At 38.9% G+C, this 72089-nt stretch overlaps 3 protein-coding genes across 3 annotated transcripts; all 3 read right to left on the bottom strand.

Moving 5' to 3' along the window:
- Window positions 1-12270: 12270 nt before the first annotated feature.
- Window positions 12271-15057, bottom strand: LOC110607981 (acetylajmalan esterase). Its single transcript, XM_021747162.1, has 5 exons — window positions 14811-15057; window positions 13986-14198; window positions 13752-13900; window positions 12587-12857; window positions 12271-12488 (listed from the first exon to the last, which is right to left on the bottom strand). Exons 1-5 carry the CDS (start codon window positions 15055-15057, stop codon window positions 12271-12273), a joined length of 1098 nt encoding a protein of 365 aa, XP_021602854.1.
- An 18214-nt stretch (window positions 15058-33271) lies between these two features.
- Window positions 33272-35132, bottom strand: LOC110607982 (zinc finger MYM-type protein 1). Its single transcript, XM_043955610.1, is given in 4 exon segments — window positions 33272-34375; window positions 34433-34755; window positions 34758-34836; window positions 35067-35132. Coding segments are annotated over 4 exon segments (1572 nt in total).
- A 12-nt stretch (window positions 35133-35144) lies between these two features.
- LOC122723460 (endoglucanase-like) lies at window positions 35145-38968 on the bottom strand. The gene is made up of 2 exons (XM_043955609.1): window positions 38542-38968; window positions 35145-35155 (listed from the first exon to the last, which is right to left on the bottom strand). The coding sequence occupies exons 1-2, from the start codon at window positions 38966-38968 to the stop codon at window positions 35145-35147; spliced, it is 438 nt and encodes a 145-aa protein (XP_043811544.1).
- Window positions 38969-72089: the final 33121 nt, after the last annotated feature.

The following is a 72089-nucleotide window of genomic DNA, read 5'->3' as shown; positions in this document are numbered from 1 at the left end:
CAAGAGAAAACCACCTTCACTTGTCCCTTTGGCACTTTTGCCTTTAGAATAATGCCATTTGGACTATGCAATGCACCTGCCACTTTTCAACGGTGCATGATGAGCATATTTTCTGACTATGTGGGTAAGACAATTGAGGTATTTATGGATGACTTCACAGTTCATGGAAATCCTTTTGATGAATGCCTTACCAATTTAGAAAAGATCTTGCAAAGATGCATTGAGACTAACCTTGTGCTTAATTATGAAAAATGCCATTTTATGGTTAATCAAGGTATGGTCTTAGGTCATGTTATTTCAGCTAAAGGCATTGAAGTGGACAAAGCAAAGGTGGATACCATAAAAAATCTGCCTTATCCCACAACTATTAAAGACATCCGATCATTCCTTGGCCATGCAGGATTCTATAGAAGATTCATCAAAGATTTCTCAAAAATCACTTTGCCATTATGCAGATTGCTCCAACAGGATGTAACCTTTGATTTTGATGCAGACTGCAAAAAGGCATTTGACTTGATTAAAGAATTGCTTGTGACTGCCCCAATTATTCAAGGACCTGACTGGAACTTGCCTTTTGAAATCATGTGTGATGCAAGCAATTATGCAGTGGGAGCAGTCTTAGGGCAACGTGTGGGAAACTCACCCCACGTCATTCACTATGCCTCTCGCACACTGGATGCTGCACAAAGCAATTACACAACAACTGAAAAAGAACTCTTGGCAGTTGTGTTTGCTTTGGAAAAATTCAGACCCTACCTCTTGGGTACCAAAGTCATTGTTTATTCTGACCATGCAGCTCTGCGATATCTGATCAAGAAAAAGGAAGCCAAGCCAAGACTCATTAGGTGGATCCTACTTCTACAAGAATTTGATCTAGAGATAAGAGACAAGAAGGGCAAAGAGAATCTTGTGGTAGACCACCTCAGCCGACTTCCATATAGTTCTGCCCCATGCCCAGTCAAAGAAGAGTTCCCAGACGAACATCTGTTCGTCACTCACTCTGCCTAGATAGTCATGCCATGCACACCACACCCCAGGGAAGTACTCAGTTTCCTTTGTTCTCTCCTCTCTTTTTCTCTTCTCTTCTTCTCTCTTCTTTTACATTGAGGACAATGCATGATTTAAGTGTGGGGGTGCATATCTCTTCCTTCTTCTCTCTTTTGCATTTTTCAAAAAAAAAAAAAAAAAAAAAAAAACCTTTCAGTTATGCGATTTATGCTTTCAGTTTTCTTTTAGTATATTTTTGCTTTCAATAATACACACACACCCACAACCATCTTCTTCTTTTTGTTTTGCTCTACTCAAAACTGATGAACTATGTTGAATGAGTCTTTCTTTCCATGACCCCATTGATGTGAAAACTCTTTAAACTTATGTTGAATCATTTGCAGTGGGTTATATTCATGTTTGAGAATTGCCTTTTGAATTGAATCTTTGAGTTTGCCATGGTGAAAAATATATTGATGACCCTCAATTGATTGAGAATAAATTAAAATTGTGTGAATGAACTTAATGTGACTTGATTTAGCGATTGGTGTTGATTTGCCCGAATCATTGAGAGAAAGAAAATTCAGCAAAGGCAAAGACCTCAAAAGCACAAATTAAAAATTGTTCCAATAGTCAAAAGACTATGAACAAGGCAAGTAGCCCCTTGGATAGGTGACCAACTGAAAAATATAAACCTTCAAATCAAAAATAGGTTGGTGACCTTTCCAAGCAAGATCTAAAGTGCAAAAGCTTGAATAAAGTACTTCAAGGTAAGGGCAAGTCAATCCAAAAGCTAGAAAAAGTCTTAAACAAATTAATGTGCATGTCTCTCTTGAGGAAAACAAATCCTAGCCATGGTAAGCAAGGGGAAACAAGGAAAGGAGGTAAGTAATCTTCATGCTGCAATGATTCAAAATAGGGGTTTTGAGTAGGAGGTTAAGTGGAAATAAGGATCTAGAGTGAGAAAGCTTATTTAACTATATTTATTTGCTTGAGGACAAGCAAAAGGCTAAGTGTAGGGGTATTTGATAGAGCATAATTTAGTCCATTTTATATTAATATTATTAATAAATATTTACATGATTTCTACCTAATTTAGTGTTTTTAATATTATTTTGTAGAAAATGGTGTAAAAGGACAATCTGAAGAAAATCCCCCTAAAACTGTCTTATTTGGAGCAAAAGAGGGTAAACCTGCCAAGCCGGATTCAAGTTAAATAAAAAGAAAATATTTTGAAGCTTAAATATTCAAGCCTGGACAGCCCACCAATGCTCAAGGACCGCGCCCCGCACGATGGCCTGCAAACGTGGCCCGTTTTCTCACAATTCACCCCACTCACGAAGCTCACGCATGGGCCCCGCCATTCTCTCCAGTGAACCAAGCACCTGGGCCGCACCATTGCAAGCTCCAGCACGTGGGCGCGCCAAATGCATCCACGCACATGGCCCAGTGCTCATTTCCCCGTGGACCGCACATGGACAGCACTCAACGGGCCAAGCTCTCCACGACCAAAGCACATTCAACGCCCAACTCAATTCACACCCACGATCTCTTCACGCGCAAATGGGCCCCGCGCTTCATCAATCCACCCTGCACACATGGACCAAGGCGCTTCAATTCCCACCACTCACGCCATTGGACGGCCCAATCCGCATGGACCCACCTTGACCACAGATCGCGCGCTCCAGACTCCGCACGTCCACTCGCCCGTTCCAGCACATCACCGCACCTGGTCCACGCTAGCACATGACCGCGAGCAATTTTCCTGAATAGGGCGTTTCTCCAGCTCTATTTAAAGAGCTTTTCACAGACAGAAATTGGAATCTCCACGATTCTAGAATTCCTCAAATCGGCAGTGCTCGGCGCAAAAGGCAGAATCTCCATCGGTTTTTTCCTTTTCTTTTCCTTTTATTATTTTGTTTTTAATCAGCCAATGAGTGGCTGATTTCTTTAACTCTAGTTGAGGATTGGTTGAAACTAAGGTTGTTTAATGGGTTGTGAGATCTGAACATAAATTATTGTTTTTGGTTTTGTTCAATATTTATGCAATTGATGCTTTAATTACATGATTATTTTGTTGTTTTGATCAAATTGGCCACTTGATTTTAATTGCAAAGTTAATTGATTGTTAGTTGGAATTATTTTTAGTCCGTAATTGCTGGAAATATTCTGACCTTAGAACACTTGGAATAAAACCCAAGAAAATTGCATGATCTAGCGTTATCTCCATACGTTTGGGTAGTTAGGATTGGATCTCTTTATTTCTTTATGTAATTGACAATTGTTTTGATGCCTATGGCCCAAGGACGTTCCTTGGCAATTTGTTAATTAGTAATTAATTAGAGGACGTTCCCTAATTAATTTAATCATAAGGAGAGACATGGTGGTGAGAAGCGTCTTCCACCCCATAACTAATCTATTGAACCAATCAAGATAATCTAAGTTTCAATAATCAACCCAAACAACCAAAGTGGATCCATATCTTCAACTAGGCTTTTCTCATATTGATTTACTCTTTTATTTTAATTATTTGCTTTCTATAATGACTCTCATTATTAGTTACTACAATCAATCTCAAACCCCCCCATTTTACTTTTATTGCAATTTATTTTTATTCTGCTTCCAGTTTATCTCATTTGATCCCACTTTCAGTCTTTTATCTCATTTTTAATTTATTATTGTTTCAGTTCATTTTATTGGTCTTGTTGAGAAAAATAAATAGGTAATCAATTCTCTGTGGATTCGATCCTTTCACCACTATCTGCAGTTGTAAAATTGTTGATAACCAGGAAGGTTATTTTTGACCGGCTTCGACAACCGCGAGTCAAAAATTAATACCCCCACACTTAGCCTTTTGTTTGTCCTCAAGCAAATAAACATAGTCAAACAAGCTTTCTCACTCTAGATCCTTATTTCCACTTAAACTCTTACTCTAGACACCTATTCTGAAGCATTGCAGTGAAGAATATATGCATGAAGATTACTTACCTCCTTTCCTTGTTTCCCTTTGCTTACCATGGCTAGAATTTGTTTTCCTCAAGAGAGACCATACATGCACATTTTGTTCAGATAAGACTTTTTCTAGCTTTCAGAGTGACTTGCCCTTACCTTGAAGTACTTTATTCAGATTTTTGCACTTTAGATCTTGCTTGAAGAAATCACCAACCTTTTTACGTGAAGATACATATTTGTGATACCCACCCCCAGTTACTTAGTTGGTCACCTTTCCAAGTGGCTATTAGCTCTGTTCATAGCCTTTTGACCATTGGAACAATCTTAGATTTGTGCTTTTGAGGTCTTTGCCTTTGCTGAATTTTCTTTCTCTCAATGATTTGGGCAAATCAACACCGATCGCTAAATCAAGTCACATTAAGTTCATTCACACAATTTTAATTTATTCTCAATCAATTGAGGGTCATCAATATATTTTTCACCATGGCAAACTCAAAGATTCAATTCAAAAGGCAATTCTCAAGCATGAATATAACCCACTGCAAGTGATTCAACATAAGTTTAAAGAGTTTTCACATCAATGGGGTCATGGAAAGAAAGACTCATTCAACATAGTTCATCAGTTTTGAGTAGAGCAAAACAAAAAGAAGAAGATGGTTGTGGTTGCGTGTGTATTATTGAAAGCAAAAATATACTAAAAGAAAACTGAAAGCATAAATCGTGTAACTGAAAGAATTTTTTTTTTTTGAAAAATCTGAAAGGAGAAATTGCAAAAGAGAGAAGAAGAGATATGCACCCCCACACTTAAATCATGCATTGTCCTCAATGTATGAAAAATATTAAAATGCAAAAGAAACTGAGTACTCCCCTGGGGTGTGGTGTGCATGGCATGATCACTATTCAGACCGAGAGAGTGGAATTTCTTCCACTACTTGAACTGCGAATCCTTCATAATATGGTTTCAATCGATGCCCATTTACTTTGAAGATTTTTCCAGTTTCTATGCTTTTGATGTCTACAGCTCCATGGGGGTAGACATGTTCCACAATGAATGGTCCAATCCACCTAGATCGTAGCTTTCCTGGAAACAATTTCAAACGAGAGTCAAAGAGTAAAACTTTATCACCAACCTCAAATTGTTTTCTTGAAAGATGACTGTCATGCGAGGCTTTGGTTTTTGTTTTGTAGTTCCAAGAGTTCTCATATGCATCTCGTCTTATCTCTTCTAGCTCTTGTAGTTGCAACTTGCGATGGTGTCCAGCTTCTTTGAGGTCCATGTTGCAATTCTTTACAGCCCAATATGCCTTGTGTTCAAGTTCAACTGGAAGGTGACAAGCTTTTCCATAGACCAATCTGTAAGGTGACATACCTATAGGGGTCTTGTATGCTGTCCTGTAGGCCCATAAAGTATCTTCCAAACGTGAACTCCAATCCTTTCGGTTGGGGGACACTGTTTTTTCTAGGATGGCCTTGATTTCTCTGTTGGATACTTCAGCTTGCCCATTTGTTTGAGGGTGGTAGGCTGTGGATGTTTTATGGATCACATTGTGCTTTCTGAGGAGACTTTCTACTACCTTGTTGCAAAAGTGGGTCCCTCTATCACTGATGATTGCCTTTGGCACTCCATGTCTAGCAAAGATGTTGGTTTTCACAAAGTCTATCACTGCGTAGAACAATTGGTACTCACCCTCGTAACGCCGGACTCTTATGTGGAGAGGTCTTGGGTTCGAGTGGTGGGGGAGGCGACCTAATATTCCTATGTGGGGAATATTGGGCCAAATCCCATTGGCCTCGTGAGGTCTTGGGACAAATCCTGCCCGGCGGTTGTGAGGCCAATGGGATGGATCACGGGAGTGTCGGACTTCAGGCTCTGGGCCATGTGGGCTCGGGAGATGGGAGAGGGACACCCGTGACATAAAAGGCATCATCAGTCTTTGTTGCTCTAGCTTCCACCCACTTGGATACATAATCCACTGCAAGAATGATGTAAGTGTATCCAAAGGATGGTGGGAAAGGGCCCATGAAATCTATACCCCATACATTAAACACCTCACAGACCATGATGGGGTTCTGTGGCATTTGATTCCTTTTGCTCAGATTTCCAGTTTGTTGACACCTAGCACAAGATCTGCAAAACAGAAAAGCATCTCGAAAAATAGTGGGCCAAAACAAGCCACTTTCAAGTATTTTATGAGCAGTCTTTCTCGGACCAAAGTGTCCACCACAACTATATGAATGGCAAAAAGTAAGAACAGAAGCTATTTCTTGGTCTGGGATACATCTCCTTATCATTTGGTCAGCACAATGTTTCCACAAATATGGTTCATCCCAAACATAGTATTTGGCATCTTTCTTTATTTTGTTTTTGGTGTGCTTTGGCATGTCAGAAGGCAAGTTACCTGTAGCCAAGTAGTTCACCATGTCTGCGTACCATGGTTCATCAGATTGGGCAAGGAAGATTCGTTCAAGGAGATCATCCTTACATTCTTTAGATTTAGGAGGGTGTTGCAAATGAGGACTAGAAGAGCTTGCTTGTGTTGGACTCTTGTCAGAAAGGGTTTCAGATTGTTTACCTTGCGCAGGACTGGCCTTAGGGGACTCCTTGTGCGCAAAACTGGACTGCAGACGAGGATTCGCGGGTGAGCTTTGCGTTGGGATCTGAAGAGTTGCGCATGAAGGTGTTTCAGATGGCGCAAGGCTCTTCTGCGCATCCTTCTGGAGGGAGTTTCCCTCGTTCTGTGCTTGACTGTAAACTATTTGATGGATGCTACAGACAGTTTCTTTCAGTTTTGGCTCTGTCTGGCTCTCAATCTGTACCTGATCAGTATCTCTGTAGAAATCACTGTTAAGAATATCATCTTGATTCTCATTAAAAATTTCCTGGCTCAAGCAGTCAATAATATCAAGACCATAAACAGGGGACATATCATGTGGATATTTCATAGCATCATAGACATTGAATTTAATTACTTCCCCTTCAAATTCCATAGTGAGAGTCCCATCATGCACATCAATCTTAGTCCTAGCAGCACTCAAGAAAGGACGTCCAAGAAGTATATCAGAACTAGCATTGCAATTATCTTCCTTAGTATCAATCACATAAAAATCAGCAGGAAAGACAAGCTCATTTACTTGAACTAACACATCTTCTAGCACACCTATGGGATATACCACAGATCTATCAGCTAGTTGAATCACAACTCTTGTTTCTTTGAGTGCACATGCATTGAGAGATTTATAGATGGAGAGAGGCATGACATTTATGGATGCACCAAGATCACACATGGCTTTCCTTATACCAACATTCCCTATCTTGCAAGAGATAGCAAACATACCTTTGTCTTTGCACTTAGTAGGGAGTTCTCTTTTAATAACAGCAGTCACAACCTCACCTACACTTACTTTTTCTCTCTCTGCAAGCTTTCTCCTATTAGTGCAAAGTTCCTTCAGAAATTTAGCGTACCTGGGAATCTGCTTAACAGCATCTAGTAGAAGTATATTGATTTGTACTTTTCTGAAAGTGTCAAGGATCTCCTTTTCTTCCTTTTCTTTTTGTGTTCTTTCAAATCTCTTGGGAAAAGGAGGTGGAATGTGAAAGCTTACCTTTGGGTCAGTCTTTTGCGCAGGAGGAGCTGCGGATTGCGATGAAGAGGCTTCAGATCGCCTTGGATGTTGTGCAGAGGGTGTCTCAGATGATGTACGCTTTGGTTCAACTTGCTTTTCCTCCTCAAATTTTGCATCTTGAAGCTCTTTCCCACTTCTCAAAGTAATGGCGCTTACATTTTGTTTGGGATTTGCCTCAGTTTGGGATGGCAACTTTCCTTGAGTTTCCAATCTGTTTATGGAGGTGGCCATTTGTCCTATCTGTTGTTGTATCATTTGCAAGGTCTTCACTACTTCATTCATAGTGTTATTGTCCACTGGAGGTGCTGGTTGGACTTGGCTTCTTTGGTAACCTTGGTGATTCTGATCAGTGTTGCCCTTTCCATAGCTGAAATTGGGATGGTCTCTCCAACCTGGATTATAGGTGTTGGAGTATGGATCATATCTAGGCTGGTTGTTGTACCTCCCAATGGCGTTGGCTTGCTGATGGTCTTCTTGGAGTGTGGGACATTGATCAGTTGGGTGTCCCACACATAAACAAATCCCACATGGCCTAGGTGGCTGGGGTGCTTGAATCTGTTGTACCACATCGACCACAACATTTTTTATAACAGATGTTAGTTCAGACATAGAAGGAAAATTTACCTCATTGGCCCTTTGTAGTTGCCTCTTTTCTCCATATTGCCTAGATGAGGCTGCAAGAGTGGAGATTAATTCTCTCATTTGTCTAGGTGTTTTGTCTTCAATGGAGCCTCCACAGGTTACATAAATGAATTTTCTTTCTGAGGGAGATAATCCTCCATAGAAGAATTGTATAAGGGCCTTGTCTGACATGTCATGTTGAGGGCATTCTGTGCAAAGTCTTTCAAACCTTTCCCAATAATCATATAGGTCCTCAGATGGTTTTTGCTTTATGCATGTAATTTCTCTTATTATGCCAATTGATTTATGGGTTGGGAAGTATTTATTCAAAAAGGCTTTGACCATATCATCCCAAGAAGTAATAGATCCAGGTGGCAAGTAAAATAACCAATCTTTAGCAAAGTCTTCTAATGAAAAGGGGAAGGCTCTTAACTTAATTTGGTCTTCAGAGATACCTTGAGGTTTCATAGATGAACAGATCATATTGAATGCTTTTAAGTGCTTGTGTGGATTTTCATTTTCTCTACCTCTAAACTTAGGGAGAATGTGTATCAAACCTGTCTTCAGTTCAAAGGGAACTGTCAGAGGTGGGTAGGTGATGCAAAGTGGTGCATAGTCACCTACAAGGGTTGCCAAATATCCCATAGTTCTTTCTCTTTGTTCTTGGGGCCTAACTGCTGGATTTTCTTGAACTATTTGGTTCTAGATAGCTAGTCCATTTGGGGCAGCATCTTGTGGAATAGGTTCAGCCATTGGTGCAGCTTGTTGGTAAAATTCGGTTGCTTCAGATGAAGCTTCTGCGGCTTGCTTTCTAAGTCTTCTGAGAGTGCGTTCAATTTCTGGATCAAAGGGCAGTGTGTCCCTGTGTTCAGATCTGGTCATGAAAAACAAACAAACAAGTGAAATCAATTCCCCGGCAATGGCGTCAATTTTTGACTCGCGGTTGTCGAAGCCGGTCAAAAATAACCTTCCTGGTTATCAACAATTTTACAACTGCAGATAGTGGTGAAAGAATCGAATCCACAGAGAATTGATTACCTATTTATTTTTCTCAACAAGACCAATAAAATGAAATGAAACAATAATAAATTAAAGATGAGATAAAAGACTGAAAGTGTGATCAAATGAGATAAACTGGAAGCAGAATAAAAATAAATTGCAATAAAAGTAAAATGGGGGGTTTGAGATTGATTGTAGTAACTAATAATGAGAGTAATAATAAAAAGCAAATAATTAAAATAAAAGAGGAAATCAATATGAGAGAAGCCTAGTTGAAGATATGGATCCACTTTGGTTGTTTGGGTTGATCATTGAAACTTAGATTATCTTGATTGGTTCAATAGATTAGTTATGGGGATAGAAGACGCTTCTCACCACCATGTCTCTCCTTATGATTAAATTAATTAGGGAACGTTCTCTAATTAATTACTAATTAACAAATTGCCAAGGAACGTCCTTGGACCATAGGCATCAAAACAAGTGTCAATTGCATAAAGAAATAGAGAGATCCAATCCTAGCTACCCAAACGTATGAAGATAACGCTAGATCATGTAATTTTTTTGGGTTTTATCCCACGTGTTCTAAGGTCAGAATATTTCCAGCAATTACGGACTAAAAATAATCCCAACTAACAATCAATTAACTTTGCAATTAAAATTAAGTGGCCAATTTGATCAAAACAACAAAGTAATCATGTAATTAAAGCATCAATTGCATAAATATTGAAAAAAAATCGAAGACAATAATTTATGTTCAGATCTCACAACCCATTAAACAACCTTAGTTTCAACCAATCCTCAACTAGAATTGAAGAAATCAGCCACTCATTGGCTGAATTAAAAACAGAAAATTAAAAGGAAAAGAAAAGTAAAAAAACCGATGGAGATTCTGCCTTTTGCGCCGAGCACTGCCGAGTGAGAATTTGGAATTCTGGAATCTCTTCTCTGGTCCCTTAAGGTCCTTTAAATAGGACAAGGGAGGCTGATTTTAGGTCTTGAATTGCTGACCTGTCCATGTGCGGGCGTCCCTGGTGCGTGAGTTGCTGAAGACGGGGCCATGAGTGCAAGGTGGACAGTGCGGGCTTGATCCGCGTGAAGGGAGCTTGGCGGGGCCCATGCGGAGATGTGGAGAAGGCGTTGAAGCGGCGGTCCAATTTGAAGTGTGGCCCATGCAGTTGTGTTTTGCGAGAATTCGTGCAGGCGGGGCCCATATGTTTCAAGTGCAGGAGAATTGTAAGGTGAGCTTGGCCGTGAGTGCTGGTCCATAATGTGGAGTCCACGTGCTGGTGAAGTGCTGGCATGTTGAAGTGGCGGGGCCCGTTGCGCTGATCCATGGCGTGAAAGGGCTGTGTGGAAGGCGTGAAATGGCGCGGGCCCACGTGAGGATTTGCTGGCCATGTGCAGTTGGAGATGGCTATGTGAAGATTGAAGCATTGCACTTTGGCGGGCCTTGCGCGCAGGCGGGTCCTCGTCCATGTGAAGGAACGTGGGCCCATTCGAATTGGTCCATTTTCAAGGTGAGCTTGCATGGGCTGTCCAAGCTTGAATATTTAAGCCACAAAATATTTTCCTTTTGCTTCAAATAAGGCAGTTTTAGGGGGTTTTTTTTTCAAATTGTCCTTTTATACCATTTTCTGCAAAATAATATTAAAAGCAATAAATTAAGCAGAAATCATATAAATATTTATCAATAATATTAATATAAAATGGATTAATTTATACTCTATCAGATAACCATACCAGGTTTTCTAAAACACTTATTAGTGAAAAAATGTTATTACAACTATACTAATCCAATTCCTTGAAATGGTTTTAGCCCTAACTTACATCATTTTCAATGTCTTGTATCAAAATAAAATTACCAACATAATAATCAATTAAAGTTCTCAACACTTGATTTATTATAATCAAGTAAAAACATATAGAGCTTCAAAATTTTAAATCGAAATATTTATTAAATTTAATAATAGCTTAATCAATAAAATAATCTAAATTTTAATATTTTGGTAATGTAATCCACGTTACAAGAATTATAGTTTTTAATGACCAATTTAACTTTAACTCATTAATGATATATATATATATATATAACGATCAATAATGTAATTAGTTGTTATTATGCTAAATTTTTATGACCACTTTGAAATACTCTAATTAAAAATGAGGGTCTTGATCATTAAAGTGCAAGTATATCTTTTTTTTTCAAATCCCACGTCAAATGGAGAGTGAATGAGATATCACTTAAAACCACTATAATATTAACAACATGGCTTGTAGAATATATAAACTTGCATTGAGTACATATTAAACTTTTCATTTTTATTAGAAATATTGTGTACTCAGTTATTATCAATATTATTATTTTCAATTATTATCATTATTTTAAAGTTATTATATTGAAAAATAATGATTTGTTTAAATTTAATTTATAACACCCTTATTAATTATCATTACAAAAGAAAAATTTATAGTTATTGGTATAATTTTAGTAACTAATTACAGTATCGTCATAATTACTATTAATGACTACTGTACAATATCCTTATTAAAAATTCTTAATGAGAGAACCTCTAACGATGACATAACGACAAAATAAAATAGTTGTTAATGATTTTCAATTAATAATTTTTAATATTTAAAAAATGTTCTCTCATTAATAAAAATTTTTCTTATAGTGCAAACTATTTAAATATTCATACAACTGACCAATTTTTCAAAATGTGTGAAAATTTTATCTAAAATAAAACTATGGTAGACATTTTAATTGTGTTAAATTTAGATTTCAAAATTTAGTTTACAAAAATTAGATAATATTTTAGACAAGTTTAATAAATCTACCAATATACCAAGTTAAATGCTTAGATTAGATCATGAAAATGAAAAAAAAAATTGATTATTTTTGTAACTAAAAAAAAATTGATTATTTTTATAACTAAGCCTTTGATAATGCATTACCTATTGATTAATTTCATCATATAAAGCTTTCAAACAAATAAAACATTTTTAAAATAGCCATCTAGGAATAATAAATTATGCAATTTAAAAGAAATTTCTTTTGTACATTCATATTTGCTTTGTAAGATCTTATCATATGTTACAATGAAGCTGGGGTAAGATGTCTTTAATGAGCCATTTTGACATGTATTTGTTCGCTTGATGTGTAAAATGTGATCCATCCCAAAACACATATTCTTTAGGGTTTGAACAAATAGGTACTCCATGAGCTCCGCACATTTTTTTAATTGAGGGATTATAATTAAATCTTCCACCAATCCCACAACAACCTTTTTTAAGTGATTTGAATCCTGCACAATGTAAAAAAAAAAAGTTATTAAAATATTTTGCATAAATAACCTCTATATGTTATAATTTAGAAGATTTAAGAGGTTTTAAAGTCATTAACCAAGATTGGAAAAATTATCCAAAATCCACTCGAGAGCACCGTAAAGATCTCCATATATAATGTGTATGTGAGGATTCTTCTTTCTTATTTTTTGCAATGCAACTTGTAGATGATTGTTGTGATACATAAAGAAATCATTGTAGTCTTTTAAACAACCATGTGAATCATAAGAAGACTTGTTTGAAGAAAATGCCGTAAGGAAGCTTGGTGCACAACCCAATTGAAATGCTCCAGGTACAACCACTTGATAAGCACCATAATCAATAACTTTCTACAATCAATTAAAGAAATAGAATTAATTAGACCTAGTTGAATTAAAATAATTAAGGCTATATATCATATAATGTAATGCAATGCAATATAATCAATCATACTATATAATGGACAAACTAATAATTAGTTATGATTACTAGATGATCTTAATTTTATTTCATATTTAGTTTATTTTATAGTAGTAATAATTACTTTTGATTACTAGATGATTAATAGTGGCTGCAATGATAATGGTGATAGTAGTAACAACGACTAAGTTATGGAAGCAGTAGTAGCAATAATGGTGACAACGACGATGGTTGTTGTGGTAATAGTATTAGTAATGACCAAAAGATGACAGTGGTAGTTGTAGACATAACCAAATAGTGGCAGTGGTAGTTGTCATGATGGCAGCGATTACAACCTATTGCAATGCTTGAGCATAGGTCATTGTTAGGTGGTGATGGTGTAGCGTATTTGAATTGTGATGATACTAGTAGCTATGAAGATGGTGACAAGGTGCTAGTCATGGATACAGTTGATTAGTGATGGCAGTCAATAGCAAAGATATTAGCTATAGTGGTAAGTGGCAACTGTGATAGTGGTGGTGGTGACTTCGTGGCAATATCCATAATAGAATAAGTGTTGTTGGTAGTTATTGCCAATAAATAAAATAAACCAAACAAGTAATCATAACTATATCTATTTTTGTATATAATTCGTTATAAAATATAATCGGTTTACATTATATATAATTATCATTCCATCTCATTATGTTAATTTTTTTGTGCTACCAAATAAAATAATCAAATATACAATGTAATTATGATTATATTGCATTTTTAATTCATGTATATATATATAAAAAAATCTAAAGTTACTCTCATTGCAAGAAAGCTAAAGGTGAACTTACTCGAATAGCCGTCTTAATGGACTGTATAACTCTTGGCACCATGACCTTTACCTCTTCAATACTTTTTCCATATTGAAATGCAATGATATAATCATTGCATCCAATTGTCCCAATCATGTAAAGAGCATGTTTAAGTTTTCTCTTACATTCTATTAGACAAAGAAATAAAAGTGATTGATTAATTTATAGTATTATTAATAAAGTATTAATTAACATAAGGAGAAAGATGACCACCTTTTTTGTCATTGCAAATTGCAGACAAATGTTTCTTTAACCATTTATTTTGTACATAGAGAGAACTATTAGTGTATGGAAGTGGGATATGCCAGTTTATTATGGTTTTAATGGACGATGCAGTGGCTCCAGCAACGGCAAAATCTACTCCGTGGCTGAAAGTTGAATTTGGATTCTCGTATGGCTCTAGTAGTGGAAGACCAGCCGATTGAGCTGTAATTTTTTTTGAAAAAAGTAATCACATTTGAAATTTTAATATTTTTTTAATAGAAACAAGTCAGCAATATATACATGAAAATTATCATGCAGAAAAATAATGAATTTAAATATATAATATTGAACCATGATACAAAATTTATGTATGGATTTTAAATTAATATAATATTATTTTTATTTTTATTTTTTTTTCTTGGTATAAACATCAATATTAAAGTTAAACCCACTAAATCAACCCAAGGAATATTAACTAAGATAAACTAAAATTACAAAGCATAAATAAATATCTATGGTGGAAAGGATAGAAACTATATAAGCCAAAATATTGAATATCTTCAATAGGATGAATATATCATTTAGAAACTTATTTATCATTCAGTATTTCCATTTAATGCAATTTGGCTACTAAATTTCAATTAAATATGATTGAAAAGGTAAACAATTTGTACAAGATTGTAAAGATTTGGAGGAAAAAAAAAGATAAATATTAATAACAATCAAAACAGCTTTTTGATTTAGTTAATTACACTAATCAACAAATCAAATGAAAACCATATAAATCAATTTTCTAATAAAAATCTACCAAATTAATGTAAAACTATTACTTACCAATATAATCAATTATTAGATATCCATCTGAGGATCTACCAGTTGCTTTGTGAATTGTTTGACCATAAGGAAATCTTGCATGATAAAGTTGAGGCATTTCTACAATAGAATTACCCGTATCTGATATTGAGTCTCCTAATTGATATATTGCATCAAATTTGCATGCCTTGAGATCCTTAGCATCACACGAATAAGATTGAATAAAGATGAAAATAGAGTTGATAAACAATGCAAATAAAAAGCCCATTTTAGAGGAACTCAGTGCTTGAATTACAATATTGTATTTTGGCACTTTTTCCTCTATATTAGATCTTAAGGAGACTAATGTTTTATAGACATGTTATGATAATAAACTAACTAACAAGTGATTAAGAAACACAAAATTTTAAACTAACAAACAACTTGATAAAATTAGATGTTTTATATATTATATGTACTCATTATGACAGAAATATACAGATTAAAATAGATGATATTTTTCTATAAACATAATATTAAAAGAGGTTATTTGTTTATTTATTTTTATTTTTTATTTTTTGACCTATATTTTTACGGAACATTGTTTATTTCACTCTATTTAGGTTTCTGTATGAGGTGTAAGATGACCAAATCATGATTAATTTAAGAATTTGTTACAATTTTAATTCAAAACTAATTTCTAATATCAATTTAGCGCAAGCATATCTAATCTTATGTGGTAGCTCAAATGGTATCATTATTAATAAATGGTGAGACTTACAAAAACATCTTTAAACTTCTGAAACAAAAAGAATGCAATAATAACTATTTTGGTCCTATAAGTCTTCCAAACCCCATAATAATCACAACATAATTTCATCCAAGAAAATGACCATTTTATCTTGCTCAATTTCCATTCAGAAAAACTCAATCAACTTGCAATAAGTATTTAATTTCACAAATGAGAAGCTCAACTCATCCAGAATATTAATAAATTAAGATTATTAGAAGACACATTTTACCTTATGAGGGAAAAATAGTCTACTCCAAGATTTCAGCCAAATCTTGTAAGAGTAATCTTGAGTCAGCAAATATCGTTTGAGTGTTCTTTTATATTTAAATAAGTACATAAAAAGATATAATAAAAGTAAATTCCTCACTAAGATAGAATGACCACAAAGAAAATCAAATCCGTAGTAAACGCTTCACTCAATCACATTAGAAAAAGTGAAAAATCTAAGTTAATTTGCCACAGCACGTAAATCTAAGTGATAAATCTATCGTAAACATTTATCGATAGAATTTCATATCCTATCTTATCTAGGATTCCTTCTCTTATCTTGTTTAGAATTTCTTATCCTATCTTATATAGGATTTCACATCCTATGCTAAAAATAATTCTATCTAATTCGCTATATAAGGAGCTCAAAACTATGTTAGTGTCTCAATAGTCAATTCAATTATTTATTCTGTACTCGTATTGAATTAAGCATCGGAGAGGTTACCAAGCTAATCCACACAGGGTTCTATCTTGTTTTGCAAGTTCATATCTAAAAAAATATAATGCAAACAACATCATCGGTGCCATCTGTGAAAAAATAATATAAAAGTTGTGTTTCTCTTATTCTATTCGTACTATAAATTTAAAAGAGAGAGCGAAATAGATGGCTTGCATTCTGCAACAACTCCACGAAGAAAACTCTTATCTTATTTTATCAAATTCATAGTAGAAATCTTATGTAATTTATTTATATGTTCCTCCTAAAACTCATCTATAATAGTTAAACAATAAGATGAATAATAAATTTTGTCAAAAATAAATATGTATTTAGGTTGTAATTTATTAATTCTCATACTACTGATGCAAGATTTTTTTTTTCAAAAAGAAAAAAAAATCCTCATTACTCTTGAGTGAATGTTGAGTCTTACAAATTATTGGTTGATATGGCCTTAATAGTAGTGGTGGCCCTCATATGAATAAATAAATTTGTCCTATGACTTTGGTTGTGAGAATTTCATTGGAAGATCCAATCTAAGCCACCATGTTCTTTAAATAAATCAAAATTATGATACAATGGAAGATTTGTTGAGTTTACAAATTAACATTAGTTTATCGTTACAGTGACTTTTAATTTTTTAATATTAAAGTAAATGTTGTAGTTATTTTATTGATTGGGTAGTTGATGCAAGGAGAAACTTTCTATTGCTCAATTGCAATCCAACTAAATAGGAATGAAAGTACGCATACTTTTAGCAATATCTACAAAAGCCAACATCAATTACTTTTCTATGATTCGTTGTATGGTTCAAAATTACCAAGATACCATTTTGTCGATCCTTTGATGATGTGAGGCCATTAGAACTTTATTTATTTATTTATTTTTATTTTTCACAACTTTGCCTCAAAACTTGATTTGTTATAAGAATTTTCTCTTTATTTATTTATTTCTTTCCAAGCATGCCGTCAAAAGAGTAATGAGTAGAAGAACATTCATTACTTACAATAACATAAACTGTCATTAGTTAATCAAAGTACTTGGTGCTCTAACTTGTTTTGCATATCTTAATCCACATGAAGAGCTGGTGCAACATCATTGGCACTGCCTATAGGGAAAATCTATTTTCTCATAGGAACACAAATTCTATGATTATTTGTTCTAGCTCCTTCCTTCATCAAAGGCCTCCTATTGACTCTAGCCATGGTGTTGAAAACAATAATTCTACTAAATCGATCAATGGCATAAATGGTAATGTGATGAGCATTGGAAACCTATAGATTTATGAATCAATGACCCATGTGTAACCCCTTCAAAAATTAAAATTGTTAGCTGAATTTTTTAAGAAACAAGAAGGGTATTGAATGACCCATCATTTTTTTTTTTTTTTAGAAATAAAACTCCTAATAAATCTAATCAAGTTGTTGAGTTTTAGTTATATTCCTTCTATAAGTTAGTGAAGGGTCTAGAATCTTATCTATTTTTACTTTTTTTTTTTCCTTTGGTTTGTACTTTGCTCAATTGATTAGTTAATAAAAAAATAGTATCTACAACTTTATTTTGAGCTTTTTTAGAGAGTCATTTGGGTTGACATATTTATTTAAAGCGAACATCAATATTCTCTAGCTTGGATATGATAGAAATTATTATTTCCAACTTTGAGCAAGTAGGATTATTATGTTTATATTTTGTTAACAATAGAGTGAAAAACATGCATATATTAGGCTTTCATATATTAGGCTTTGCATATAATTTTTGATATAAAAGAATTTCAATTGAAATATAATTTTTCCTTATGTCGTTAAAGGTATGTGTTTGATCTCTTAGAAAAATTTGCAATTGTAAAGTGACAATTCTCATGTAACTATTGTAAACTATGAAAAAAACTAACCATTTACGTAATAGATCGTTGAATTACAATAACTATACTAGACTCATAATCTATGGGGAACAACTAAATACAGTTAATGCGTGCTAAGCCTATGACTGCAATAAATAATATTGTTAAATCAATTGATTTTGTAAAGGCCAGCTGCTTGTTTGAGCTAAGATAGAGATCCCACATCAGTAAATAACAAAGTGGTACAGGAATATATATATATATATATATATATATATATATATATATATATATATATATATTCTAACTCTGAATTAGTAGATAACTTAGGTTAACTATTTTGGTACAAATAGAAAATGAATCGAAAAGTTATTTAAATAAGTTTTTGTTGGGCTGTTATGAGTTTATTGTTAAATATTTTAATCGGTTATTGATGATTTTTAGGTTATGATACAATAATTTATAAAACATATAAGGTTTATTTAATAAAAAAAATAAGAGTATAAGATCAAAAGTTATAACTAAAAAATATTATTGATTTGCATTGACTCCATGAGACGAGTTTAAATCTATAAAATAAGAAAAATACTAAGTTTTAATAATAGTAAAAGAGAAATAATATAATCACATGTTTAGAGGTTATCTACCTATTGGGACTAAGATAACTTAACTTAGTGGGGTGTGAAATCCTAAGTTTGAAAAGATATCTTTTTATAGTAGGTATTATGCTTAGAGCACCAGTCTTGTTAAGTCTAAACTCATAAGGATTGCGACTGGGCATTGACTATGATCCTTTTTCATATTTGGATTTTGCATTTTAGGCATTGTAACGACCCGAAAACCGGACCGCTACCGGCGCTAGGATCCAGATCGGCTTAAGACCGCCGGGACCCGTAGCAAGCCTAACATACATCCTGTGAACCTGTTTAATCCCATACATGATCAACAACATACATAAAAATTAAAACTTTTCTTTCATTCATATCCTCATACACCAACTCAACCTGTACATGCACTAAACATAGTCATAATCATAAACATTGACCCCTCTGTGGGACCTCATCAATGCCCCCAATGGGTGGCATAACATGTGTTGAGTTGGTTAAACATAAAGATCATGTATTAAAAAGGGATTACAATATACTATGGTCAAGCACACTTCTAAACCTCAATATCATCATTACATTACATAACTCAACATTTTTCATGTCCACACTATCTATTACATAACCAAGACTTCATTACTCTTGCTGACCTCCTGGTCTACCCTGTACCTGCAAACCTGGGGGTTAAGGGAGAGGGGTGAGCTATAAAGCCCAGTGAGCAGAATAATAAAACAATTTAAAACATATGGCAATATGGAATGCATCACAACACAATCATATCACATCAAGGATGAAATTGTCACCAATAGTCCCCTACATGGTCCAACTATGCCAGGGGCGTAGAATGGGCCTCGCTGGTCTTTCCCTTACATAACATAATATAACATGGTCCAACTGTGCCAGGGGCGTAGAATGGGCCTCACTGGTCTTCCGTACCGTACCATCATCATCATAATATATGAGGACTAAAGGATCGTTCAACATTCATCCATATCATCAACATATTATGCAATGTAACATATTCGTGAGTCTAATGCAAACACCCTATTATATCTCATGATGCGTGAATCATGCTAAAACTGATTTATTTATTTTAAAGCATAAAGAGTTATTCCACTCACCTCTGGCTAGCTCTGACCAGACACTGGAGCAGCTGACTCACTGCTGGGGTCCTCGATTCCTCGGGTCCGAACCTATACAGGTGGACTCAAATGAGGGACCAAACATACATGAACATAACTGTAATACCCGGCTAGATTCCGGCATCGGAATCCCTACCTTCCGGCGGAATGTCCGTTGGAATATGGAATTTTGATGATGCCAGAGTCTTCTAGAGGGGTAAAATGTGATTTCTAAAATGATTTTTACTGATTTCATGGTTTTAAATGAAAAAGATTTGAGTTTTGAAAAGAAAAGACTAAGGAGGTTTTTGCCAGGTTCGGCCGCCGAAAGTGAAGTTCGGCCGCCGAACATGAGTTGGTTTTGGGAGCGCTTTTGGCCTCCGAAAGCTATGTTTGAGCAAACCAGGTTCGGCCGCCGAACCTCAAGTTCGGCCGCCGAACATGGGGGTGTTTTGCATGCACGTTAGGCCGCCGAAGGAGGTTTGGCTGGCCACCTATAAAAGCCCCTCAGACCGAAAATGGGCGAGTTTTCTCCCCATTCTCGAGCTCAGGTGTGTTCATGTCCTCCTCTAGTCGTTTTCTTGCTTTTTCTTCAAATCCTTCACGTTTTATAAGCTATATGGTTGTTTTGAAGAGTTTTAAAGCTTGGATCAAGATTTGGAGAGCTTGGAGACTTTAAGAGTTTGGGTTCTCCACATCTCAAGCTTTGGGTCGCACCAACCCTCGATCTTCAAGAGGTAAGTGTAGATCTATGCTTTCCTTTATATTTTAAGTGAGTTTTAAGAGGTTTTGATGGTTGAGCATGGGTAGATATGCATGTTAGGGTTTATGTGGGTTTATGCCCAATGTATGATTATGTGATGTTTGTGTTGGGGTTTAAGTTAGTTTTCAAGCCCCTTTGAGCTTATGGGAGAGAGTATGCATGATTGGGAGAGAGTATGTGAGGTTTGGTTTGTTTTGATGGTTTTGGCCTATGTGGGTCATAAACTATCTATGTATGCTTTAGATGTTGTTTTAGGGAGTTTAAACTTGTTTGAGCTCCTTTGTGCATAGTTAAGGATGTATGCATGTGTTTGAGGAGTTGGATGCTTGTTTTGGGGTGTTTGGAAGGTTTGGGAGGCTTCAATGCATGAGAAGCTGAGTTCTGCCCTTCTGGGAAGAACTCAGGTTCGGCCGCCGAAGGTGGTTTCGGCCGCCGAACCTGCCTTTGAATGCAGGGATTGGCCGCCTAACCTTGCCCCCGAAAGTTGAAGTTTTGGCTTGAAAGTAGACTTTCGGCCGCCGAAGGTAATGTTCGGCCGCCGAAAGTGCCTGACTTTCGTCTCTGGAGAGAGGGTTCGGCCGCCGAAGGTGCCGCCGAACCTGCCTGACTTTCGTCTCTGTCTGGGACTTTCGGCCGCCGAAGGTGCCGCCGAAAGTGCCCTGTCCAGCCTTTTCATGAGTGTTTTCTATGCATGTTTAAGTGATGCTTTAGGGGGGTTTTTGGGGAGTTGTTTATGAGTTGTTTAGAGTATGTTTGGCACCTCACTGGAGTCCACCTGTGTAGGATCGGACCCGAGGAGCCGAGGTATTTAGCAGTGTTGGCTGCTTCAGAGTTAGTCCAGAGCTATCCAGAGGTGAGTGGAACTAAACCTAATGTTTTAAATTAAGACATTAAATGTTTTTAGAGCATGATCCATGCATCATAAAATGCCATGATATGTATTAGGTTGTTTTGCATTAGAACCCACGAATATGATGCATTGCATAATATGTTGTTGATGTGGATGGATGTTGGATGATCCTTAGCCCTCAGTATGAGATGAGATAATATGATATGATATGCCATGGTATGATATGAGACAGAAAGACCAGGTCGCTCCTGGTACTATGTTATGTAAGCGAACACTAGGTGAGGCCTAATCGCCCCTGGTGTAGTTGGACATGTTATGGTATGAGTTATGTAAGCGAATACTAGGCGTGGCCTCATCGCCCCTGGTATAGTTGGACATATTACGATATGTAGAGGGCTAATGGTGACAAATTCATCCTTGATGTGATATGTTTGTGTTGTGATGCATTCCATGAAAGCATAAAATAATGATAATAATCATAAAATGAATAATAATATACCTAAAAATGGAGGAATTAAAACAAATGTTTTCATGTTTCTACTCACTGGGCTTTTTAGCTCACCCCTCTCCCCTAACCCCAGTTTTGCAGGGTCAGAGATAGTCAGGAGACCAGCAGGTTACTTCCATGGTCATGTTTATGTAATAGAATAGTAGTGGACATGATGTAACGTAAGGCTATGTATTGATGTAAAAAGAGTTGTATTGCATAATGATATTATGTTGTATGTTCAGAGTTATAGTATTGTGCTTGGCCCGAGTTGGATAATCCCTTTGTACATGAGTTTTATTTTATGTTGTTTCATGTGATGGACCGAGTTTGACATAGGGTATGCTGACCCTAGGGGTTCTATGAGTTCAGTCATAGTGCATACACAGGTCAAACGGGTTAAAGAAAAAAGTTTACAGCCTTATGTTTTAAAGTTTATGCTTATGTTGGATCATGTTTGGGATTATACCAGCTGTACAGGATGCATAGTAGGCTTGCTACGGGTCCCGGCGGCCTTATGCCGATCTGGATCCTAGCGCCGGTAGCGGTCCGGATTTCCGGGTCGTTACAATAACTCTAAACTACTCCCCATAAACCCCCTAGAACATCATGAAACAATCATAGAAAAACATGCAAAAGAGGGCTGGACAGGGCACTTTCGGCGGCAGGTTCGGCAGCCGAAAGTCCCTCTAGAGCCGAAAGTCAGGCAGGTTCGGCGGCACCTTCGGCGGCTGAAACTCCCAGACAGAGGCGAAACTCATGCATGTTCGGCGGCACTTTCGGCGGCCGAAACTCCCAGACAGAGACGAAAGTCTCCTTTCGGGGGCAGGCTTCGGCAGCCGAAAGGCTTGCCTCCCAGGCAGGTTCGGCGGCCAAAAGTCCTTCGGCTGCCGAACCTGGTTTCTGCCAAAAGGGCAGAAACTCGGTTCTTCATGCACAAAAGCCTCCCAAACTTTCCATTCATGCATAAACCTATTCTACAACACACATACACAAGCATACAAGCTCCTAGGGGCTTCAAACCATCTAAAGCCCCATCTACAACACATCAAACATTCACATTGCTCAAAAACATAACATAAACTCATAAACCTAACCATAAGCTAAACATGCATTCTACCCCATAGATCTTCATAAAACTTACTTAAAACAAGCAATGAGCTTAAGATCGGCTCTTACCTCTTGAAGATCGAGAGGGAGACGACCAAATCTTGGAGATGGGAGATTTTCAACTTCCTTGGGTCTCCAAGCTCAAAACTTGCTCAAAACTTGAAAATCTTCAAAACAAGATGAAAACTTGTGAAAATCGTGAAAGATTTGAAGGAAGAACTCAAAGATTGGTGAGGGACGGTGGAGAGCTCACCTTGGCCGAAAATGGGGAGAAAAGCTCGCCCATTTCGGCTAAGGGACCCCTTTATAGTGGCTGGCCATGCCACATTCGGGAGCCGAACGTGCCCCCGCATGCATGCCATGTTCGGCGGCCGAACTTGAGGTTCGGCGGCCGAACCTGGACTTTCCTCACTTATGCCTTCGGGGGCCTAAGGCACACCCGAAATGCATGCATGTTCGGTGGCCGAACTTGAGGTTCGGCGGCCGAACCTGGGTTTTCCTCCAAGGTTGTTTTCATGCAAAAACTCATTTCCTTTTTACTTAAAACCATAAAACACATTAAAACATTTTATGAAAACATGGTTTTACCCTTCTAGAGGTCTCCGACATCCGAGATCCCACCGGACGGTAGGAATTCCGATACCGGAGTCTAGCCGGGTATTACAGGCATGGTCTTTTATATTTCGAGTATCCAATCCATATTAGTTGGATAATTCAGTTGGGAATATATTAAGTACATTACTTAGTTTAATATGTTTGATAATCATTTTAGTGCATTTAATTTAAAAATCTTTTTATTAACATAATTTATATAATTACTATATATTATATAAGCATTAATTATAGCATTTGCTATTTTTGTCTTTAATATTTACAATGGAAATTACAGAAACACATTTACAATTTACTTGTAATTTGTTTTCTCAATATAATATTTCAAGTTTAGCAGTAGTTATTCACAAATATAATAATGCTTTCAAAAATAAACCATGATAATATGCTTGATAAGGAAAAAATAATTAAAGAACATAAAGTAATAAATTGATTAAAATAGTTAAAATTTAGAATTTAAACAGTTATTACTAAAACTCAAACTAAGGACGAAACTTACTGTTTATTAAGAAGAAACACATGTTTAATAAATCCTCTCGGAATAATATGTGTCTTTGGCATTAGTTATGAACATTAGGAGCTTAAAAATCCACCTATATGTAGATGAAAACTAGGTGCAGTAATGTGAAAGTGTAAGAAATTTAATGATTTTTTGTGGAATGAAGTAACAACTAATAAATAGTAGTTATCCCACTCACTACAACCATAAGAAAAATTATGGCTAAAATATCAAATTTACTCTTAAACTATATAGCAAGCCTAAAAATATTATATTTTAATTTTTATCTAAATTTGTCCTCAAACAAACATTAGAAAACCAAATAAAGTCATCCTTTATCTCAGTATTAAAATGTGAACTACACTCTACTCGGTCTATTTGTACTTATTTATATTTATTTAATATTTTAAATATAGTCTAGTTTTAGTTTTATAACAAAAAATTACATTTTATATTTTTAGGCCTTACTGCATACTTCAAGGATAAATTTATCCTTATTGCCGAAAAAAGCCTAAAATTTTTATTTTATGCCATCCAAATATGTCTTTGATTAGTATGAAATTGATTATGTTTTTATAAAGAAAAATAGATAGACTATAGCTAAATTTAATATATCTATGAAACTAATTAAGAATTAAATTTAAAAATAAATAAGTAAAAAAGATAAGTAATAAGAATTTATCTCTAAAAAATATTTTTATTTTTAATAATTATCTAAAGCAAATCTTAAATTTGTGACAAAATCATTCCTCTCATCTAACTAGTTACGAATAATAATTATCCTCAAAAATCATTTGTTTAATATTTTTATTTTTAAATAAAAATTAATTTAAAATTTTTTAAAATAAAAGATTTCATTAGTCTTCAAACAAAACAAATGGATGAGTTCTTTTGTTTAATATTTAAAATAGAATATTTATTAAGCCCATTCGGAACATTAAAAATGTTGGATTTAGTCCAATTAAATAATTAGAATTTTGGCTTAAAAAAAGCTTCTATAATGAAATTAGGTACATAGTCTAAAAATTTGATGTCTTGCCGTTCTTTAGTCTCTTAAGTTTTTTGAAATCCATATTATTTCATGGTATTTTCATTATATAGCTTTTTACCACTTATACAAATCATACAATGGAAGAGTTAAGATGCAATACCCGGCTAGACTCCGGTATCGGAATTCCTACCGTCCGGTGGAATCTTGGATGTCGGAAACCTCTAGAAGGGTAAAACCATGTTTTCATAAAATGTTTTAATGTGTTTTATGGTTTTAAGCAAGTTGGAATTGAGTTTTTGCATGAAAATGATTTTGGAGGAAAACCCAGGTTCGGCCGCCGAACATGCATGCATTTCGGGCGTGCCTTAGGCCCCCGAAGGCATAAGTGAGGGAAGTCCAGGTTTGGCCGCCGAACCTCAAGTTCGGCCGCCGAACATGGCATGCATGCGGAGGCACATTCGGCCCCCGAACGTGGCCTGGCCAGCCACTATAAAGGAGTCCCTTAGCCGAAATGGGCGAGGTTTCTCCCCATTTTCGGCCAAGGTGAGCCCTTCCACCATCCCTCACCAATCTTTGAGTTCTTCCTTCAAATCTTTCACGATTTTCACAAGTTTTCATCTTATTTTGAAGATTTTCAAGTTTTGAGCAAGTTTTGAGCTTGGAGACCCAAGGAAGTTGAAAATCTCCCATCTCCAAGTTTAGGTCGTCTCTCTCCCGATCTTCAAGAGGTAAGAGCCGATCTTAAGCTCATTGCATGTTTTAAGTAAGTTTTAAGTAGATTTATGGGGTAGAAATGCTAGATAGGTTATGTTGGAGTTTATGTGTTCATTTTGTGATTTTGAACAATGTGGCTTGCAAATGCATGTTTGATGTGTTGTAGATGGGGTTTAAGGTAGTTTGAGACCCCTAGGAGCTTGTATGCATGTTTTGGTTGAGCTAAATGCATGATGGTTTGAGTTGGAGGCGTTTGTGCATGTTTGAACCAAGTTTCTGCCCTTTGGGAGAAACCAGGTTCGGCAGCCGAAAGGACTTTCGGCTGCTGAACCCTCTTGTGGAGGCAGCATTCAGCTGCCGAAGCTTGCCCCCGAAAGAGGACTTTCGCCTCTGTCTGGGAGTTTCGGCCGCCGAAAGTGCCGCCGAACATGTATGATTTTCGCCTCTGTCTGGGAGTTTCGGCCGCCGAAGGTGCCACCGAACCTGCCTGACTTTCGGCTCTGGAGGAACTTTCGACCGCCGAACCTGCCGCCGAAAGTGCCCTGTCCAGCCCTCTTTTGCATGTTTTTCTATGATTGTTTCTTGATGTTCTAGGGGGTTTTTGGGGAGTAGTATAGAGTTATGTTCATGTATGTTTGGTCCCTCATTTGAGTCCACCTGTGTAGGTTCGGACCCGAGGAACCGAGGACCCCAGCAGTGAGTTCAGCTGCTTCTGAGTCAGTAGAGCTTCAGCCAGAGGTGAGTGGAATAACTCTTATGCTTTTAAATAAATAAACCAGTTTTAGCATGAGTCACGCACCATGAATGCCATGAAATATAATAGGGTGTTTGCATTAGACTCATGAATATGTTGCATTGCATAATATGTTTGATGATGTGGATGAATGTTGAATGATCCATTAGTCCCCATATGTTATGATGATGATGATACGGTACGGAAGACCAGTGAGACCCATTCTACGCCCCTGGCACCATGTAAGAGAAAGACCAGTGAGGCCCATTCTACGCCCCTGGCATAGTTGGACTGTTATGTTATGCTATGTTATGTAAGAGAAAGACCAGTGAGGCCCATTCTACGCCCCTGGCACAGTTGGACTGTTATGTTATGCTATGTTATGTAAGAGAAAGACCAGTGAGGCCCATTCTACGCCCCTGGCATAGTTGGACCATGTAGGGGACTATTGGTGACAAATTCATCCTTGATGTGATTAGTTGTGATGTGATGCATTTCATGTTACCATATGCTTTAAATGTTTTATTATTCTGCTCACTGGGCTCTTGTAGCTCACCCCTCTCCCTTAACCCTAGGCTTGCAGGTACAGGGTAGACTAGGAGGTCAGCAAGAGTATTGAAGTTTTGGTTGTAATAGATAGTGTGGACATGAAAAGTGTTGAATTGTTATGTAATGTAAATGTTCATGGATAATATTGAGGTTTAGAAGTGTGCTTGACCATAGTATATTGTAATCCCTTTTAATACATTATCTTAGATGTTTTATGATGTTTTATGTAAACCAACTCAACACAGGTTATGTCACCCATTGGGGACATTGATGAGATCCCACAGAGGGATTAATGTTTATAGTTATGACTATGTTCAGTGCATGCACAGGTTGAGTATGGTGTATGAGAGAATGTATGAAAGAAAAGTTTTAATTTTTATGTATATTGTTGATCATGTATGGGATTAAACAGGTTAACAGGATGCATGTTAGGCTTGCTACGGGTCCCGGCGGCCTTAAGCCGATCCGGATCCTAGCGCCGGTAGCGGTCCGATTTTCGGGTCGTTACATAAGAAAATAAGTGTTTATAATAATTAACAAAAATCAAATAAAATATAGATAAAATATAAGAAAATGACATCTTCAATCAATAAAAAATGTAAATGCATCAATCCCTAATTGCATATCCATATACAAGGAAAATAAAAATGGATTCATTAATAAAATTTAAACTAAAGCTTAGTTTGTTACAGGGTTGAAGTGTTAGATGATTAGGAAAAAAAAAAAAAAAAGAAGGTGAACAATCACAAAATCCCTTTATTTTCTACATACAAATTTGTTCTTCCGAAGATATTCATAAGTTTTTTTTTACTTTTTGGCTAGTCAACCTTAGTGTACTTTAAGGTTTTTTTCTAATCTCTAGCAAATATTTGAGACATTTTCCTAGCTTTTATGTTGGCATGTTAACTTTGTATTTTATTTTAGATTCAAATGGCCAGATTCATAACTTTTAACTCATATTTACTCTAGCCATTTGCCTTAAAAATTCATGAATTTTACTTTTAGCTCACAAAATTCACTTCAACAATCTCTCAAAACTCAAACTCAAGATACTTTGAATAGAGTGAGCAAAGGGCATTTATGCCTACACATATACCTAATTAAGTCTCTTGAATTTTCTCATGTTCATCTTTACCCCTATGTTTTATACTCTATTTTGTTTTTATTTTGACTAGTATTTTCATTTTTAGCATTTATTATTTACTCTAGCCATACCAAATAAATTTCATACCTGTGATAATTTATAATTACCAATCATGAAATAAAACTTTTGGATAACAATACATGGTTTTCTAAAACACTTATTAGTGAAAAAATGTGATTGCAACTATACTAATCCAATTCCTTGAAATGGTTTTAGCCCCTAACTTTTGTCATTATCAATGTTGTGTATCAAAATAAAATTGTTAACATAATAATTAATAAATGAAGAAATAGAGAGCTTCAAAATTTTAAATTGAGATATTTATTTAATTTCATAATAGTCTAATCAATCCAAACTTTCATCTATTTAATTTCATAATAGTCTAATTAATCCAAACTTTCATATTTTGGTCATGTAATCCACACTACAAGAATTATAGTTTTTAACGACAAAAAAAAATAGTGACAAATATAACTTTAACTCGTTAATGATATATACATATATATATATATATAATGTAATTAGTCATTATTATGTTAAATTTTTATGACCACAGTAAAATACTCTCATTAAAAATGAAAGTCTTGATCAGCTCGTATATCTTCTTTTTTTCTCAAAGTCTACATCAAATAGAGAATGAATAAGCTATCACTTACGGCTACTATAATATTAATAATATGACTTGTAGATTATGTAAACTCGCATTTAGTACACATTAAACTTTTCTTTTTTATTAGAAATATTGCGTACTCAATTATTATCAATATTATTATTTTCAATTACTATCATTATTTTAAAATTATTACATTGCAAAATAGTAATTTTTTTAATTTTATTTATAACAATCATATTAACTATCATTACGAAAGAAAAATTTATCGTTATTGTTATAATTATAATGACCAATTATAGTATCATCATAATTACTATAACAACTATTGTACAATATCCTTCTTAAAAATTTCTTAATGAGAGAACATTCAAAGACAACATAATGACTTAATAAAATAGTTGTTAATGAATCTCAACTACTAATTTTTAATATTTAATAACAAATTTTTCTCTCGTTAATGAAAATTTTTCTTATAGTGCAAACTATTTAAATCTTCATACAATTGACCAATTTTCAAAATGTGAGAAAATTTTATCTAAATGGTTATTTTAGTTTTATTCAATTTTTTCAACTTGTATTTTTCCACTTTATTTTCTTGACGATTCAATCTTCCTACTTCTATAAACAACTTTTAAATTTCATTTTGATATCTATTAATTAAATTATGTGGTTTTAGTCATTCACCCATGATCCACACCACCATCAAAGTTTATCGTTATATGAGTATCACAGTGAAACTATAGAAGACTTGGTAATTGTGTTAAATTTTTATTTCAAGGTTTAGTTTACAAAAATTAGATAATATCTTCACAACTTTAATAAATCTACCAAATATACCAAGATTAAATGCTTGGATTAGATCATGAAAATGCAAAAGAAAAAATTGATTATTTTTAGAACTAAGCCTTTGATAATGCATTACCTAATAATTACTTTCATCATATAAAGTTTTCAAAAAAATAAAACATTTTTAAAATAGCCATTTAGTAATAATAAATTATGCAATTCAAAAAAAATTCTTTAGTATATTCATATTTTCTCTATAATATCCTATCATATATTACATTGAAGTTGGAGTAAGATGTCTTTAATGAGTCATTTTGATATATATTTGTTTCCTTGATATGAAAAATATGATCCATCCCAAGACACATATTATTTAGGGTTTGGACAAATAGGTACTCCATGAGCTCTGTAGATTTTTTTAATTGATGGACTACAATTAAATCTTCCACCAATCCCACAATAAGATTTTCTAAGTGATTTAAATCCTGCACAAAGTAAAAAAAAAATTATTAAAATATTATGTATAAATAACCTCTATATTTTATAATTTAGAAGATTTAAGAGGTTTTTAAATTCACTAATCAAGATTGGAAAGATTATCCAAAATCCACTCAAGAGCACCGTAAAGATCTCCATATATAATGTGTATGTGAGGATTCTTTCTTATTTTTTGCAATGCAACTTGTAGATGATTATTGTGATACATAAGGAACTTATTATAATCTTTCAAAGAACCATGTGAATCGTAAGTAGAAGACTTGTTTGAAGAAAATGTTGTAAGTAAGCTTAGTGCACAACCCATTTGGAATGCTCCGGGTACAACCACTCGAGAAGCACCATAATCAATAACTTTGTACAATCAATTAAAGAAATATAATTAATTAGAGCTAGTTGAAGTTGAATTAAAATAATTAAGGTTATATATCATGTAATGCAATGTAATATTATTAGTCATGCGATGTAGTGGACAATGTAATATAGTGTGAGGTAATTGTTAATGATAATTTTAATTTTTATATTTAGTTTATTTTATAAAGGTCATAATTATTTATGATTACTAGATTATTGATAATGGATGCAATAATAATTGTAATAATAGTAATAATAGTGACCAAGTGATAGAAACAGTGGTGGCAATAATAGTAAAAATAGTAGTAACACTAACCAAGTGAGGGAAATAGTGATGGCAACAACGACGATAATAATGATGGTTGTTGTGGTGATAGTGCAAACAATAATAACAATGGCCAATTATAGTAGTAAACATAATTAAATGGTGGCAGTGGTGGTTGTATTGAGGGTAGTGATTGCAACATGATAATGATAGTAGTATAGTATATTTGAATGGTGATGATAGTAATAGTTATGACTATGGTGACCAAGTGGTAGTCATGGATGCAGCTGATTAGCAATAACAGTCAATAGTAAAGACATTAGTTATAGTGGTGGGTGGCAGCTACGGTGGTGGTTGTGGTGACTTTATGGGAGGGATGATGGTGATGGTTGTGGTGACTTTATGGGAGAGATGATGGTTCTATCCAGTGAAATAAAAAGTTGATAAGCAGTTACAATAAAATTATAATATTACTCGTCTATTTTTCATTACTTGAAATCTATTCATAATATCATCATTATCAATATTTACAAATACATCTCTTTCGATATAAGTTACCAAACAATCATTCAATAAATCATCTCTCATTTTATTGCGGAGTCGATCTTTGATGATATGCATTGCAGAAAATGTCATTTCAACTGTAGTTATAGCAACTGGTAAGAGTAATGACAATTTAATCAATGTATACACTAAAGGAAATACAATATGCTTTCTTATAGCTACCATATTTTCAGTAAGAGCTCCAATTCATTTCACATTAGAAAACTTCTTGTCCATACGCATATCAAAGACAAAGTTCTCAAATTGAGATTCAAGTTTAAGTAGAGCAACTGAAGAAAATTCACATGAATAAAATTTTGCAAGTTCAATCAATTTGCTCACATCAAATTGATCAGACTAAATTTAGACTCATTTATCATGTTGTTATTAATGTTAATTTACACATTTTCTGTCTAATTCTGTGATTTTGATCTTATTTTGCAGAAAACGGTGTAAAGAGGTAATTTGGTAAAAATGCTCTTAAAACTGCCTAAAAGAGGATAAAGGAGAACAAGTGGTTTGCCCAAGTCAAGTTGCAGCTGAAGTGAAGATAAATAAGGAAAGTACAGACAGCAGAGTAATTTGAAATTCAAATTTCAAATCTTCAAGGAGTCTTTCCCTTATTAAAAATGTGAAGGCACCTCAACATTCAATTCAGCTTATTCAGGAAGCCAAATCTCAAGAAGACACACTTGCCTCCTAAGAATTCAAAATTCAAAAGAAGGCTCCACCTCAACAAGGAAACCTAGGGCAACACTTTCAGCTATAAAAGCATCACATGAAGAGCCGTACACCTCCTTCTCCAAGCTGCCTGCCGGTTCCTCTTCCTCTTCTCTTTATTTTATTTTTTTTGTGTTTTGTTTCAGCCATGAGTGGCTGAAACCTCTTTTTCCAGTTGAAGATTCGATGAAACTTTAGTTGTTTTATGGATTGGGATATCTGAACATATTATGTTTATCTTTTATTTATCAATATTTATGCAATTTCATGCTTAATTCCATTGTTGCTTTGTTGTTTAGATCAATAAGGCCCATTGATTCTTGACTGCAAAGTGATAATTTGTTAGTTTGGATAGTTTTGAGTCCATAATTGCTTGGATTATTCAATTTGAGTCCGTAATTGCTTGGATTATTCAAACACAAGTAACTCTTGGTGTAAAAACTAAGGAAATTGCATGATCTAGCAATATCACCATACATTTAGGTAGCTAGAATTAGGTTTCTCTATTTCTTAATGCAATTGACAGTTGTTAGATGCCAAAAGCCCAAGGACGTTCCTTGGCAACTTGTTGATTAGTGAATCTATGCTTAAGAAGGGATATGGTGGTGAGAAACGTCTTCCACCTCCATAAGTAATTTATTGAATCAAATAAAGGAACCTAAGTGTCAATGATCAATCCCAACAACTGAAGTGGATCCAATTCTTCAACTAGAGCTTTTCTCATATTTGAATTTTCTTTACTTTAATTATTTGCTTTACTTTGTTGCTTTTAATTCTAGTTCAATTCATCAATCTCAAAACCCCCTTTTTATTTTGCTTTCAGTTTATTTACTTGGTCTTTGATAAGAAAAATAGGTGAGTATCAATTCCCTGTGCATTCGATCCTTTTACCACTATCTACAGTTGTAAAATTGTGGATAACCAAAAAGGTTATTTTTGACCGGCTTCGACAACCGCAAAGTCACAAATACAAAGAATGAGTCTTAGGATCAAGACATACTATACATAAAAGTAAATTTGTATTCACTTCATCAAAATGATTATTAAGTTCTTGAAGTTACATATCAATGACAGAGTAGAATAGCTCAATACGGTAGAAATGAAGATTTGTCATCTTTTCAGTTCTTCTTCTTGATCTCCCTCTCATTGTATACAAATCATCCATCTCTAGCACAACTATATCATGTTTACCACAAAATTGCACTACTTGAAGTTACATATCAATGACAGAGTATAATAGCTCAATACGGTAGAAATGAAGATTTGTCATCTTTTCAGTTCTTCTTCTTGATCTCCCTCTCATTGTATACAAATCATCCATCTCTAACACAACTATATCATGTTTACCACAAAATTGCACTACTTCAAGTAGTAAAGATTTCCAACCATCATCTCTTACAACTTGTAAATGATATTTGGAAACTTTAACTAGCTGCATAGCATTAACAATATTTTGATCCTTACTTTGCAAAGCTTGTGATAAGTCATGAGTGATTTCCAAAAATTTTCTCATGAGAAACAACACAAAAATAAATTCAAAACGACTCATAATATCTAGCAACTCAATTGCTTCACCCCTTTCTAGATCATCATTACCATTTTCACCAATATACTCAAGAACATCAATCAAAGATGAAAATAAATATATCAAATTAATTAATGTACTATAATGAGAACTCCAACAAGTATCTCCTGGTCTCTTTATTGTCATCTCTTGATTTAAACCTTGTCTAATTGCTATTTCACCAATTCTAATCCCTTCAACTACTTTCTCTCTTTGCTTTTCCCGAAGCATGTCTCTTCTTTTACAAGAACCTCCAACAATATTGCACAAATGTGCAACGGTTTTTAAAAAAATGCTTATGCTTGAATGTTTTTTAGCAATAGCAACAAGTGTGAGTTGGAGTTGATGAGCAAAACAATGGACATAATAAGCACTAGAATTCTCCCTTAAAATCAAACTCTTAAGCCCAATTAAATTTCCCTTCATATCACTAGCTCCATCATATCCTTGGCCTCTCAAACTTGATACACTCAAACCATGGGTAGAGAATAAAGACTCTATAGCCTTTTTAAGTGATGATGCACTAGTATCATTAACATGCACAATACCCAAAAATCTTTTAACAACACATCCAAATTTATTAATATAACGAATGACAACTCCCATTTGCGCTTTCACTGATATATCCTGACATTCATCAACTAAAATGGAAAATAAATCATCCCCCAAATCTCTAATTATAGCATTTGTTATTTCAACTGCACATGCATTAATGATATCTTTTTGAATGGAAGGAGCTATGAGCTTCAAATTCTCAAGAGCATTTTTCAACACCACATTATTAATTTCCTCATTACATGAAGCTAACACCTTCAACAATTGAATAAAATTTCCTTGATTTAATGACTCTTCAGACTCATCATTCCCTCGAAAAGCCAAACCTTGCATCAAGAGATAACAGAGACAAACAATCGACGCATTTAATATATAACGATACTCAATCTTTGACTTTTCTGATTATTTTAAAATAGACTCTTCAATGTGTTGAGCTTGGTTCATTAAATCTTGAAAAAGTAAACGACATCTATTATGATCACTATTATGGTCTCCTACATGTTCTCTCAATCTTTCCTTTTTTCTCTAATTAGTAAAACCTTCGGTAATAAAAGCATCATGACCCCTTTCACTACGCCCAGATAAAAAAGATAACAATATAAACAATATGCAGCATCTTTAGCTATGCTATATTCTAACAAACTCCCAAATTCATCAAACTAAGACAACAAACTCCCAAATTCATCAAACTAAGACACAATAAATCTTCTATTTCGATTTTTATCTATTCTTTGAAGAAATTTATGACTGTGTGGTTGACATGGACTTTTTAGTAGGTAAGCTCTGCGTACCTGATTTTTAATATCAGGCGAATACCTCATATGTTAGGTCGAAGTCCTCAATCAGAAGGAATATTTTCAATATCAACTTCACAATCCTCAATAGTTACTTGCTTAGGTGAAGTTGATTGAACAGGTTGATTCACCGACAATGATGACGATGCATTTGTTGACATTCTTTTAAAGAATCACTCCATCCCTATAATAATACGCACAATTTAAATACATTAATAATTTAATTCAACATCTATTATTAAATTTTTTTTTCAAAAATGATATTTTATGTAACGACCCAAAAATCGGACTGCTACCGGCGCTAGGATCCGGGTCGGCTTAAGACCGCCGGGACCCGTAGCAAGCCTAACATGCATCCTGTAAACCTGTTTAATCCCATACATGATCGATAATTTCATAAAAATTTTAAACTTTCCTTTTCATTCACCAAACTCAACCTGTGCATGCACTATTCATTTACATATATAACATCCCCATACTGGAGTCCTCAACAATGCTCCAAAGGGGTATCATAACGTGTATTAAGTTTGGTTTACAAAACATCATTAAAATCATGTACACAAAAAGGGATTAACAACATACTAGGGTCAAGCACAATACTATCCTCAATAATACCATTACATTACATAACAGTTTAATACTATACTTTACATTACATCATTCTCATGTCCACTTCTAACTATTACATAAAACATACTTTACTCTTCTTGACCTCCTAGCCTATCCCGTACCTGCATACCTGGGGGATTAAGGGAGTGGGGTGAGCTACTAGAGCCCAGTGAGCAGAATAATAAAACATTATATTAAAAGTTCATGCTTTCATGAAATGCATCACATCACATACATATCACATAAAGGATGAACTTATCACCAATAGTGATAGGCGGTTGTCGAAGCCGTCAAAAATAAACCTATTATCAACCAACAAAATAAATTTGTAGATAGTGGCAATAGGGTCGAACCACAGGGAATTGACACTAAAGATCTTCCTAATAATAACCAAGATAAGTAAATAACAAATAATTAAAAGAGGGGGGTTTGAGTTGATGAATTAAAACTAAATAGCAAAAGAAAGCAATAATTTAAAGATGAGTAAATCAATAATAGAAAAGCTTCTAGTTGAAGTATGGATCTTTTTCAGATTGTTTAGAATTGATCATTGATTCTTTAATACTCCTATTTATCTCAATAAATAAGTTTAGGATGTGGAAGACGCTTCTCACAATCCAAATTCCTCCTTAGTTCTAGTTTGATTAGGAAACGTTCGCTAATCAAACACTAATCAACAAGTTGCCAAGGAACGTCCTTGGGGCATTGTAGCATCGAACAACTGTTGACTGCATTAAGACTTAGAGAAACCCAATTCTATCCTTGCCAACCGCGTGGTCAAGTTTAGATTATGCAATTTGATTAAATTTGTATTTGAACAACCTAAGCAATTACGGACCTAAATCATTCAAACAATATTACTTAAGCAATTTAAAAGCAATGGGCCCTTATTGATTCTAAAAGCAAAGTAATAATTATGGAAAGCTCAAATTGCATAAATATTGAGAATAAATAGAAGTTTAACAATGGAGATTTAAATCTCCCAATTCATAACAAAATCTGAAATTCACCAACTTCAACTAGAAAAGAAAGAGTTTAGCCACTCATGGTGGACTAAATACACAAAAAGATGAAAAGAAAAGAAAAGAAGAAAAATGCTGGAGAGTTTCTGGCGAGTTGAGTTGCTGATCACAAGATGATGCCTTGCTGGTTTAGAGGCTCTCCTTTTATAGCTGCAGATTTCCACCCATCTAGGGTTTCAAAATCCCTTTTTGATTTGGTGTTTGACTCCTCTTTTGATGTTGAATTTAATTGCAATTGGAATTCCTTGGATGAGAAGTTCTTTTCGTGGCTCTTGGATTTGTATTGATAGTGATTGAGTTGGATTTGGACTTCTGAAAATTCAGATTTCTATTTTCTGCCCAAATTCCCGCTCTGCTGTCAGTTTCTGTTGTGAAAGTGATTTGTCCGGTGATTTGACCAGTTTCTTCAAGTGATTGGGCAAATCACAGACCCGATCACGTTTCTGCGAGTCAGTTCTCTCTGTCTTCTGCGAGTGATTTGGCCAGTGTCTTCGAGTGTCCTGGGCAAATCACTGACCTTATCACTTCTGCCTGTTGCCTTCAGGTTTCTGCTTCAGCCTGATTTGGGCAAGCAGTGGGCAAATCACTGGGCAAATCACTGACCCGATCACTTTTCTGTCAACTTTCTGCACTTTTTCTCCAATTCTCCAATTTCTTCCTTTTCTGTAAAAACAAGATAAAAACCATAAATTAAGCTAAAAAATGTGTAAATAAGCAATAAAAAAGATAATAAAAATGTGGCTAATTTATGCTTGATCAAATACCCCCACACCTAGCTTTTTGCTTGTCCTCAAGCAACAAATAACTTAGCCAATCAAGCCCCCTTTTTCCTTAGAACCTAAGCACCACTTAATCAGCCCCCCCTAGACTCCTAATCTGAACTATCACAGTATAGAGTACATGCACTAAGGTCATCCTCTCCTTTCCTTGTTTCCTTTCACCTACCATGGTCAAGGGAAAGGTTTTTGATTCAATCATGCTTATTCTTTTATGTTAGGTTTAATGTAACCCCTAGGAGTGACTTGCCACCTTCTCTCTTTCTCCTTTTTATTTAATTTTTATTTTCAGCAGCACTTATTCTTATCCTTGCCTGAAAAAGTCACTAACCTTTTTACGCGATTGTGTACATGGGTGATACACCCCCGGTTACTCAGTTAGTCACTTGTTCAAGTGGCTACTAGCTCTGTTCATAGTCTAGACCATCGAAACTTATTTGCTTGAAAAAGTTACTGACCTTTTTACGCGATTGTGTACATGGGTGATACACCCCCGGTTACTCAGTCAGTTACTTCTCCAAGTGGCTATTAGGCTCAGTTCATAGTCTTAGACCATTGGAACAAGTTTGTGATTTGTGCTTTGTGCTGGTTTGTCATGATAGTTTGGGCAAATCAGCTCATAGGGAGTTACACTAGCTTTTTATTTGCATGTATTTTTATTTTTATTTCCCTTGACCACAACAAATTTAAGGATTCAATTCAAGTAAAGAACTTCCTAAGTGAAGGTAACATACCGTGAATGATTCAGTTTAGGCTTAAAGGGGTGGCAAATCAATGGGGTCATGAGATAAGGAAACTCTTTTAACCTTGTTATCGATGTTGAGTAGAGCAAAAGCTAAGACAAAATTCTGTGTGTGTGTGCAAAAAGTGTGAAAAAAAATTTTGGTGTGTGCAAAAAGGGGTAAGAATAATGCGAAAAGAAACAAAAAGAAACAGTAAGAAACAAAATAGGAAAAAAAAAAGAAATCAAAAGATGGTGTGATCAGTGAATAAATACTCTCCAGTACCCCCACACCTATCCCAAATATTGTCCTCAATGTTTGAATATATATATAGAGAAATAAAGGAGAAAAGGGAAAGGGACTTCCTGGCCTGTGGGTGATTTGACCAGTGACTTGGGCAAGCACTGGGCAAATCACTGGGTAGATCGCTAGGTGTATCACTTGGCAAGTCCGTGGGCGCATCAGTGGGCACATCGCTGGGCATAGCGCTTGGCACATTGCTGGTGAAATCACTGGGCGTACTAGTGGGCGCATCAGTGGGCAAATTGCTGGGCACATCAGTGGTTGCATCGCCTTCCTCATGACCTGCGGGATGTGTGGCAATGGTGGTTTCTGGTTCTGGCTCTGATCTCGGTGGTGGAGGTGGCGATTGAGTTCTTGGCCGTTTCTGGCCGTGATATGTCTGGACGGCCGGTGAGTCGGTGCGTCCTGTTGCTGTTTCAGTAGCCGGTGGCGTGTCGGTGCTGGTGGTGGCCGGTGGAGTGGTGTCCCATGTTTCATCGTCACTGTCGGAGGGGATGGGTTTCGGCAGCCCTAGTTTCTTCCACATGAGCGGCCCGCCGGTGGCCTTCATCTTAATTCTTACCATGGTGGTCTTGGGTTTGCTGGTGGGTCAGTGGTGGTCGGAGGAGAGAAATCTTGAAGAAGAAGAGATAAAAGACAATAAGTAGCGTAAAAAGTAAAAAAAATAAAAGAAAAGAACTACTTAAAGTGATTTGGGTATGTTAACTGCCCTGATCATTTAATGCTGGCCCTCTGGATTCTTGACAGGGTGATTTGACCAGTGATTTGGGTAAGCAGTGGGCAAATCACTTGGCCAGATCGCTTCTCCTTTGCAGTTGCTGGGCTGGTACTGTTCACGCCCTTTTCTGATGATGTGCTTGATTTTGCGATTGGACCGGTGATCTTGGTCAAATTATCTGGGCAATTGGGCAAATCACTGCCCCGATCACTTGTGACTATGGTATACTTAGTCGATTTGCCCTGCGATTTGGGCAAGCAGTGGGCAAATCACTGGGCAAATCACTACATTTGGGCTGCCTCCCAGTAGCGCCCTGTTTTCTGTCTTGGGTTGGACTTCAGTGTCTTGCTCAGCAGTCTTGGGAAGGGGGATCCAAGGGAACCTCCTCCACAACATGGACAATAAAACCTTCATAGAATCTCTTCAAACGATGCCCATTAACCTTGAAAACCTTGCTTGTTTGTGGACTCCGTATGTCAATAGCTTCATGTGCTGTATCCTGTCTCTGATTCTGGTGAGATGAGCCTCCACCGAATGGTCTTGAGGTGCCTTTTATGTCGTCCAAGGTCCACCCAATTGCTTTTTTGTGCTTCTTTAACACATCAAGGAGCTTTTCCTCTTCTTATTGGCTGAGCTGGTTAGAAATAATGACTGGAAGTGAATTTCCAGCTCCCAAGTAGGCATATTTGAGGTGGCTTGGCAATGGTTTCAGTTCTAGTGCTGATTTCTGCTGTTTGCTGTCTGATTTGGGCTGTGATTTGGGCAGATTATCTGGTGGTGTAATACCCGGCTAGACTCCGATATCGGAATTTCAACCGTCCGGTGGAATCTCGGATGTCGGAAACCTCTAGAAGGGTAAAAACCAGGTTTTTATAAAATGTTTTCATGTATTTTAATGTTTTAAGCATGAAATTAAATGAGCTTTTGCATGAATAATCTTTGGAGGAAAACCCAGGTTCGGCCGCCGAACATGCATGCGTTTTGGAGGCACGTTAGGCCCCCGAAAGCATGAGTGAGGGAAGTCCAGGTTCGGCCGCCGAAAGTCAAGTTCGGCCGCCGAACATTGCATGGATTCGGAGGCACATTCGGCCCCCGAACGTGGCCTGGCCAGCCACCTATAAAAAGGGGACTTAGCCGAAATGGGTGAGTTTTCTCCCATTTTCGGCCACAGCTAGCTTCCAACCTCCCTCTCCCAAATCTTTTGTTCTTCCTCCAAATCCCCACCATTTTTCTTAAGTTTTGAGCTTGCATTGAAGGTTTTGAGCTTTTAAAACAAGTTTTGGAGCTTGGGAGACTCAGGAGCCCATTTGCTTGGATCTCCGAGTTTAGGTCGTCTCTCTCTCGATCTTCAAGAGGTAAGAGCCGATCTTGAGCTCAATATATGTTTTTAACAAGTTTTAAGTAGATTTATGGGGTAGAAATGCATGTTAGGGTTATTTGAATATTTGGGTTTATGTTATGATTTTGAACAATGTATGTTGGTTTTTGTGTGTTTGAAGTGTTGTAGTTGGGGTATATGCTAGTTTGAGACCCCTAGGTGTAATGTATGATATGTATGCATGTTTTAGAACTAGTTTTTGCATGATTTGAGGCTTTGGGAGGCAAGAGGCTCGTTTGAGCCAAGTTTCTGCCCTTTGGCAGAAACCAGGTTCGGCAGCCGAAAGGAGTTTCGGCCGCCGAACCCCCTTTGTGGAGGCAGCATTCGGCTGCCGAAGTTGCCCCCAAAAAGAGACTTTCGTCTCTGTCTGGGACTTTCGGCTGCCGAAGGTGCCGCCGAAAGTGCCTGACTTTCGGCTCTGGAGGGACTTTCGGCCGCCGAACCTGCCGCCGAAAGTGCCCTGTCCAGCCATTTCATGCATGTGTTTCTATGATTATTTCATGATGTTTTAGGGGGTTTTTGGGGAGTAGATTAGAGTTGTGTTCATGATATTAGGTCCCTCATTTGAGTCCACCTGTGTAGATTCGGACCCGAGGAACCGAGGACCCCAGCAGTGAGCCAGCTGCTACAGAGTTTGTCGGAGCTATCCACATGTGAGTAGAATAAACTCTTAACTTTTAAATTAAAGAAGTATAAGTTTTTGAGCATGTTCATGCATCATGAATGCCATGTGATATTAGGTTGTTTGCATTAGTATTCACGAATATGTTGCATTGCATAATATGATGTAGATGCGGATTGGCTATTAGATGATCCTCTAGTCCTCCTATGGTATGATATGATGATGATGCGGTACGGATTACCAGTGAGGCCCATTCTACGCCCCTGGACTATGTTAAGAGAAAGACCAGTGAGGGCCATTCTACGCCCCTGGCATATTGGAATGTTATGTTATGTTATGTATGTAAGAGAAAGACCAGTGAGGCCCATTCTACGCCCCTGGCACGATTGGACTATGTTGAGGACTATAGGTGACAGTACCATCCTTATGTGATATGTTTGTGATGTGTTGCATTTCATGGAAGCATGAAATATTTTAACATATGTTTTCTCTATTCTGCTCACTGGGCTTTGTAGCTCACCCCTCTCCCCTAACCCCAGATGTGCAGGTACAGGGTAGATCAGGAGGTTAGCCAGAGTATGGAAGCTATGTTTATGTAATAGTTAGATTGTGGACATGACAATTGTATTATGATGTAATGTAAAAGTGTTTTAAGTTATGTTATGTAATTTGAATATTGAGGATAGAGTTGTGCTTGACCAATACAGATTGTTAATCCCACTTGTATGTACATGGTCTTTATGATATGAGATATGAGGTTATGTTTCAACCAAGCTTATGTATGATGAGATACCCCATTGGAGCATTTGATGAGGGCTCCAGTGGAGGTTTATGTCATGTTTATGTTTATGTACAGGTTGAGCTTGGTTGTTATATGAGAATGTTTACAGGTTTATGAGTATTGTTGATCATGTATGGGATTAAACAGGATTACAGGTTATGTCAGGCTTGCTACAGTTCCCGGCGGCCTTATGCCGATCTGGATCCTAGCGCCGATAGCGGTCCGGATTTTCGGGCTGTTACAGAGTGGTATCAGAGCCCTAGGTTAATATGGTCGGACCTAGAGTGTCGGGCTCATAGATGTTATAGCAGGTCAAGCACAATAGGAAAGGTCATGTCCACTAGGATAGGATGTGGAGTCCTGTCTTGTTTGATGATGTGATATGCCATGATTATATGCATGTGCATAAATGATATGTTATGTATGCGATGTATGTGATGAGGGTTCATGTGTGCCCACATGAACCATATGATGTTGATGTTTGTGCTATGTGTGGTTTTTCAGAAAACAGGATGAGAGGAACTCGTCGATCTGCAAGATTGACTGGAGTGCCACCTGAGGATGAGGGCATGAGCGCCCGTCCTCCAGCATTGCCTAGGGCAATGTCTAGCAGGTCTAACAGAGAAAGAGCAGTGAGAGACCCTAGAAGGTCTCTGGATCTGGGTAGAAGCAGGTCTGTACGAGGAACAGTTCAGGGAGGAATGTCAGAAGACGTGGGAGATGACATGGATGTGGACCAGAGGAGGGATGGCAGTTTGGGGATGAGTATGTCAGAGGAAGGTATGGGAGAGTCCCAAGGAGGCACTCAGGCCTCGGGTTTTGTTCAGCCACCTCATTACCCACCTTTCTCACAGAATCCCGGGTATTTGATGGGAGGTACATCGGATTACCCTAGTTTTAGCCCTTACCCGACACAGATGCCATACCCACCATATTACCCACCATACCCACAGTACCCTATGTATCCACCCCCACCCTATCACCCAAATCCAGCAAACCCTATCTCAGGGGATGCTGCACCTCCTCCACCACTAGCAGCACCTACTGTCCCAGAAACCCAAATACCTCAACCTAGCTCATCTGGAGGGAGCAAGGTCAGAATGACTGATTATATGAAGTTGGGTGCTCCCCAGTTTGAAACCGGTGATGACCCGTTTGTGTACCTTGAGAGGGTCAAGGCGATAACAGATGAGATAGGAGCGGATGACAGTAGAGCCATTCAGATGGCTGGGTTCACACTAAAATGCAAGAAGGCCCGTGAGTGGTTTAAGAGCTATGTGAAACCGAGGGTGTATAGTCTATCATGGGAGGAGTTTGCTAATGAATTTGCAGGGTGGGCTTTCCCTGATAGTTCAAGGGAATTGAAGATGATAGAATTCGAGCAGTTGAGACAAACTGATGACATGAGTGTAGATGAATATACTGACAGGTTTATGGAGTTGCTGCCATTTGCTGGGCAGAACCTTGATACAGACCAGAAGAAGTCAAGGAGGTATATCATGAAGCTCCATTCCAGGTATTCCTCCTTGATACAGTCAGTAGATAGAGAGATTTTTCATGCCATAGTAGACATGGCTAGGAGAATGGAGGCTAGTGCTATCATCGAGGGAAAAGTCAAACAGTCAGCAGCACAGCCTTCTGGTTCCAAAACCCCAGGTAAGGGAAAAGTGGATCCTTCTTCCTTAAGCTCAGGTAGTAAGAGGTGGGGCAGTACCACCAAGAAGTTTAAGAAGAACAAGTTCTGGAACAAGATCAAGTCAGGTCTGGGATTAGGAAGTGGCTCGAGCTCAGGTGCAGAGAATGCAGTATGTAAGAAATGTGGGAGACCGCACAGAGGAGTATGTCTGGTTGGGACATCAGCCTGCTTCAGATGTGGGCAGGAGGGACACATGGCACGAGAGTGTCCTAGAGCAGCTTTTGTGACACAGTCTCAGCAGACAGCTTCTGGTAGCGTAGCACAGCCAGTAGCTCCAGCCATGACACAGGCCAGTGGCAGAGGCAGAGGGAGAGGGTCAGCCTCTTCTTCAGCAGGGTTCAGAGGTGAGGGTCCGTCAGCTCCAGCAAGGATCTTCACCATGACACAGCAGGAGGCAGATGCATCTAACACCGTGGTGGCAGGTAATTTAGTCATTGGTTGTTCTGATGTGTATGCATTAATGGACCCTGGTGCATCTCATTCTTTTATTGCTCCGAGGGCCGTAGAGAGGTTGGGATTAATGGTCTCTGGGTTAGAGTGTCCTCTCTGGGTCAGTGGACCCAAGTGTGATCCATCAGTGGCAGAGTCAGTCTGTCAGTGTAGTCCAGTTTTTGTTGAGGGGAGATGCATGTCCGCCGACCTTGTGGTTCTAGAGTTGACAGATTTTGACGTCATTCTAGGGATGGACTGGCTATCTACCCATGGTGCTACCTTGGATTGCAGAGACAAGGTAGTCAGGTTCAGAGATCAGGATGGATCAGAGGTCGTCTTCAGAGGAGACAGGAGGAGTACACCTAGAGGTTTGATCTCATCCCTTCAGGCTCGTAGGTTGCTTAGGAGGGGATGTCAGGGGTATTTGGCTCATGTGAGAGAGCTAGACAGTCAGATTGGAGAGCCCGCCGCAGTGCCAGTGGTCAATGAGTTTTTAGATGTGTTCCCAGACGAGTTGCCAGGTTTACCACCTGTTAGGGAGATAGAGTTCGAGATTGAATTGATGCCTGGAACTAGACCGATCTCTATCCCTGTAATACCCGGCTAGACTCCGGTATTGGAAATTCCTACCGTCCGGTGGAATCTCGGATGTCGGAAGCCTCTAGTAGGGTAGAAACATGTTTTCTTAAAATGTTTTAAGGTATTTCATGGTTTTAAGTATGAAAATTTAATGAGTTTTTGCATGAAAAGTCTTTGGAGGAAAACCCAGGTTCGGCCGCCGAAAGTCAGGTTCGGCCGCCGAACATGCATGCGTTTTGGAGGCACGTTAGGCCCCCGAAAGCATGAGTGAGGGAAGTTCAGGTTCGGCCGCCGAAAGTCAAGTTCGGCCGCCGAACATGGCATGCTTGCGGAGGCAAGTTCGGCCCCCGAACGTGGCCTGGCCAGCCACTATAAAAGGGTCGCTTGGCCGAAATGGGCGAGCTTTCTTCCATTTTCGGCCACAGCTAGCTTTCGACCTCCCTCTTCCAAATCTAGTGTTCTTCCTTCAAATCCCCACCATTTTTCTTGAGTTTTAAGCTTGCATTGAAGGTTTTGAACTTTTGAAACAAGTTTTGGAGCTTTGGGAACTCAGGAGCTCATTTTCGTGGATCTCCAAGTTTAGGTCGTCTCCCTCTCGATCTTCAAGAGGTAAGAGCCGATCTTAAGCTCCTTATATGTTTTAAGTAAGTTTTAAGTTGTTTTATGGGGTAGAAATGCATGTTAGGCTTTAAGTTGAGTTTATGGATTTTGATGATGATTTGAACAATGTGTGTTGATTGTGTGTGTTTGAAGTGTTGTAGTTGGGGTATATGTTAGTTTGAGACCCCTAGGAACTTGTATGCATGTTTTGGTTGAGTGGTATGCATGATTTGAGCTTGGGAGGCGAAGTGTGCTTAGGGGAACTGAGTTTCTGCCATTCGGGAGAAACTCAGGTTCGGCCGCCGAAGGGACTTTCGGCTGCCGAACCCCCTTGTGGAGGCAGGCCTTTCGGCTGCCGAAGTTGCCCCCGAAAGGAGACTTTCGTCTCTGTCTGGGACTTTCGGCCGCCGAAGGTGCCGCCGAACATGCATGAGTTTCGCCTCTGTCTGGGAGTTTCGGCCGCCGAAGGTGCCGCCGAACCTGCCTGACTTTCGACTCTGGAGGGACTTTCGGCCGCCGAACCTGCCGCCGAAAGTGCCCTGTCCAGCCATTTCTTGCATGTTTTTAGGTGATGTTTTCATGATGTTTTAGGGGGTTTTTGGGGAGTATATTAGAGTTATGTTTATGTATGTTTGGTCCCTCATTGGAGTCCACCTGTGTAGGTTCGGACCCGAGGAACCGAGGACCTCAGCAGTGAGCCAGCTGCTACAGAGTTTGTCAGAGCTAGCCAGAGGTGAGTGGAATAAACCCTAAGTTTTAAAAATAATTGAAATATGAAATTTGAGCATGATCCATGCATCATGAATGCCATGAGATATAGTAGGTTGTTTGCATTAGTATTCACGAATATGTTGCATTGCATTTATGATGTTGATGTGGATGGGTTATTGGATGATCCTTTAGTCCTCATATGATATGATGATGTTATGGCATGATATGGTATGGAAGTCCAAGTTGTACCCATTCTACGTCCCTGGCACGATGTAAGAGGAAGTCCAGGTTGTACCCATTCTACGTCCCTGGCACAGTTGGACTGTATGATATGTTATGTTAAGGGAAAGACCGGTTGTACCCATTCTACGTCCCGGCACAGTTGGACTATGTGGAGGACTATTGGTGACAATACCATCCGAGATGTGATTAGCTGTGATGTGTTGCATTTCATAATGGCATGAAATTTTAATGTATGATTTCATTATTCTGCTCACTGGGCTTTGTAGCTCACCCCTCTCCCCTAACCCCAGATGTGCAGGTACAGGGTAGACCAGGAGGTTAGCCAGAGTTTCGAAGTATGTTTATGTAATAGTTAGATTGTGGACATGACAATTGTATTATGATGTAATGTAAGAGTGTAGTATGTTATGTAATGAGGTATATTGAGGTTATAGATGTGCTTGACCCTATGAGTATTGTAATCCCTTTTTATGCATGATCTTAGAATTTTGATGTTCATGATAGCCAACTCATCTCTTGTTGTATTTGCCCATTGGGGCATTGATGAGATCCCACAGAGGGATCATAATTATGATTATGACTATGTACAGTATATGTTCAGGTTGAGTTGGATATTTGAAAGAAAGGTTTTAAATTTTTATGTATTTTCTTGATCATGTATGGGATTAAACAGGTTCCAGGAAGTATGTTTGGCTTGCTACGGGTCCCGGCGGCCTTAAGTCGACCCGGATCCTAGCGCCGGTAGCGGTCCGATTTTCGGGTTGTTACAATCCCTCCCTACAGGATGGCACCAGCTGAGTTGAAAGAATTGAAAGAACAGTTGCAAGAGTTGGTAGACAAGGGCTTCATCCGACCGAGTACCTCACCCTGGGGTGCTCCAGTGCTGTTTGTAAGAAAGAAGGATGGATCCCTTAGACTTTGTATCGACTACAGGCAGTTGAACAAAGTCACTACCAAGAATAAGTACCCATTGCCAAGGATCGACGATCTATTCGACCAGCTAGCAGGAGCGGGTTGTTTCTCCAAAATAGATCTGAGATCTGGGTATCATCAGCTGAGGATCAGAGAAGAGGATGTGCCAAAGACAGCTTTCAGGACCAGATATGGGCACTATGAGTTCCTTGTGATGCCGTTTGGGCTGACCAACGCCCCTGCAGCATTCATGGACCTCATGAACAGAGTGTTTAGACAGTACCTGGATCACTTTGTTATTGTCTTTATAGATGATATCTTAGTGTATTCCAGGAATGCAGAGGAGCATGCCCATCATCTGAGGATAGTTCTGCAGACCTCCACAGGAAACAGGTAGACTTTCAGGAGGGGGATTTAATATTGCTCAAGGTGTCTCCAATGAAAGGGGTGATTCGGTTTGGTAAAAAGGGTAAGCTAGCTCCACGGTACATCGGACCCTTTGAAGTCTTGCAAAAGATTGGGAGTGTATCGTACAAGCTAGACTTGCCTGCATCTATGGAAAGAATCCATCTGGTTTTCCATGTTTCCATGTTAAGAAAGTTCGTGTCAGATCCGGGTAAGGCTCTCAGTGAGCCTGATGTGGAGATCCAAGAGGATCTCACCTATGTTGAGCAGCCAGTGCGGATCCTAGACACTCAGATCAGAAAGTTGAGGAACAAGGAAATCCCGATGGTTAAAGTCCTTTGGAACCACCACAATATGGAAGAATGCACTTGGGAGACAAGGGAGTCCATGCTCCAGCAGTACCCTCATCTCTTTTAAGGTTAGATCTCTTTGTGTTTGTATGTATGTTATGATGTATGCTATGCATGTGTTAGTTGAGGAACATTCGGGGACGAATGTTCTTAAGGGGGGGAGAATGTAATACCCGGCTAGACTCCGATATCGGAATTTCAACCGTCCGGTGGAATCTCGGATGTCGGAAACCTCTAGAAGGGTAAAAACCAGGTTTTTATAAAATGTTTTCATGTATTTTAATGTTTTAAGCATGAAATTAAATGAGCTTTTGCATGAATAATCTTTGGAGGAAAACCCAGGTTCGGCCGCCGAAAGTCAAGTTCGGCCGCCGAACATGCATGCGTTTTGGAGGCACGTTAGGCCCCCGAAAGCATGAGTGAGGGAAGTCCAGGTTCGGCCGCCGAAAGTCAAGTTCGGCCGCCGAACATTGCATGGATTCGGAGGCACATTCGGCCCCCGAACGTGGCCTGGCCAGCCACCTATAAAAAGGGGACTTAGCCGAAATGGGTGAGTTTTCTCCCATTTTCGGCCACAGCTAGCTTCCAACCTCCCTCTCCCAAATCTTTTGTTCTTCCTCCAAATCCCCACCATTTTTCTTAAGTTTTGAGCTTGCATTGAAGGTTTTGAGCTTTTAAAACAAGTTTTGGAGCTTGGGAGACTCAGGAGCCCATTTGCTTGGATCTCCGAGTTTAGGTCGTCTCTCTCTCGATCTTCAAGAAGTAAGAGCCGATCTTGAGCTCAATATATGTTTTTAACAAGTTTTAAGTAGATTTATGGGGTAGAAATGCATGTTAGGGTTATTTGAATATTTGGGTTTATGTTATGATTTTGAACAATGTATGTTGGTTTTTGTGTGTTTGAAGTGTTGTAGTTGGGGTATATGCTAGTTTGAGACCCCTAGGTGTAATGTATGATATGTATGCATGTTTTAGAACTAGTTTTTGCATGATTTGAGGCTTTGGGAGGCAAGAGGCTCGTTTGAGCCAAGTTTCTGCCCTTTGGCAGAAACCAGGTTCGGCAGCCGAAGGGAGTTTCGGCCGCCGAACCCCCTTTGTGGAGGCAGCATTCGGCTGCCGAAGTTGCCCCCAAAAAGAGACTTTCGTCTCTGTCTGGGACTTTCGGCCGCCGAAGGTGCCGCCGAAAGTGCCTGACTTTCGGCTCTGGAGGGACTTTCGGCCGCCGAACCTGCCGCCGAAAGTGCCCTGTCCAGCCATTTCATGCATGTGTTTCTATGATTATTTCATGATGTTTTAGGGGGTTTTTGGGGAGTAGATTAGAGTTGTGTTCATGATATTAGGTCCCTCATTTGAGTCCACCTGTGTAGGTTCGGACCCGAGGAACCGAGGACCCCAGCAGTGAGCCAGCTGCTACAGAGTTTGTCGGAGCTATCCACATGTGAGTAGAATAAACTCTTAACTTTTAAATTAAAGAAGTATAAGTTTTTGAGCATGTTCATGCATCATGAATGCCATGTGATATTAGGTTGTTTGCATTAGTATTCACGAATATGTTGCATTGCATAATATGATGTGGATGCGGATTGGCTATTGGATGATCCTCTAGTCCTCCTATGGTATGATATGATGATGATGCGGCACGGATTACCAGTGAGGCCCATTCTACGCCCCTGGACTATGTTAAGAGAAAGACCAGTGAGGCCCATTCTATGCCCCTGGACTATGTTAAGAGAAAGACCAGTGAGGCCCATTCTACGCCCCTGGCATATTGGAATGTTATGTTATGTTATGTATGTAAGAGAAAGACCAGTGAGGCCCATTCTACGCCCCTGGACGCCCCTGGCACAATTGGACTATGTTGAGGACTATAGGTGACAGTACCATCCTTATGTGATATGTTTGTGATGTGTTGCATTTCATGGAAGCATGAAATATTTTAACATATGTTTTCTCTATTCTGCTCACTGGGCTTTGTAGCTCACCCCTCTCCCCTAACCCCAGATGTGCAGGTACAGGGTAGATCAGGAGGTTAGCCAGAGTATGGAAGCTATGTTTATGTAATAGTTAGATTGTGGACATGACAATTGTATTATGATGTAATGTAAAAGTGTTTTAAGTTATGTTATGTAATTTGAATATTGAGGATAGAGTTGTGCTTGACCAATATAGATTGTTAATCCCACTTGTATGTACATGGTCTTTATGATATGAGATATGAGGTTATGTTTCAACCAAGCTTATGTATGATGAGATACCCCATTGGAGCATTTGATGAGGGCTCCAGTGGAGGTTTATGTCATGTTTATGTTTATGTACAGGTTGAGCTTGGTTGTTATATGAGAATGTTTACAGGTTTATGAGTATTGTTGATCATGTATGGGATTAAACAGGATTACAGGTTATGTCAGGCTTGCTACGGTTCCCGGCGGCCTTATGCCGATCTGGATCCTAGCGCCGGTAGCGGTCCAGATTTCCGGGCTGTTACAGGTGGTCTGGGAAAATCACTTTCTGTCAAGTCTGTCTGCTCCAGTGATTTGAGCAGATTATCTGGTGGTCTGGGCAAATCACTGGGCAAATCACCCACATCCAGCAAGTTACAATAGTCTGCTGTTTTTCTGCTTCAGTGATGTTGCTGTCCACTTCTCCTTTCCTGCAAAGACCTTCATAAAGTAAGTTTTCTTGATCAAAATCAAAAATTTCTTGACTTAAATCATCAATAACATCAAGGCCATAAACAGGAGAAACATCATTGGGGAATTTCATGGCATCATAAACATTAAATTTGATAACTTCCCCTTCAAACTCCATAGTCAATGTGCCATCATGCACATCAATTTTTGTTCTTGCTATGCTCAAGAATGGTCTCCCAAGTAAGATGTCAGAGGTGATTTTGCCCTTATCCTCCTCCATGTCAATCACATAAAAATCTACTGGGAAGACTAGTTGGTCAACTTGTACCAACACATCTTCTAGCACTCCCTTGGGATGGACGACGGATCGGTCAGCCAATTGGATCACAATACTGGTGCCCTTGAGTGTACTTGCATTCAACAAGTTAAAAATGGAAAGTGGCATGACATTTATTGAAGCTCCAAGGTCACACATGGCCTTCTTTATTCCCACATTGCCTATCTTGCATGAAACCGCGAACATCCCTCTATCCTTGCATTTGGTTGGAAGTTTCCTTTGGATTACAGCTGAAACACACTCCCCCACACTTACCTTTTCACGTTCAGCAAGTTTCCTTCGGTTGGTGCATAGCTCTTTGAGAAACTTGGCATACCTTGGAATTTGCTTTACAGCATCAAGTAGGGGAATGTTGATTTCCACCTTGCGGAGTGTCTCCAATATCTCTTTTTCCTCTTTCTCCTTTTGGGACTTTGCAAATCTCTTTGGGAAGGGAGGAGGTATCTTGAATTTTTCTGCTGGTTGCTGTTTCTGCCTTTGACTGGATTCTGCCTTCTATGGTGATTTGGGCAAATCACTTTCTGCCTTCTCTGGTGGTTTGGGCAGATCACTACTGGACAGCTCAGTTTGACCAGCGATCGGGTCAGTTTCTACTAGTGAACTGGGCAAATCACTGCCCTGATCACTTTCTGGCAGAATTTCTTCCATGCCCTGTTTTTGCAATTTTTCAGCCCTATTGTCTTGCAACTCCTTTCCACTCCTTAATGTAATGGCGCTAACATTTTGTCTTGGATTTATCTCAGTTTGGAAGGGTAGCTTCCCTTGAGATTCATATTTTCTCATTGAAGTGGCCATTTGGCTCACTTGTTTCTCAAGATTTTGCACAGTACTTGCTAAATTCTTCACAATTTCTTCAAGAGATGCATTGGAGTTCTGAGGTGCAGCTTGAGCTTGGTTTCTTTGCTGGTAGCTTGGATATTGATTTCCCCTTGCATAACTGAAATTTGGATGGTCCCTCCAACCTGGATTATAAGTATTTGCATAAGGATCATACCTTCTTTGCCCATTGAAGCCTCCAACCGCATTGACTTGCTGGTCCTCCTCTTGAAGGGAAGGACATAGATCAGTTGGGTGGTTGTTGGCACATATTCCACATGTCTTGGGCTGCTAAATCTGCTGGACTTGTTGGGTTTGACTCACAACAAGGCTACGGACAGCATTGGTGAGTTCAGAAAGTTGGGATGATAAAATGGAATTACTCACCTCATTTACATTCCTTGTTGGCAGCTCTTGGTCTCCAAATTGTTGAGAAGCTGCAGCCATGGAGGAAATTAAGTCCCTCATCTCTCGAGGTGATTTTCTTTCAATTGACCCTCCACATGCTGCGTCAATAAATTTTCTCTCGGAGGGTAGCAAACCCCCATAGAAGTATTCAATGAGAGATTGGTCAGAAATATCATGCCGAGGGCAGCTTGTGCACAGCTTTTTGAACCTCTCCCAATACTCATACAAGCCTTCAGAGTGCTTTTGCTTTATACCACTTATTTCTCGACGGATGCCTATGGCTTTTGAGGTTGGAAAGAATTTTCTCAAGAATGCTCTTACCATATCAGCCCATGATGTGATGGATCCGGGTGGCAAGTAGAATAGCCATTCTTTGGCATAGTCTTCAAGGGAAAAAGGGAAGGCTCTAAGCTTGATATCGTCTTCTGGAATGCCTTGAGGTCTCATGGTTGAGCACACAACGTGGAATGCCTTCAAGTGCTTGTGAGGATCTTCATTTTCTAGGCCTCTGAATTTAGGAAGGAGATGAATCAGTCCTGTCCTTAGCTCGAATGGTGCTGTCAATAGGGGATATTCAATGCATAAGGGTGCTTGATCTCCTATTGGTTCAGCTAACTCTCCGAGAGTTCTTTCCCGTGGCTGGGGTGCTTGGATGGGCGCGTTTCCAGCTTGTATTTCAGCTTCTACATGTGCAACAGGTGGTGCTGCCATTGCTGGATTTTCTGCCATAACCAGAAGTTCAGTTTCTGGTTCAAATTCCGCAGTAGCAGGTGCGGTGATGGAAGTTTCTACTGGTGCATAAATTTCTTCAGCAGGGGCAGTAGGTGGTCTGTGAGATGGTGTTGTTGATGAAGATGGTCTTGAGGCTTGGTTCCTCAAATTTGCTTGCTTCCTTAAGCTCTTGGCAGTCTTTTCAATCTCCGGGTCGTAAAGAAGAGTGTCTTTACGGCCAGACCTGGTCATAAAGGGAAAATGCGTTAGTTTAAATCAATTCCCCGGCAACGGCGCCAATTTTTGATAGGCGGTTGTCGAAGCCGTCAAAAATAAACCTATTATCAACCAACAAAATAAATTTGTAGATAGTGGAAATAGGGTCGAACCACAGGGAATTGACACTAAAGATCTTCCTAATAATAACCAAGATAAGTAAATAACAAATAATTAAAAGAGGGGGGTTTGAGTTGATGAGTTAAAACTAAATAGCAAAAGAAAGCAATAATTTAAAGATGAGTAAATCAATAATAGAAAAGCTTCTAGTTGAAGTATGGATCTTTTTCAGATTGTTTAGAATTGATCATTGATTCTTTAATACTCCTATTTATCTCAATAAATAAGTTTAGGATGTGGAAGACGCTTCTCACAATCCAAATTCCTCCTTAGTTCTAGTTTGATTAGGAAACGTTCGCTAATCAAACACTAATCAACAAGTTGCCAAGGAACGTCCTTGGGGCATTGTAGCATCGAACAACTGTTGACTGCATTAAGACTTAGAGAAACCCAATTCTATCCTTGCCAACCGCGTGGTCAAGTTTAGATTATGCAATTTGATTAAATGTGTATTTGAACAACCTAAGCAATTACGGACCTAAATCATTCAAACAATATTACTTAAGCAATTTAAAAGCAATGGGCCCTTATTGATTCTAAAAGCAAAGTAATAATTATGGAAAGCTCAAATTGCATAAATATTGAGAATAAATAGAAGTTTAACAATGGAGATTTAAATCTCCCAATTCATAACAAAATCTGAAATTCACCAACTTCAACTAGAAAAGAAAGAGTTTAGCCACTCATGGTGGACTAAATACACAAAAAGATGAAAAGAAAAGAAAAGAAGAAAAATGCTGGAAAGTTTCTGGCGAGTTGAGTTGCTGATCACAAGATGATGCCTTGCTGGTTTGGAGGCTCTCCTTTTATAGCTGCAGATTTCCATCCATCTAGGGTTTCAAAATCCCTTTTTGATTTGGTGTTTGACTCCTCTTTTGATGTTGAATTTAATTGCAATTGGAATTCCTTGGATGAGAAGTTCTTTTCGTGGCTCTTGGATTTGTATTGATAGTGATTGAGTTGGATTTGGACTTCTGAAAATTCGGATTTCTGTTTTCTGCCCAAATTCCCGCTCTGCTGTCAGTTTCTGTTGTGAAAGTGATTTGCCCGGTGATTTGACCAGTTTCTTCAAGTGATTGGGCAAATCACAGACCCGATCACGTTTCTGCGAGTCAGTTCTCTCTGTCTTCTGCGAGTGATTTGGCCAGTGTCTTCGAGTGTCCTGGGCAAATCACTGACCTTATCACTTCTGCCTGTTGCCTTCAGGTTTCTGCTTCAGCCTGATTTGGGCAAGCAGTGGGCAAATCACTGGGCAAATCATTGACCCGATCACTTTTCTGTCAACTTTCTGCACTTTTTCTCCAATTCTCCAATTTCTTCATTTTCTGTAAAAACAAGATAAAAATCATAAATTAAGCTAAAAAATGTGTAAATAAGCAATAAAAAAGATAATAAAAATGTGGCTAATTTATGCTTGATCAAATAGTCCTCTACATATCCAATAGTGCCAGAACGTAGAATGGGTCTTGGTCTTTCTCTTACATAACATATCATAACATTCCAATGTGCCAGGGACGTAGAATAGGTCTTCCTGGTCTTTCTCTTACATAGTGCCAGGGACATAGAATGGGTCTTCCTGGACTTCCATACCATATCATCATCATATCATACCATATTATACGAGGACTAATGGATCATTCAACATTCATCCACATTAACAACATAATATGCAATACAACATATTCGTGAATACTAATGCAAGCACCCTAATATATCACATGGTATCCATGATGCGTGAATCATGCTAAAATATTCATTATTTACTTTAAAACGTAAAGAGTTATTCCACTCACCTCTGGTTAGCTCTGACCAGACACTGGAGCAGCTGACTCACTGCTGGGATCCTCGGTTCCTCGGGTCTAAACCTACACAGGTGGACTCAAATGAGAGACCAAACATACAAGAACATGACTCTAAAATACTCCCCGAAAATCCCCTAAAACACCTTAAAACAATCACATAAATCATGCAAAGGAAGGCTGGACAGGGCACTTTTGGCGGCAGGTTCGGCGGCTGAAAGGCCCTCCAGAGCCGAAAGTCATGCACATTTGGCAGCACTTTCGGCGGCCGAAGATTCCCTCCAGAGACGAAACTCATGCATGTTCGGCGGCACCTTCGGCGGCCGAAAGTCCCTTCCAGAGCCGAAAGTCCACTTTCGGGAGCAGGGTTCGGCAGCCGATTCATGCTACCACAGGCAAGTTCGGCGGCCGAAAGAGCCTTCGGCTGCCGAACCTGAGTTTTCCCAAAGGGCAGAAACTCAGCCTCTTCATGCACAAATGCCTCCCAACTCATTCAATCATGCATTTTCTTATTCTACAATATGCAAAATCAAGCATACAAGCTCCTAGGGGCTTCAAACTATCCTAAACCCCAACTACAACACATCAAACATGCATATCCAACATACATTGCTCATAAACACACATTTAACAAAAAACTCAACATAAACCTACACATGTATTTCTACCCCTAGAAACTTTATAAAACTTGTTTAAAACATGTAAGGAACTATGGATCTACTCTTACCTCTTGAAGAACGAGAGGGTAAGTGATCCAACTCGGAGATGGGGAGAAATCAACTCCTTGGTCTCCAAGCTCCAAAACTTGCTCAAATATCTTCAAATCAACAAAAAGCTTGTCAAAACACGAAAGATCAGAGGAAAAAAAACATCAAAGATCAACCATGGAAGAGCATGAACTCACCGTGGCCGAAAATGGGGAGAAAACTCGCCCGTTTCGGCTATGGAGCCCTATTATAGGGGCTGTCAGACCACCTTTCGGCAGCCTAAGGTGCCTCCAAAACTTATGCAAGTTCGGCGGCCGAACATGAGGTTCGGCGGCCGAACCTTTGAAACTTTCGGAAGCCTAACATGCCCCCCTAAACCATCCAATGTTCGGCGGCCGAACTTGAGGTTTGGCGGCCGAACCTGGAAATGCCTTCATAGTCTATTTCATTCAAAATTCAATTTCTTTCTTACTTAAAATTATAAAATACATGAAAACATTTTATGAAAACATGGTTTTACCCTGCTAGAGGTCTCCGACATTCGAGATTCCACCGGACGGTAAGAATTCCGATACCGGAGTCTAGCCGGGTATTACATTTTATTAATTCACCCATAAAGTCATATTTGACCAAAATTTAAACTATTACCCATTAAAAATATTTAAAATTTATTTAATTTTTTCAATTTTAGTTAGACATAAACTATTACCCATAAAAACTATATCTAATATTTACATAATTTTTTTAATTTTTATTACACTAAATTATTATCCATAAAAAATAATATTTACTATTTATAAAAAAATTTTAATTTTAAGTAGACTAAACCACTACCCATAACAATAATATTGATAATTAAGTGAAATAAATAATAATAAATTAACAATATAATAAAATAAATAAAAAATATAAATTAATTCTTAACAATAAAGAATAATGTAAAAAAATAAAATGAGAAAATAACTCACCTTGAAAAAGAGAGGAAGATGGATAGTGGATTTGAAGAAATAAAATTTGTGAATTAAAATGAAATTTGTTGGATAGAAATTGAGAAATGAAAGAAAATGGGACGTTGGGGGGCTGTTGTGAAAGTGTAGAAGTGAGAAAAAAAATAAAGGAGGGAAGAATTTAGATTTTTGGGGTATTAGTGTAAACTTACACCAATACCCCTAAAATAATTTCAAAATTTTAGGAGGGTCCATGGTGTTAGGAATCTAGAATTTTGAGGGACTAAAATGTAATTTTTTAACATGGGATTTCTTGGAAACGAGATGGGTAGAAATTAGTATAAAATAGTAGTATCAAAAGAGTCGTGACAGTTTTGTAATTTATTTTCATGTAATTATTCAGGAGATGTCACCTTAGACATATTGATGTCTCTTGCTGTCATAGCTCAACTTGTTCCTAAGGCTGTTTATGGGGAGTGACTAGTTAGCCACCAGTGAGGACTGGGCCAGCTGGCCACCGTAGGTCTATCGAGTCCCTGTGTTGTGCCTCCACCCCTTGTAGGTGTTCTCCCCTGACTGCAAGTGGTGTGAGGATCGTTGTGTCGAATTGTGTAATGACTGTTTTGCCCTTGGAATGAAATGAGTAGCTCTTTTATTAAAATCTATGTGCCTACATGCGATATTTGGATTGTTTATTCCATTATGCTTATTGGATGCTGATATCCGCTTGATTCATATATATATTGCTCGCTTTAATAACATTCTAGCCTCTTGGCTAACCAACATGCTTCGTTGTGCAAATCAACATGCAAATACATCAGATGACTTGCTTTGATAGTGTTCAAGTGCCACACAGTCCCAAGTGAGTGCCAAAGCCTGGACCCATGACACATGACCCCCTTGGCCCCCAACATGGGCCCATCTATGGTTGTATCTATAGTAGAGTAAGAGTATTAAGAGTATTGGAGGTTGTAATTGGCAATAAATAAAATAAATCAAGCAAGTTCTTACTAAAAAAAAAAATCTAAACAAATAATCATAGCTATACCTATTTTTGTATGTAATTCTCTACAAATATAAGTGATTACGTTATATATAATTATCATTCAATTTTATTACATTAATTTTTTGTGCTGCCAAATAAAATGGTCAAATATACGATTGCTTTTTTTAATTAAACTATATCAAACACAACCTAAAGTTATTTTCATCGCAAGAAAACTAAAAGTGAACTTACTCGGATAACAGTTTTAATGGATTGTATAACTCTTGCACCATGACTTTCTTTACCTCTTCAATACTTTTTCCGTGGAGAAATGCAAAGATATAATCATAGTATCCAATTGTTCCAACCATATAAAGAGCATGTTTAGGTTTCCTCTTACGATCTATTAGACATAAAGAAAGAAAAGTGATTAATTACTTTGGTTAAATTAAATTAATAATAATAATAAAATCTTAATTGTTATAAGGAAGAAGATGACTACCATTTTTGCAATTGCAAATCGCAAATAAATGTTTCTTTAACTATTTAGCTTGTAAACTAAGAAAATTGTTTAAGAATGGAAGTAGGATATGCTACTTTATTAGGGTTTTAATAGATGATGCAATGCTCCGGCAACTGCAAAATTTACTTCTTGGCTGAAAATTAAATTTGGTCTCATAAGGCTCTAACAGTGGGAGACCAGCTGATTGAGCTGTAATTTTTTTTTTTTTAAGTAAATCACATTTGAAATTTTAATATTTTTTAAATAAAAACAAGTCAGGCAATATATACACGAAAATTATCATTTAGAAAAATAATGAATTTAACTATACAAACTTTATGTATGGATTTTAAATTAATCTAACATTATTTTTATTTTAATTTTAATTTTCTAGATATAAACTTCAATATTATAGTTAAAAAATTATGTTAAACCCACTAAATCAACTCAAGGAATATTAAATAAAATAAAGTAAAATAAAAAAGTATAAATAAATGTCATAGGGTGGAAAGGCTAGAAATGACCTAAGAAAAAATATTGAATAGGATGAATATATCATTTAGAAACTTATTTATATTAAGTATTTTCTTTTATTGCAATTTGGCTACTAAATTTCAATTAAATCATGATTGAAAAAGTAAAAAATTTATACAAGATTGTAAAGATTTGAAGAAAATAAAAGATAAATATTAATAACAATTGAGACAGCTTTTTGATTTAGTAAATCAAACTAATCAACAAATGATATGGAGCAACTAGCCTTGGACTTTACAGCAGACTTGGACCGAACCTAACTTTTGCTGCCGATATCCGATAGAAACTCACGATAGTTTTTCGGAAAGGGAATTTCGAAATGCATGTGTAACGACCCGAAAATCGGACCGCTACCGGCGCTAGGATCCGGGTCGGCTTAAGGCCGCCAGGACCCGTAGCAAGCCTGACATGCAACCTGTAAACCTGTTCAATCCCATACATGATCAATAACATACATGAAAATTAAAACTTTTCTTTCATTGAAGCACCAACTCAACCTGTACATGTGCTGAACATAGACATAATCATAAACATCGACCCCTCTATGGGATCTCAACAATGCCCAAAGGCAAATACAACATAAGTTGAGTTGGTTTACATAAACATCATAAAAGATCATGCAATAAAAGGGATACCTTAAACATAGGTCAAGCACAACCTCTAATCCTCAATGTCATTACATTACATAACTATTCATAACTTTACATTTTATCATGTCCACATTCTATCTATTACACAAAAAAATGATTTCAATACTCCTGAGGACCTCCTGGTCTACCCTGTACCTGCAAACCTGGGGAATTTGGGAGAGGGGTGAGCTACTAGAGCCCAGTGAGCAGAATAATAAAGCATTTAAAATACATGCTAACATGAAATGCATCACATCACAACTAATCATATCAAGGATGAACTTGTCACCATTTAGCCCTCTACATAATCCAATCATGCTAGGGGCGTAGTGCAGGCCACACCTGGTCTTTCTCTTATACATAACATAACATACATAACCAATGGTGCCGGGGCGTAGTGCAGGCCACACCCGGTCTTTCTCTTACATAGTGTCAGGGGCGTAGTGCAGGCCACACCTGGTCTTCCGTATCGTATCATCATGACATAACATATGAGGGCTAATGGATCATTCAACATTCATCCGCATCAACAACATATTATGCAATGCAACATATTCGTGATTTCTAATGCAAACAACCTAAAATATTACATGGCATTCGTGATGCATGAACATGCTCAAAATTTATATTTCATTTCATTAAAACTTAAGAGTTTATTCTACTCACCTCTGGCTGAAGCTCTACTGACTCTGAAGTGACTGACTCACTGCTGGGGTCCTCGGTTCCTCAGGTCCGAACCTACACAGGTGGACTCAAATGAGGGACCAAACATACATGAACATAACTCTAAACTACTCCCCAAAAACCCCCTAGAATATCATGAAACAATCATGCAAAAACATGCAAAAGAAGGCTGGACAGGGCACTTTCGGCGGCAGGTTCGGCGGCCGAAAGTCCCTCCAGAGCCGAAAGTCAGGCAGGTTCGGCGGCACCTTCGGCGGCCGAATCTCCCAGACAGAGGCGAAACTCATGCATGTTCGGCGGCATTTTCGGCGGCCGAAAGTCCCAGATAGAGACGAAAGTCTCCTTTCGGGGACAAGCTTCGGCAGCCGAAGGCTGCCTCCACAAGCACGTTCGGCGGCCGAAAGTTCCTTCGGCTGCCGAATCTGGTTTCTCCCAGAATGGCAGAAACTCAGCTCCCTTATGCATTTACGCCTCCCATCTCATCCAAACATGCATAAACCTATTCTACAACACTCATACACAAGCATACAAGCTCCTAGGGGCATCAACTAACTAAAACCTCATCTACAACACATCAAACATACATTTGCAAGCCACATTGTTCAAAATCACATCAAAAACCCATAAACTCAACATAAGCTACACATGCATTTTCTACCCCATGAACTTGCATAAAACTAGTTTAAAACATAATGTAAGCTAGAGATCGACTCTTACCTCTTGAAGATCGAGAGTTGAGGCGATCTAACTTGGAGTTGGGAGAGATTTGAGTTCTTGAACCTCAAAGCTCCAAAACTAGCTCAAAACTCGAAAATCTTCAAAACAAGATGAAAACTAGTGAAAAACTTGAAAGATTTGAAGGAAAGGACTCAAGATCGGTGAGGGGTGGCGGAGAACGCACCTTGGCCGACAACGGGGAGAAAAACTCGCCCGTTTTCGGCTGAGGGACCCTTTTATAGTGGCTAGCCAGGCCACGTTCGGGGGCCGAATGTGCCTCCGCATGCATACCATGTTCGGCGGCCGAACTTGAGGTTCGGCGGCCGAACCTGGGCTTCCCTCACTTATGCCTTCGGGGGCCTAAGGCACACCCGAAATGCATGCATGTTCGGCGGCCGAACTTGAGGTTCGGCGGCCGAACCTGGGTTTTCCTCCAAGGTTGTTTTCATGCAAAAACTCATTTCCTTTCAACTTAAAAACATCAAATACATTAAAACATTTTATGAAAACATGGTTCTACCCTTTAGAGGTCTCTGACATCCGAGATTCCGCCGGACGGTAGGAATTTCGATATCGGAGCCTAGCCGGGTATTACATTCTCCCCCCCTTAAGAACATTCATCCCCGAATGTTCCTCAACTAGCATATAGCATGGAATACACATAACATACTTACAAAGAACACATCATGACATACACATAAAAACACATAAAACTAACCTTAGAAAAGATGAGGGTACTGCTGGAGCATGGACTCCCGTGTCTCCCTAGTGCATTCTTCCATATTATGGTGGTTCCACAGGACTTTCGCCATCGGGATTTCCTTGTTTCTCAGCTTCCTGATCTGAGTGTCTATGATCCGCACTGGCTGCTCAACATAGGTGAGATCTTCTTGGATCTCCATATCAGGCTCACTAAGAACCTTGCCCGAATCTGACACAAACTTTCTTAACATGGAAACATGGAAAATCGGATGGATTCTTAGCATTGAAGCAGGTAAATCCAGCTTGTACGATACATTCCCAATCCTTTGCAGGACTTCAAAGGGTCCGATGTACCGTGGAGCCAGCTTACCTTTCTTCCCGAACCGAACCACTCCTTTCATTGGAGACACCTTGAGCAATACCAGATCCCCCTCCTGAAATTCTACTTGCCTTCTGCGGATGTCTGCATAACTCTTCTGTCTGCTTGCAACAGTCTTGATCCTCTCTCTAATTATGGGCACCACCCTGCTGGTGATCTCTACTAGCTCAGGCCCTGCCAAGGCCTTCTCTCCAACTTCCTCCCAGCAAACAGGTGACCTGCACTTCCTTCCATATAAAGCTTCATATGGGGCCATCCCGATGCTAGCATGATGGCTGTTATTGTAGGCAAACTCCACCAAGGGTAGATGCTGCCTCCAAGAACCGCCAAAGTCCAGCACACACATTCTTAGCATATCTTCTATGGTCTGGATGGTCCTCTCTGACTGTCCGTCTGTCTGTGGGTGGAAGGCAGTGCTAAAATCCAACCTAGTACCCATGGTATTCTGCAGACTTCCCCAAAAGCTGGAGGTGAATTGGGGCCCTCTATCTGACACTATTGAAACAGGAACCCCATGCAGCCTGACGATCTCATCTATATACACCTGCGCCAACTTGTCCACAGAATAGCCACTCCTGACAGGGATGAAGTGAGCAGATTTGGTGAGTCTGTCCACAATCACCCATATGGAGTCCAATCTGTTGGACATCGCCGGTAACCCCACTACGAAGTCCATAGCTATATTCTCCCATTTCCACTCTGGAATAGGTAGCGGGTTAAGCATTCCAGCCGGCTTCTGATGTTCTAGCTTCACCCTCTGACATACTTCGCAGGCTGACACAAACTGTGCCACTTCTCTCTTCATCGCTGGCCACCAATAAACTTTCTTCAGATCTTGATACATCTTGGTGGCTCCGGGGTGAACGCTGTATCTTGCATTATGAGCTTCCCTCATAATGTCTCCTTTTAGCCCTATGTCATCTGGTACACACAATCGACTCCCATAGCGGAGGATCCCCTTACTGTCAAACCTGAACTCACTGTCCTTGCCTGACTGAACAGTCCTGGCAATCTTCACTAGCTCTGGGTCCTCATGCTGTTTCTGGGCCACTTGTTCCAGAAACACAGGTGTCACTCTCATCTGGGCCACTAAAGCACCTGTACCAGACAACTCCAACTGTAGACCTTCATCAATGAGCTTGTAAAACTCCTTCACCACTGGTCTCCTCTCTGCCGTGATGTGGGATAGACTGCCTAGTGACTTCCGGCTTAGGGCGTCTGCCACAACATTTGCCTTACCCGGATGGTACTGAATCTTGCAATCATAGTCACTCAGCAGCTCTACCCATCTCCTCTGTCTCAAATTCAAATCTCTTTGACTCAGGATGTACTGCAGGCTTTTATGATCTGTGAAGATCTCACATTTTACCCCATAGAGGTAGTGCCTCCACATCTTGAGTGCAAAGATTACTGCTGCCATCTCAAGGTCATGTGTGGGGTAATTTAACTCGTGCTTCTTCAGATGTCTAGAAGCATAAGCAATCACCCTCTCATTCTGCATTAACACACAACCCAATCCCACTCGGGATGCATCACAAAAGACTGTAAAGTCTTCATCACTAGATGGCAGGGCTAACACTGGTGCTGAAGTCAACCTCTTCTTAAGCTCTTCAAAACTCTCTTCGCACTGGTTGGTCCACACAAACTTTTGGTTCTTCCTGGTTAGTCTGGTCAGAGGGGCTGCAATTTTTGAGAAGTCCTGAACGAACCTCCTGTAGTAACCTGCCAAACCTAAGAAACTTCCGATCTCTATCGCTGAAGTGGGTCTAGGCCAGTTAGCCACAGCTTCTACCTTTTTGGGGTCCACCTCTATTCCATTTTCCGACACTACATGCCCCAAGAACGAAATGCTCCTCAGCCAGAACTCACATTTGGAGAACTTGGCATACAAGCCATGCTCCCTCAAGGTCTGTAGAACCAACCTCAGATGATGGGCATGCTCCTGTGCGTTCCTGGAATACACTAGGATATCATCTATGAAGACAATAACAAAGTGATCCAGGTACTGGCTAAACACTCTGTTCATGAGATCTATGAATGCTGCAGGGGCGTTGGTTAACCCGAACGGCATTACAAGGAACTCAAAATACCCATATCTGGTCCTGAAAGCTGTCTTTGGCACGTCTTCTTCCCTGATCCTCAGCTGATGGTACCCCGATCTCAGATCTATTTTGGAGAAACAACCCGCTCCTGCTAGCTGGTCGAATAGATCGTCGATCCTTGGCAATGGGTACTTGTTCTTTGTAGTGACTTTGTTCAACTGCCTGTAGTCGATACAAAGTCTAAGGGATCCATCCTTCTTTCTGACAAACAAGACTGGAGCACCCCAGGGTGAGGTACTCGGTCGGATGAAGCCCTTGTCTACCAACTCTTGCAACTGTTCTCTCAACTCTTTCAACTCGGCTGGAGCCATCTTGTAGGGAGGGATAGAGATCGGTCGGGTTCCAGGCATTAGTTCTATCTCGAACTCTATCTCCCTAGCAGGTGGTAAACCTGGCAGCTCGTCTGGGAACACATCTGAAAACTCTCTAACCACTGGCACCGAGGCGGGCTTTCTAACCTGACTGCTAAGCTCTCTCACATGAGCCAAATACCCCTGACATCCCTTCCTAAGCAACCTACGAGCCTGAAGAGCTGATATCAGACCTCTAGGTGTACCCCTCCTGTCTCCCCTGAAGACGACCTCTGACCCATCCTGACCTCTGAACCTGACTACCTTTGTAATACCCGGCTAGACTCCGGTATCGGAATTCCTACCGTCCGGTGGAATTTCGGATGTCGGGAACCTCTAGAAGGGTAAAAACATATTTTTATAAAATGTTTTCATGAATTTTAATGTTTTAAGTATGAAAATTAAATGAGTTTTTGCATGAAAAGTCCTTGGAGGAAAACCCAGGTTCGGCCGCCGAAAGTCAAGTTTGGCCGCCGAACATGCATGCGTTTTGGAGGCACGTTAGGCCCCCGAAAGCATGAGTGAGGGAAGTCCAGGTTCGGCCGCCGAAACTCAAGTTCGGCCGCCGAACATGGCATGCATGCGGAAGCACTTTCGGCCCCCGAACGTGGCCTGGCCAGCCACCTATAAAAGGGTCACTTAGCCGAAATGGGCGAGCTTTCTCCCATTTTCGGCCACAGCTAGCTTCCGACCTCCCTCTCCCCATATCTTGTGTTCTTTCTCCAAATCTCCTCCATTTTTCTTGAGTTTTCACCTCTCATTGCAAGTTTTGAGCATTTAAGACAAGTTTTGGAGCTTTGGGAACTCAGGAGCTCATTTGCTTGGATCTCCGAGTTTAGGTCGTCTCTCTCTCGATCATCAAGAGGTAAGAGCCGATCTTAAGCTCATTGTATGTTTTAAGTAAGTTTTAAGTTGTTTTATGGGGTAGAATGGCATGTTTAGGGTTGTATGAGTTTTTGAGCAAATGTTATGTTTTTGAACAATGTGGCATGTTTGAAGTGTTGTAGTTGGGGTATTCGATAGTTTGAAACCCCTAGGAGCCAATGTGTGTGTTTTTGCATGATTTGGTGAGTTATATGCATGTTGGAATGGAAGGGAGTTGAGTTTTGTGCAAGGGAGCCAAGTTTCTGCCCTTTGGCAGAAACCAGGTTCGGCAGCCGAAGGAACTTTCGGCCGCCGAACATGGCTTGGGAGGCAGGCCTTTCGGCTGCCGAAGCTGCCCTCGAAAAGAGACTTTCGTCTCTGTCTGGGACTTTCGGCCGCCGAAGGTGCCACCGAAAGTACCTGACTTTCGGCTCTGGAGGGACTTTCGGCCGCCGAAGGTGCCGCCGAACCTGCCCTGTCTAGCCTTCCTTTGCTTGTTTTTGCATGATTGTTTTGAGGTATTTTAGGGGGTTTTTGGGGGATGTTTTAGAGTTATGTTCATGTATGTTTGGTCCCTCATTTGAGTCCACCTGTGTAGGTTCGGACCCGAGGAACCGAGGACCCCAGCAGTGAGTCAGTCACTTCAGAGTCAGTAGAGCTTCAACCAGAGGTGAGTGGAATAACTCTTATGCTTTTAAATAAATAAATCAGTTTTAGCATGATTCACGCATCATGAATGCCATGAGATAATAGGGTGTTGCATTAGACTCACGAATATGTTGCATTGCATATTATGTTTGATGATGTGGATGGATGTTGAATGATCCATTAGTCCCCCTATGCTATGATGATGATGATACGGTACAGAAGACCAGTGAGGCCCATTCTACGCCCCTGGCACTATGTAAGAGAAAGACCAGTGAGGCCCATTCTACGCCCCTGGCACAGTTGGACCATGTTATGTTATGTTATGTAAGAGAAAGACCAGTGAGGCCCATTCTATGCCCCTGGCACAGTTGGTCCATGTAGGGGACTATTGGTGACAAATTCATCCTTGATGTGATTAGCTGTGTTGTGATGCATTCCATGTTATCATATGTTTTAAATTGTTTTATTATTCTGCTCACTGGGCTTTGTAGCTCACCCCTCTCCCCTAACCCCAGATGTGCAGGTACAAGGTAGACCAGGAGGTTAGCCAGAGTTTTGAAGTATGTTTATGTAATAGTTAGATTGTGGACATGACAATTGTACTATGATATAATGTGAGAGATTACAGTATGTTATGTAATGAGATATATTGAGGTTATAGTTGTGCTTGACCCTATGAGTATTGTAATCCCTTGTTGATACATGATCTTAATGTCTATTGATGTTTATGTTTAACCAACTCAACTTATGATGTATCGCCCATTGGGGCATTGATGAGATCCCACTGAGGGGTCAAGTTTATGATTATGTTAGTGCATGCACAGGTTGAGTTTGGTGTATGAGGAATGAATGAAAGAAAAGTTTTAATTTTTTTGTCTGATTGTTGATCATGTATGGGATTGAACAGGTTTACAGGTTCTATGTCAGGCTTGCTACGGGTCCCGGCGGCCTTAAGCCGATCTGGATCCTAGCGCCGGTAGCGGTCCGATTTTCGGGTCGTTACAGAATGGTATCAGAGCCCTAGGTTCATATGGTCGGACCTAGAGTGTCGGGCTCATAGATGTCATAGAAGGTCAAGCACAATAGGAAGATCATGTCCACTAGGATAGGATGTGGAGTCCTGTCTTGCATGATAATGTGAAATGCCATGACTTTATGCATGTGCATTAATGATATGCTATGCTATGTGATGTTTGTGATGAGGGTTCATGTGTGCCCACATGAACCATATGATGCTAATGCTTGCTTGATGTGTGCTGTTTTTCAGAAAACAGGATGAGAGGAACTCATCGATCTGCACGATTGACTGGAGTGCCACCTGAGGATGAGGGCATGAGCGCCCGTCCTCCAGCATTGCCTAGGGCAATTGTAACGCCCCGGAAACCGGTACCCCTCAGTAACGGCCCGAGTTGTTATGGCACTAGGATCCAGATCGGCTTAAGGCCGCCTAGACCCGTAGTAAGCCTATCCTGAACTCTGTGTACCTGATAAAATATCATGTACATGATCAAACAATACTCAAAAATCCTGTAAAGCTACCAGGCTTAACTACTGCTACTCAGATATGCAAATCTGAAATGGCCCTCAGGGCCTATACCAGCGACTACTGACTGCTGTGGGTCAAGGGAATAAAACCCTTTCTTCCCAATATAACACACTGGTATCTCATCAAAGCCATTCATTAAACCTGGTTTCATCCATTTCTCATCAAGAAACGTAAAACAGGATCCATGTACAAAGGGATAGATCATACACCAAACTTAGACAAACCATATACTAGGGTTAAGCACAATACTATCCACAATCTGACAATACATCTCTATACATTATGTTACAGGACTAATATTTCAGTACATCATGTCCACTCTTCTATTACATATATACATGCATATCCTTCCTCGTTACTCTTGCTGACTTTGACTTTCCTTAGCTACCTCGAAACCTGCAAAACTGGGATTAAGGGAGTGGGATGAGCTACTACAGCCCAGTGAGGAGGAATAATAAAACAGTTCATTATTTACATGCTATAGTGAAATGCACCACATCACAAACAAATCATCAAACGGATGAACTTGTCACCAATAGCCCTCTACAGTATGGGTGTGGTGCTATACCTACTATGTTTAGGGAGGCAGAGCCATCACCTAAGATCTCTATGGTATAACATCACAATGTATCCAAAAGTGCCAGGGAGGCGGAGCCATCACCCAGTCTTCTCTTAACTATGGTCTGTCTGTCTCATAGTACCAGGAGCGACCTGGACTACCCAGGAGCGACCTGGAATGGCTATCTGAGCCATATCTCATCTCATACTATCTGCTCTCATGTCAAGGGCTAAGGATCATCCAACATTCATCCACACCAACAAAAACTTATGCAATGCATCAAATTCGTGAATTCTAATACAACACAACCTAAAACATAACATGACATTTTATGATGCATGGATCATGCTAGAGTCGTGTCATTTCTCAATTTAAAACATTAAGTTAGTTCCACTCACCTCTAGCCAATGTTTGGCTAACTCTGGGCCAACTCTATCTCTGAAGCAGCTACTACTGCTGAACACCTCGGTCCCTCAGTTCCAATCCTACAATGGAGGATTCAAATGAGGTACCAAACATACTCTATACAACTGATACACAACTCCCCAAAACCCCTCTAGAATACCTCAAAACAATCATAGAAAACATACAAAGAAAGGCTGGACAGAACACATTCGGCAGCAGGTTCGGAGGCCGAATGTCCTGAACAGAGCCGAAACTCAAGCACCTTCGGCGGCCGAATCTCCTCTTTCGGCGGCCGAAGCCTTTCGGGTGCTACCTTCGGAGGCCGAATCCCCTAATAGAGCCGAAACTCCAAAACACTCAGGGGCAAGCTGTGGCAGCCTAAGCTACCATGCAAGTGGTTCAGCGGCCGAATCCTCCCTTCGGCGGCCGAACCTGAGTTCATCAGGAACTCAGCTTCGTGCATAACCTCCTGCCTTCATCCTCTCCTCCTCTCTAACATGCATACTCAACTCCTCAACTCACATATACTCTGGTATATGTACAAAGGGGTCTAAAACTACCTATTAACCCCAACAAAACAACAAGCATAACACATAATCAAACTTCTCCATAAACTCATCAAAACTAACCTAAGCATGCAACTCTATATAAACTCCCATAACCTCTTTCAAAAGCTATTAATAACCATTAAAACAAACTTAAAGACTTCCCTTACCTCCTGAAACTAGAAGAGGAACAACCTGAACACAGCAAATCCCCTTCTCAAGCTTCAACCACCAAAACCTCTCTTTTCTCTCTTTTCTCTCAAAACGTTCAAACTTACTGAAAACACAACCAAACCCTCTGCCTAAGCTGATAAAAGCTTGCAGATGAGTCAAGGGAGACGTGGCCTAACCTCTGGTCATGATCTGGAGGCAAACACCTGGCCAAATCACGGACTGAGGAGCATGCACAACTAGCCGACTTCCTCAGCTTCGGCTGCCGAAACTGCATGCAAAACCATGCAACTTTCGGGGGCCGAACTTAACCTTCGGGGGCCGAACATGGGGCACTTTCGGCGGCCGAACTTTAACATTCGGGGGCCGAACCTGGCAAATGTCTCCTTTGCCCTTTCTCTTCAAAACTCAATCCGGTTTGATTCAAAACCTTTAAAACACTTAAAAATCTTTTTAGAAAACCTTCACTCTACCCTTCTAGAAACCTCTGACATCCTCGAATTCTACCGAACGGTAAGAATTCCGATGCCTGATCTAGCCGGGTATTACAATCTTCCCCCCTTATAAAACATTCGTCCTCGAATGTTAAAACAAACAAGTAGGCACATAAAGCCTAATGCTTCGCTCTAAAGAGAGAATATCTGAAACTCTATTTCCTTAGCTGAGTTCATACTCTATAATCAACATCTTAATCTTTTCTGAACTCCACAGCTTCCGCTGCACTACTCTGATTCTTACTCTTCTCTTTCTCTTTTCATCTTAATTAACTCATCTCTTTAATTCTCATTGGAAACACAACCAGTTTCTATGATATCAATCTATACCCAATCTCTGATCATATTGAGACCATAGTCAGCTTCTACTGATTGTTCCAATAGGTCACCAATCTTTTCTACCAATCTGATATCCACTTGTACTCTTAATCTTGCCCGCCTTTCTTCTTCTTTATTAACCTAACTTAGGTTACTATCTAAACTCTTTGATCATATCAATCTGTAATTCCAATCATCTTTGATTAGTACAGATCCAGCTCTTCTAGCTGTTCTACTAGATCAACATTCCTAACTAGGAATACCAATCTGTAAGGCCTTATCACATAGACCTAATGCTTTCATATCAACCTATAATACTTAATTTGTAACAATCAATTCCTAAGGAATTATCCTTCGTTTCCCACAATAATACTGGAAACATTCCAGAGTGAGGTACTAAGTCGGATAAAAACCTTTAGCTATTAAGCTTCTACACTACAATCACTATTTTCTCAACTCTGCAGGTACCATCCTGTAGGGTAGAAGGAAAGAAATGGTTCCGCGTCCAGATACCAATCCTGTTCCAAACTCTAACTCCTTAACAGATGGATAACCTGACAACTCGTCTGGGAGACATCTAGAACTCACTAACAATGGGTATTGAGGCTATTTCCCTTATCTGACTGCTAAACTCGCTCACTAGAGCTAGAACCCTCTGACAACCTTTCCTGTATAAAGTTGAGCCTGTAGGACTGATATCAACTTCTAGGCATCTATACTATACTCTATCCCCTATACTCTGTCCTTTCCAAGGACTTACTCTGATCCATCCTAGCCTCTAAACTCTCCTACCTTATCTCTGTGGACACAGGTAGTACTATGAGTAGCTAGCCAATCCGCCCTAGGTTGACCTCATCAGTCACCCCTAGAACCCTAAGGTCAGCTGGATTGCATCGCCTACTCTGTATAAACTCTGAACTGTCCTATCTGACTCTGCATTAGATGGATCATACTCAGGTCCATTGACCCTGAGAAAAACACTCTAAACCCAGAAGTCATCAAATCCACTCTATCAACGGCCCACCAACAACAAGGAAAGCGAAACACTGGGGTTCAAACAACAGCATACACATTCGAACACTGCCAAGTGATCGTTTCTGTCGTCACCGTGTACGATGTGTTAGCCTCCTACTAAGTCAGGATGAAGATCCAAACTAAGGCTAATGGAACTTCCCTCGGGAACCTACTGAAGAAAAGGCTCACCCTTTTTCCTCTGCCTCAACCACCACTGAAAACCCAGACTAGAATTAACCTCTTTCTAAATTTCCTTTTTACTCTGCTCTATCTTATTCTTCTGCTTTATCTTGCTTATTATTATTTTTTTCTAAACCTTCGTCTCTTACTTTCACTTTGAACATCCAACCTTGTCAGACTCTCTTCCTCTATTCTTTGTCTTACTGATATGTTTTTTTCACACTATGTTCTGTTCTAGTTCACTTACTTTTCTATTTTCTCTCACTTTCTTTCTTATTCTTGCTCTTTTCTTACTTCCTCTTAATCATACTCTTCTTGAGAAATCAATTCTCACTATACTTGGCTATGCTATGAAAACCTGAGACTATAACATCTCATAGCAACTTTCTCTCTAGCTCTCTTCCTTAATGCTCCAACCTCTTTTTCTGAATCTAGATCTCTTAACTTCCATGTTGAATATCTAACTTTGTCACATCTTACTCCTATTGTATCAACTTTCTTGAACTCTTCTCTAGCTTATTAACCTCTAGCTACTAACTCTTCTCTGAACCTCTATCTGAACATCCAACTCTGTTATACTCTGCTATGCTCACATTAACTGATATTCTCTAAAGCTCATAAAAACCTAAACATCAAAACTCTCAAAAGTGAACATACCTGGCACCACTGGGTCTGATGTGGCTGCCTCCTGCTGAGCAGCTCTACCTGAAAATGTCCGCTGGGACTGAGTCATCCAAGGCGCTGTAGGACACTCACGTGCTATGTGCCCTTCCTGTCCGCACCTATAGCAAACTGTTGTCCCATGCCGACAAACTCCCTTGTGTGGTCTTTCACACCTCATGCATCTAGAACTATCCCCACTAGAACTCAAATCATCGCTAACACTCAAACCAGACTTTAACTTATTCCAGAACTCCCTCTTCTTTGACCCTTTAAGGCCTCTAACTTTCTTTTTACTCCTTACAGCAACTTCACCTCGGGGAAAGGAATCAATATTCCCTGTACATTCATCTACCCTTATGTTTTCTGTCTGCCTTAACTGCTCACATTCACTTTCCTTACACTCCCTTGGGTGATCTAGAAAAGTCCCTCCTATAAACTCATTAACAAACTGCTCCCAGGTTAATCTTTCTATCTTTGGGTCCACATACTGTTCAAACCATTCTGTTGCCTTCTTACA

The sequence above is a fragment of the Manihot esculenta genome, chromosome 4 (assembly GCF_001659605.2).
Source record: "Manihot esculenta cultivar AM560-2 chromosome 4, M.esculenta_v8, whole genome shotgun sequence".
Taxonomy (NCBI): Eukaryota; Viridiplantae; Streptophyta; class Magnoliopsida; order Malpighiales; family Euphorbiaceae; genus Manihot; species Manihot esculenta.
The sequence above is the reverse complement of the archived record's forward strand: the minus strand, read 5'-3'. Positions and strand labels throughout refer to the sequence as shown.

What these genes read in the sequence shown, in the direction of transcription:
- LOC122723460 (XM_043955609.1), bottom strand. Translation starts at nt 38,968, where the DNA reads ATGGTAAGAATTAAGATGAAGGCCACCGGCGGGCCGCTCATGTGGAAG.
- LOC110607981 (XM_021747162.1), bottom strand. Translation starts at nt 15,057, where the DNA reads ATGGGCTTTTTATTTGCATTGTTTATCAACTCTATTTTCATCTTTATT. An exon ending in AATTTGCAATGACAAAAAAG is followed by an intron (nt 13,901 to 13,985) that starts GTGGTCATCTTT and finishes TTTGTCTAATAG; the next exon opens with AATGTAAGAGAAAACTTAAA. An exon ending in GGATAATTTTTCCAATCTTG is followed by an intron (nt 12,489 to 12,586) that starts GTTAATGACTTT and finishes TACATTGTGCAG; the next exon opens with GATTCAAATCACTTAAAAAA.